The following is a 71,884-nucleotide window of genomic DNA, read 5'->3' as shown; positions in this document are numbered from 1 at the left end:
GTTCATGAATGTTGCAGCCAAGTTTGCGATCTGGTCGCTGGCTTGAGCCATTTTCACCACTATGTCATCTACATAGATGGCGATTGTTGGTTTCGGTTGCTCGACTTGGTTAGGCTAGTCGAGCGGGTCAATCTGGTCAACGAAGCATCATTGCATGCACCATTGATAGGTGGCGCCAGCGTTCTTCAAACCAAAAGACATGGTTACATAATAGTACGAACCATATAGGGTGATGAACAAAGTCGCAACCTGATTAGACTCTTTCATCATGATCTGGTGGTAGCCAGAGTAGGCATCTAGAACGGAGAGGATTTTGCATCCTGAGATGGAGTCGATTATCTGCTCTACGTGGCAAAGGAAAATGGTCCTTCGGACATGCCTTGTTGAGGCCAGTATCATCAACACAGATTCTCCATTTCCTGATCTTCTTCTTAACAACAATAGGATTAGCTAGCCAGTCGGAGTGGTATACCTCTTTGATGAATCCACCTGCCAGGAGTTTGGCCATCTCCTCGCCTATGGCCCTACGCCTCTTGTTGTCAAAGCGATGTAGGCGTTGTTTGGTGGGCATTGAGCCTGGGATGAGGCATAATGCATGCTCAGTGACCTCCCTTGGTATGCCCGGCATGTCAGATGGTTTCCATGTGAAGACATCATGGTTGGCGCATAGGAAGTTGGTGAGGTCGCTTTCCTATTTGGCCAAGAGCTTGGTCCCGATCCACACTGTTTTGGTGGGGTCAGCGGGGTCGATCCCCATCACCTTGGTTTCCTCAGTCAGGTGGAAGGCTATGGGGGATATGACCCCCGATATCCATAAGACAAGACATGGGCTGCACCATCAGAGGTGGCCCTGCCCACAAGATCAAGGAGTGCACGGCACTAGTCGACGTGCACCGCAAGATATTGTATAGTACCAAATAGGATACTTTCATTGTAACCCTACCCCTTCAGAGTATATAAGGAGAGGCAGGGGTTCCCTAGTCAACATCTACATACATCTCAATACAATACACCAAAGACACATGACATAGGGTATTATGTCAATTAGATGGCCCAAACCTATCTAAATCGTTGTCTCTGCACCTTGTGTCACCATTTGGTTCCTATCACGCACACCTCCACCGATCAATCTACCTTCATGGGATACCCCTCGGAGGACCGCCGAGCATCTTTTGTCAACAATTAGTGCCCACCGTGGGGCTCGTGCGTGTTGATCCCTGGTGAACCAGATGGCATAACTCAAGATCAACATCCTTCACGGCAACTCGGTTGATCGTGTCAACATCCTTCGACAACAACGGCGCACATCTTCATACGCGGATTGACACTACTAACCTTTGACTATGTCTGTCCTACAACATGAGATCTACTTCATTCTAGCCATCAAGCGAGTCGTTAAGCAAGCTACCTGCGTCGTCGACCAGATAACGCCATATGCCGCCGACTAGATGTTCTTTTTAAAGCTAAGTCATGCTTTAATATTCTTCTGAATATTCTCCAATCTTTGTATACCGCCATAATGTTTCTCCGAGTTGTTTTCTCCATGTTTGCTCTCCAAACAATTTTCTTTCATGTATACCATCTTAAAGATGACATACAACTAAGTCTAAGGAGAACCCTCGAATAGTCATGTTGATGCTCGAATGTCCCTAGAGATGGCCCTATCTCTGGCTCCTCTCTACACATGCACGATTGTCTGCCCTCTGCGTTATGGGTGGTCGGCAGTGGCTCCTTAGCGACACTTTGTTCTTCCTACACGCACATAGGCTCCATGCTCCATGTTATGGTTAATGGGCTAGCTAAGGATGGAGACTCAGCTACACACTAACTGGTCGGGCAGTTTATATTAAATATAAATACATACTCAAGTTTTCACACCAACTGATTACCGAGCTGCATACGCTATTTCATCACCATTGCTGATTCTTCTTTGGAGTTCATATATTTTTACATCATGTATTACCCATTCTACATATTTGTATTATAGGATCATCATCTAGGTGATCAGATCACCTAGTGCTCAGACATTGCCAGCTACGCGGGGACTCCTCTGTGCCCAAACATTGCTAGCTATGTTAGGAACTCCTCGGTGCTCGAATGTCGCTAGCTACGCCAGGGACTCCTCGGTGCTCGGACATCGCCAGCTACGCCGGGAACTCCTTGGTGCTCAGACATCACCAGCCAAGTCGGGGACTCCTCGATGCTCGAACATCGCCAGCCAAGCCAGGGACTCCTTGGTGCTTGGACATTGCCAGCTACGCTGGGGACTCTGCAGTGTTTGGATTCTTCGTGCAAGCATCATCAGCTAAGCTGAGGACTCCCTTAGTGGTTGGATTCTTCGTGCAAGCATCGCTAGCTAAGCTAAGGACTCCCTTAGTGGTCAGATCTTGCAACGTCTCATCGGTGTGCTATCAAGCTGCTCTATGCTATTTAGATTAGGGTGCTGATCTTGGGCAGCACGTCTGGGGTCTTGATACGTGCATGTCGATGACATCGGCAAGCTTTCAGACTTCTTTTCTTTGACCCTGCTACAAGATTCATTCTTCATCTTCCAGCAGGCTCGGGCACTAAGTGGCTATACTTCACCTTGCGGTGAATGTAGTGCTTATTTCTTGATTTACCCTCCTTATTGATAGAGTCTAAGTGGCTACACTTCTCCTAAGTGGAAGAATTTTTAGAATTTTTAGATTTTGAACTTGAGCTCCTTACATCCTTATGGCAAGCCTTACTTGGGATACACTACTCGGCGACGATTCACAACTGCTCGGTGACGATTCACACTGCTCAGCAATGGTTCACAGCTGCTCGGCGATGGTTCACAACTGCTCGGTGATGGTTCACACTGCTTGGCGATGGTTCACAACTGCTCGGCAACTCATCATGGTGGTCGGACCATGGGTTTGACTGCTCGGCTTTGTTCGCACCTGCTCGGACAAGCTCAAGACGGCATTGCACAATGGATACAAGGCACTTGGGGACTAGCTGTGGGGGACAAGACATGGGTCGCACCATCAGAGGTGGCCCAGCCCACAAGATCAAGGCATGCACGGCACTGGTCGACGTGCACCGCAAGATATTATATAGTACTAAATAGAATACTTTCCTTGTAACCCTACCGCTCCAAAGTATATAAGGAGAGGCAGGGGTCCCCTAGTCAACATCTACATACATCTCAATATAATACACCAAAGACACAGGACATAGGGTATTACATCGATCAGATGGCTCGAACTTGTCTAAATTGTTGTCTCTGCGCCTTGTCACCATCCGGTTCCTATCACGCGCACCTCCACAGATCAATCTACCTTCATGGGATACCCTTTAGAGGACTACCAAGCATCTTTTATTGACAAAGGCACTCAACAAGGTTAGCTCATTGAAATCTGGGACTGTAGGAGTCGATGAATTCTAGAGCTCTGGGAGCTCGGTGGCATTGATGACGATAGTGGTGAGCTTGTAATGCTCACGGTCGCACGTATAGGCACACGAAAAGGTGCTACCCATAGTGATGATGTCGTTCGGTCCCAACATCTTCAACTTGAGGTAGGTGTAGTTAGGGATCGCCATGAACTTGGTGTAGCATGGCCGCCCCAAGATATCATGGTAGGACCTTAGGAATTCCATCACCTTGAAGGTGAGGACCCCTGAGCAGAAGTTGGCTCGGTCACCAAACGTGACAGGAAGGTCGATCTACCCAAGCGGGTACACCTACATCCCTGGGATCATGCCGTGGAAAGGAGAGCTGACTGGGCAAAGCTCCGACCAAGGAATGTGCATGGCATCGAGGGTGTCGACATAGAGAATGTTGAGGCCCCTGCCTCCGTCCATCAGCACCTTGGTGAGGCACTTCTTGCGGATGATGGGATCAACGATGAGCAGGTAGCGACCTAGTCAAGCGACGTGGGAAGGATGGTCTCTTCGATCAAAAGTGATCGGGGAGTCCAACCAGCTAAGGAAAGAGGGGACGGTCGTCTCGGTGGCATATGCCTCTCTGTAGCATACCTTGTGCTGATTGAAAGCATCTAGGCCCCTAGATGGGTTTCGGTAATTAATGACAATACAAGATTACTATGACTAATGTGTGTTTTGCAGATGCAATTAAGTTAGGTCATGGTAATAGAGATTAATCGGGCAATCGAGTTGGTCATGCCCCTACGATGGAAATCATTTCAATTTTCAAAGGATGGACGACAAGGTTAAGGATGACTAGTTCTAAGTGTCGATTGGAGTTGGAGAGACACCTAGAGTAGTTTAGGACTTTGTTTTTCCTTTGGCCATACTATTAAGGGGGTATGGATGGGTAGCTTGACCTAGTTGAGTCTAGTGAGTTAGGTGTGGTGCACACTTGTTAAAACTAGCTCTAGGTAGCTCCTATGAAGCCCTTTGATCCCATGGAGCAAACTTCATTCACAAATGATCGAGAGTTGGAAGTGAATGGAGGGTCAAATACTGACCGGACGCTGGCTCCGATGCGACTGGACGCTGGCCATAGGGTCTGATCAGTTCATTTGACTGAGGAGAACAAGTCTGGTGTGACCGGACGTTGGAAGGCCAATGTGATTGGACGCTGAGGGCTAGCGTCCGGTCGACTCTAGTAAGGGTCTAGACTTGAGAAAGTGTGACCGGACGTGTCTGGTCAATACTGACCGGACCCTGAGGGTTCAGCATTCAGTCGAGTCCAGTAAGGTTCCAGTAAGGGTTTTATGCGATCGGACGCGTCCAGTCAGTGATGACTGGACCCTGCCAGCGTCTGGTCAACTCATTACTACTGGTACGCGGGTTGAACTGACCGGAGTGTCCGGTCAAAATGATCGGAGCGTTCGGTCACCCCGTAGAAGCCCATAACGGTTCGTTTTTTAGGCTGCCTTATAAATAGAAGCTCCACTTGTGTGTGGAGTGACTTTTGCTCATTTCAACAGCTAAGAAACACGTTTGTGAGTGCCAAGAAGAGCAAGGTCCTAGTGAGGTGTTTGTGGTTTGAGAATCCAAGAGTGAAACCTCATTAGTGAATCAAGAGTAGACAAGTGTGCATCCATCTTCTCATTAGGCTTCGCGTGGTCAAGTGAGAGTTCATGCTTATTACTCTTGGTGATCGCCATCACCTAGATGGCTTGGTGGTGATTGGGAGCTTGGTGTTCACCCGGCGGAGCTTGTGGGTGACCCAACTCAAGTTGTGAGTGGCTTTGGGTGATTTGTCACGATGGAGTGTCGAAGAATCAACCCGTAGAGAGCACTTGATCCTTGCACGGATCAAGGGGGAGCTACACCCTTGCGTGGGTGCTCCAACGAGAACTAGTGGGGAGTGGTGACTCTCTGATACCTCGGCAAAACATCGCCGCGTTCCTCTCTCTCCATTTACTTTGAGCATTTACTTTAAGTATTTACTTTGAGCAATTCAATACTTGTCTTTACATTCATAGAATTGCCATGCTAGAGTAAGTTTGGAACATAGGTTGCAAGTCTTTTGTGCATTAATTTGATAGAAACACTTTTCTAGGCACAAGGGGTTAATTGGGCTATCCGTAGGATTTGATTATTGTAAGAAAATTTAGAATTAGCCTAATTCACCCCCCTCTTGGGCATCTTGATCCTTTCAATTGGTGTCGAAGCATCGTGCTCACATTTTTAAGCTTAACCGCTTAGAGTAAGATGTCTCACGGGGATAGACCTCCTCCTATCTTCGAGGGGGATGATTTTCCATATTGGAAAATTCACATGGAGGCTTACCTAGAAGCTCTAGACGTTGGAATACTTAGAGCCGCCTCTCAAGGGTTCCCAACACCTAAGAATGCCACACAACTTCAAGGCGATGAAGTGAACTATGAAAAATAGAATGCAAAGGCTCACAACACCATCTTTAGAGGCCTTTGCAAAGATGTGTTCAATCGTGTAAGGAACCACAAAGACGCCCATGCACTATGGTCGGACGTTTGTGCGCTCTATGAGGGAACCAAGAGTGAGCGTGAGGAACGCTATCATCTTGTAATTAAAAAGCTAAATTCTTTTGAGATGCTTCCCAAAGAAAGTGCTAATGAAATGTATTCTCGTTTAAATGTTCTTGTAGAGGAAGTCAATGGGCTTGGACTTACTCAAATGTCACCATTCGACGTTGTGAGAAAGATCTTGAGTGTCCTCCCCATTGACAAATATGGGCACATTGTGACCGTGCTACATCAAGGTGATCTTTCCGCCGCTACACCGACATAAATCTTGGGAAAGATCAATGCTCATGAGATGTACATGCACATCACGCCACAAGATGGCTCATCCTCTACAAAGAAGAAAGAGAAAGACTTAGCATTCAAAGCTAGCCAAGATAAAAGCAAGGCAAGACTTGAGTATGAGAGCTCAAGTGATGAAGATGATGAAGAAAGTCTTGCTCTCATGGTGAAGAAGACCGCCAAGATGCTAAAGAAGCTAAACAAGAGTGGCATCAAGTTTGACAGCAAGAAGAAGAAGTTCTTCACTAGCTCAAGAAGAAAGCCAATCTTCGAGATGGATTGCTACAATTGTGGTGAACTTGGCCATCTAGCTCATCAATGTACAAAGCCCAAGAAAGACAAGTTCAAAAACAAGGGCAAGAAAGATGATTCAAGCAATGAAGATGAAGATGAGAAGAAAAAGAACAAGCCATACAAGAAGAGAGATGGCAAAAAGAGGGACTTCTACAAGAAGAAGAAGAGTGGCAAGGCCTACATTGTCAGTGATTGGCTCACAGACATTGATTCATCAAACGGATCATCCGATGATGATAGTGATAATAAGAAGGTGGCTGCCATTGCTATTAATCTTGCATCCTCACCGCCACCATCACCATCATCCTCTACACACCTATGCCTTATGGCCAAGGGTGAATGCAAGGTAACTAAGAGTGATGATAGTAGTGATGATGAGCAAGCTAGTGATAAAGACGCGATAGTGATGATGATTCACCTACATATGATGATCTTGTCAAAATACTAAGAAAATACACTAAGATCATTAGAAAGAGTAGAGCTACAAATGAAAAACTTGATGCTAAAAATGATTCACTCTTAGCTAAGTGTGATACATTAGAAAAGGCTAATGATGAGCTCAAAGAAACAAATGATTCTATATCATCCAAACTCAAGGAGCTCAAATCTTCTAAGAAAGAGCTTAAAGATAAACATAATAAACTTGAGTGGGTGCACAATGAGCTTATCACTAGTCACAACAAGCTAAAAGATGAATATACAACTCTAAAGATCAATTATGATACCCTTATTATTGCACAAGAATTCTTACCAAATGAGCCACATGATGCTACTAACCATGTTGTTAAGATTGATATAGCTACCTCATGTGATGATTTATTCGGTGAGAGCATTGAGAATGGATCTAGTAGCAAAGGCAAGCAAGTGGTTGAGTGTAATGACTATGATGAGTATGTCAAGCTCAAGAGTGACAATGAGAAGCTCATGAAAGATCTTGAAGAGATGAAAAGTCACAACACCATTGTGCTAGAAACTCTTGATCATGACAAAGAGTTGATCCTTGAGAATGAGAAGCTCAAAGAAGAAAACAAGAAACTCAAGGAAGAGAAGAACAATGATATTCTCAAGGAAGAGAACAAGAAGCTCAAGATGGAGAAAGAGCATCTCAAAGTGGGATTGAGCAAGTTTGCTAGAGGCAAGCATCTCCAAAGTGAGCTACTCATGAATACCATCATGAAGATGGATAGAAGTGGCATTGGATATATGGCAAGTGTAGAGAAGATGAAGGCCCAAGCTCAACACCAACAATCAAAGCCAAAGCCAAAGCCAAAGAGATGTTTTGAGTGTGGACAAGAAGGCCACTTTGCTCATGAGTGTCAAACTCCACCACCACAACCCTTGCCCAAGCATGCTAGACCCTTTGCTTTCAATGCTCACTACATGCTTAGAAAAGATTCTAGTGGAAAGATGAAAGTCATGTTCTTAGGACCCCCCAACAAGAGTAGGCCTAAGAAGATTTGGGTGGCTAAGTCACTTGTTGAGAAGGTGAAGTGCCCTCAACAAGTTTGGATTCCTAAAGCTTGAATCTCTTGTGTGTAGGTGAACTACAAGACCGGTGGAAGTCATTGGGTTATTGATAGTGGTTGCACTCAACATATGACCAGTGATCCTCGTATGTTCACCTCACTAGATGAAGAGGTAGATGGACAAGAGAAAATAACATTTGGAGATAATTCAAAGGGCAAGGTTAAAGGATTGGGCAAAGTGGCAATATCAAATGATCATTCTATCTCAAATGTGCTCTATGTTGCTTCATTGAGCTTCAACTTGCTATCCGTTGGGCAATTGTGTGATCTTGGCTTTCAATGCTTGTTCACCAAGAAGGAGGTTGTTGTATCCAAGGTAGATGACAATCAAGTGATATTTAATGGATTTAGATACAACAACTTATATCTAGTTGACTTCACCTCCGAAGATGCAAACTTGAAGACTTGCCTATTCACCAAAATCACACTTGGATGGCTATGGCACAGAAGACTTGCTCATGTTGGGATGAGCTCACTCAAGAAGCTTATGAAGAATGATTTGGTGAGAGGGTTGAAGGATGTGAAGTTTGAGAAGGACAAGCTTTATAGTGCATGTCAAGCCGGCAAGCAAGTTGCAAACACTCATCTAACCAAAGCTTTTATGTCAACCACAAGAGTGCTATAACTCCTACACATAGATTTATTTGGACCAACAACATATAAGAGTTTGGGAGGAAATCTCTATTGTCTTATGATTGTGGATGACTATTCAAGGTATACATGGGTGTTCTTCCTTCATGACAAATCTGAAGTTGCATCTTGTTTCAAGAAGTTTGCCAAGAAAGCTCAAAATGAATTTGAAGTGAAGCTCAAGAAGATAAGAAGTGACAATGGCAAAGAGTTTGACAACACAAACATAGAAGCTTATTGTGATGAAGTTGGAATCAAACATGAAGTCTCCGCAACTTATACTCCTTAACAAAATAGTGTAGTTGAGAGGAAGAACCAGACCTTGATCACTCTTGCAAGGACAATGCTAGATGAGTACAACACCCCCGAAGCTCTATGGGTGGAAGCAATCAACACCGCATGTTATGCATCCAACCGCCTATTTCTTTAAAAGTTCCTCATCAAGACACCATATGAGTTGCTCAATGGGAAGAAGCCGGACGTCTCCTTCTTTAGGGTGTTTGGTTGCAAGTGCTACATCTACAAGAAGCGGCAACACTTAGGGAAGTTTCAAAGATGTTGTGATATAGGTTTTCTTATTGGTTACTCATTGAAGTCCAAAGCATATAGAGTATTTAATCATGCCACTGGCTTGGTTGAAGAAACATATGATGTGGAATTTGATGAATCTAACGGCTCCCAAGGAGCATATGAGAATCTTGATGATGTAGGTGATAAACCATTGAGAGAGGCTATGAAGAATATTCTGGTGGGAGACATCAAGCCAAAAGATGATGAAGATGATGTACAAGTCATCAACCAACCTTCTTCATCAAGTGTACCACAAGATGGTGAAAAAGATGGGAGAGTAGAAAATGAAGATACTCATATCTCTCATGAGCAAATGGTGGTACAAGCACAAGATGTTGATGCTCCACAACTCCTCCTCAAGTGGTCAATAGAAGAAATACACCTCTCCTACAAGATCATCCACAAGATCTCATCATAGGGAGTCCATCAAAGGGTGTAATGACTCGATCTCAAAAACTTACTTCATTTATTGCTCATCACTCTTTTGTCTCTTGCTATGAGCCTACCAAGGTAGAAGAAGCTCTTAAAAATCTGGATTAAATCAATACCATGCATGAGGAGTTGAACAACTTCACTCGCAATGAAGTTTGGACTCTTGAAGAGCGACCAAAAGGTGCAAGAGTCATTGGAACGAAGTGGGTGTTCCGCAACAAGCAAGATGATCAAGGTGTTGTTGTGAGGAACAAGGCAAGACTAGTTGCAAAGGGGTTCTCTCAAGTTGAAGGCTTGGATTTTGGAGAGACCTTTGCACCGATTGCAAGACTAGAAGCCATTCGTATCCTACTTGCATATGCATCACATCATGAAATGAAACTATATCAAATGGATGTGAAAAGTGCATTTTTAAATGGCTTTATTAATGAACTAGTCTATGTTGATCAACCTCCCAGGTTTGAAGACCCTAGATATCCTAATCATGTTTATAGGTTGTCCAAGGCACTATATGGGCTTAAGCAAGCCCCAAGAGCTTGGTATGAGCGCCTTCGGGATTTCCTTATTGAGAAGGGCTTCACCATTGGGAAGGTCGACACTACACTATTCACCAAGAAGCTTGATGGGCACATCTTCATTTGTCAAGTATATATTGATGATATCATCTTTGGATCATCAAATGAAGACTCATGCAAAGAATTTGGTGAATTGATGTCAAAGGAGTTCGAGATGTCCATGATTGGTGAGCTTACATTCTTTCTTAGTTTTCAAGTCAAGCAAATGAAAGAAGGCATCTTCATCTCTCAAGAGAAATACACTAAAGATCTTCTCAAGAGATTCAAGATGGATGAATGTAAGCCAATCAAGACACTAATGCCTACAAATAGACATCTCGACCTAGATGAGGGAGGTAACCCGGTTGATCAAACTCTCTACCGTTCTATGATTGGTAGCTTGTTATATTTAACCGCATCTAGGCCCGACATCATGTTTAGTGTGTATATGTGTGCTAGATTTCAAGCTAGTCCTAAGGAAACACATTTAATTGTCATAAAAAGAATCCTTAGGTATCTTAAGCACACACCAAGCATTGGCCTTTGATATCCCAAAGGAGCTTTATTTGAATTAATTGGCTATTCTGATTCGGATTACGCCGGATGCAAAGTTGATAGAAAGAGCACATCTGGAGGGTGCCATTTGCTTGGTAGATCACTTGTGTCTTGGTCCTCCAAGAAACAAAATAGTGTGGCGTTGTCCACCGCCGAAGCGGAATACATTGCCGTGGGTGCTTGTTGTGCACAAATATTATACATGAAACAAACTTTGGTAGACTATGGAGTAGTTCTAAAGAAAGTACCTCTTTTGTGCGATAATGAAAGTGCGGTAAAACTTGCAAATAATCTGGTTCAACACTCTCGCACCAAGCATATAGATATCCGCCATCACTTTCTAAGAGATCATGTGGCTAAAAATGATATATCACTAGAAGGTGTAAGATCCGAAGATCAATTAGCGGATATCTTCACTAAACCGCTAGATGAGGCTACTTTTTGTAGATTGCGAAATGAGCTCAATGTACTTGATTTTAGCAACTTCACTAAAAATTGAGCTTGTGTTGTCCCTTGCATTCATTGTAATATACAACATGCTTAATTTGTGGCAATGCACATAGGGCTTGTCTAACATGGTTAAGATAACCGCCGAAAAGCATGTGAAGAAGCTTAACCTTGGATCAAACTTAACAAGCAACTAGATTTACTTACAAGTATTGCATATGCATGAATGTTGTTTTGTCATTTTGTTCCATTTGCCCTCTTGTTGCTTATTTTCTTAAAAAGAATTATAGCCTAAGGTAAAATATTTTGAAAAATATGAGGGTTTGAGAGAGGTCACTCACATCAGTCCCAATTGGTGTTTATTTAGATCTTATTCATGTTGGGACTTGATTGGGAACAGGCAGCGCGAAGGAAGTTTGAAGATTTGCTAGAAAAAGTGCACCGGACGCTACTGTCTAGCGTCCGGTCAGTTCACAGGAGGTGAATTGCTGCCGAAGGAGTGACCGGACGCTGCGTCTATGTGTCCGGTCAGGAGGGGATCCAGCGTCCGGTCGATCGAAGGAAGAACAAGTTGTACTAATCGGACCCTACCTGCATTCGGTCATGGACCACCGGATGCGTCCGGTCCTGATTCTAGAGGAATTGGACCTCTCTGGAATCGACCGGACGCTGGGTGGTAGCGTCCGGTCGCTACCACCGGAGCATCCGGTCAGTGGATCTCACGCAACTTCAGGACTCTTTTCTCCGTTTTCTTTTCTGTCACGTTTGGGGGAACTATTTAACCATACCACCATATCCTTTTCCCATATCCCGCCATGACCAAGCCTCTGAGCCCTAGCCAGCGCCGCCGCTCCCGTGCCCTAGCCTCCGTGCCCAAGCTCGCCACGCCACTAGAACTCGCCGAGCCGACCGCCTTGCGCTCGCTTCGCACGCCACCACGCCAACCCTAGCTCACGCGTCTTATCCGTGCGGCTCTCAGTGACAGTGCCGCCGTTGTTTCCTCTGGCACCATGTTTCATTCAAAATCGATTCCAGTGCCTTTGGTCTACCTCCTCTTGGTAAGGCTAGCTCCTTGGTTCAATTTTGATTTGCTTAGATCAAATTGCATTACAATGCGCTGATTTCAAAAAATTCTAGGGCCACCAGTTCATTGATGTTCCTCGCAACCCTAGCCCCTGCTGGTTCCAAGGGTTCCCCCGCGTGTCGCCTTTCCTTTTCTCGAATCATCGGATCATCAAGTAGATTGCCCGTCGTCTCAATTTCGTACCTACATTGCTTGCTTCCTAGGTTTTAGCATCTAGTAGATATATTGTATTTATTCGTATATTCATCTATTCTATCGTGCAGCGAGTCGGTGTCGTTGTGGTTCTTTTGGCAGTTGGTAGTCAACTCAGAGCCAAGCTCATGAGTAAGGAACGAGGCCAAGCCTCGAGAGGTTTAGTTTGTTTGTTGATCTTCATCAGCGATAGTTAATCATCTTGTCAGTTCAGATGGCTCGCACCAAGAACGTTGGTGGTGGCCCAGGTGATGATGATCAGAGGCCCCCACCTCGCCAGCCAGTAGGATCGAAGGGCAAGTCAACCAAGCAGGTGACATCCAAGAAGCGCAAGTACCCCAACGCAGAGACAGCGAGAGCAGTAGCCGTTGCAGAGCCCACAGAGCGTGCCGAGAGAGGTGGTGCCTGCAGCGGTGTTGTCATTGCAAATCAGCTGGTCTCACCAGCAGTCAGAGCTACGATTGAGGAGGTTGAGCGTCGTCACGGTAGTCCAGCTAGGTCCGCCACATTTGTAGGATGATGGGTTGCCATTGAGGAGGGTCAGTCAGCAGTGCAGGAGCTAGTTCAGCAAACTCAGGAGGGCGAGCAGGCATAGTAGACCAGGAGGCCGAGGAGACAGAGCCAGCACCCTAGCTTCGCCGCTCTGGATGGACCCGTGTACCAGTCTCGCCGAGGCCATCGACACAGCAGAGGGGATCACGTCCACCACCTAGACCACAGGGTCCACCTCCAGTGGTGCATCTTGACTTGAGGGCCGCCACTGCCAGACAGGTTCAGCAGCTGCGATTTGTAGAGTTTGAGGTTTGGTTTCCTCCGAGGAGGGATGAGAGAGCAGCTGAGGGTTTCTACATGCCACTGCAGGAAGATTTCTACAATGCTTATCTCAACAGTGGGGTAGTGTTTAGATCTCAGAGATCTGTCGCATAGAGTCTATTATGGTAGCAGCCGGAGAACACATTCGGCCTTACTTATCATATTTGCTACGGTTGATAGATTTGATTGGACAGACAGGAATATATGTACCATCTTGGGTTCATCAGTTTTATGCTTCACTCTTCATCGATCCACATCACAGATTTATTCACTTTGCTTTCAGAGGCAAAGACTACAGAGTGACGATTGGTAGGGCCAGAGAGATACTGAGGCTATAGGATCAGCCTGTCAAGATGCATGAGGTTTGTTATGGACAGCAGGAGCCTCCTAGGCGTCCTCATGGAGGGCAGGTGCCCCCTACAGATTTAGTGCGACATTGCTTCAAGGAGCCCTTTGGTGAGGGGTCGAGCAGAAACCCCAGTGATTTGACTCCTATAGCGAGAGTGCTAGAGGCCATTATCAGGAGGACACTGCTTCCTAGGTTGGGATACAGGGAGGGTCTGACTCGCTTATAGCTCTGGCTTCTCAATGCCCTAATGCAGCAGATAGTATTTGATATCTAGGATCTCCTTCTTTTAGAGATGGAGGATACGATAGCTAAGGGTTTCAAGGGTCGCAGGCAACTTCCCTATGCTCACTAGATCACATTTCTCATCCATAGAGTTGTGCTTGATAAGCCCCCAGGTATGATGGACGAGTATACAGGTGCCACCATAGAGTTCCCAACTTACAACCTGTCACAGAGGATCAGACACAGCACTCCTCAGGCACCCAGACAGCCTAGCCGCCATCCCGACATGCTAGAGTCCGCAGCTTAGTAGGATGAGATTATTAGAGGGATTGCAGCCACTAAGGAGGAGGAGCTAGAGGCACAGCAGGAGGTGAGCGAGTATAGTGATAGCTCTAATGATGACTACCAGCCTATTCCTTAGATGCCTCCACGCAGACACGATGCAGAGACCGGTAGCTCTATTTCTGCTCCACATACTCCATAGACAGACCCCGCTCTTATTGCTATTCTTGAGCGGATGCAGCAGACACGGGATAGACAGGCACAGGAGACAGCTGCTACTTTTGCCCAGTTTTAGACTCGACAGGATGAGTTCTAGAGGCAGCAGCAGGCCATGCAGTAGCAGCAGCAGTAGATGCATCAGTAGCAGATACTCTTGCAGCAGTAGCTTATGGGTTTCATGTAGCATGTAGTGACAGCTCTTGGGGCCACACAGCCACAGTCTTCGCCCCAGCTTGCTCCGCCTGCCACCACTTCGATGACTCCAGCAGTATAGCCCAGTGGGCTCTAGAGTCAGGGACAGCCTCTAGCTCAGTTTGCTTCACCTCTTGTACAGGTGTCCTAGTGGTTAGCCTCACCCATGGTAGCCCCATAGTTCACTCCACTTCAGACGGGCTTCACACTAGAGTAGTCTTCCTCGCTATTCGTGCCTGACATGTCAGTCTCTAGGAGTCCTAGAGCATCCTTCAGCGAGTTGACTGGCATGCCTACTCTGCCTCATATGCATACCGCTGGTCCATCTACAGCAGCTCCAGTCACAGTGACTACTCAGAGGCTCCCCTCGTCTGTCGCCTCGTTAGATCCTACGACAGACATACTAGCAGCTTCACAGGCAGCACCAGCCCTAGCTCAGACCCAAACCGCTTCAGCGACACTTCCTGCCACAGAGGGTCAGTCAGTTCAGAGCTTAGGGTCAGATGATGATGGTGCCCAGTTCTAGCTTGCCCCATGTTCTTCAGCGCCCAGCTCGTCCGCTGCAGCCCCGCTAATCGACCCTTAGGTTTTGGTGTTTGACGCCAAAGGGGGAGAGGGAGTTTGAGTATATAGTCTCAGGGGGAGCTACATTTAGGGGGGAGCTAGTTATCTAGTATTAGCTTATTATATACATTTGGAGTTCTATTTGTGTGATACACTATTACCTATGCATTCATGTGTTTACTTTCATGCATACTATTATATATATGTGATAGTGCTATCTATGTGATTGTAATATATGACATGTGTGCTTTCTACTTTGCATTATTTAAATGTCATATCACTTGTATTATGCTCATTTGCCTTTGCTTCCACGTTTATACTCCGATGCAAATGAACTTTGTTAATCATACTCATGCTTAATTCACATCCTTTGAGTACATTGTGTTGGCTTGGGTCATATAAGCTTGACTAACACTTTTGTTCTTATCGACAAAAGCTTATATGAACCAAGCTCGTCAAAAACCTCACTCTTTCACATACTCGAGGTGGTATTGTCATCAATCACCAAAAAGGGGGAGATTGAAAGCATCTAGGCCCCTAGTTGGGTTTTGGTGATTAATGACAATACAAGATTACTATGACTAACGTGTGTTTTGTAGATGCAATTAAGTTAGGTCATGGTAATGGAGATCAATCGGGCAATCGAGTTGGTCATGCCCCTACGATGGAAATTGTTTCGGTTTTCAAAGGATGGACGACAAGGTTAAGGATGACTAGTTCTAAGTGTTGATTGAAGTTGGAGAGACACCTAGAGTAGTTTAGGACTTTGTTTTTCCTTTGGCCATACTATTAAGGGGGGTATGGACGGGTAGCTTAACCTAGTTGAGTCTAGTGAGTTAGGTGTGGTGCACACTTGTTAAAACTAGCTCTAGGTAGCTCCTATGAAGCCCATTGATCCCATGGAGCAAACTTCATTCGCAAATGATCGAGAGTTGGAAGTGAATGGAGGGTCAAATACTGACCAGACGCTGGCTCTGGTGCGACCGGACGCTGGCCGCAGGGTCCGGTCAGTTCATTTGACCGAGGAGAACAAGTCTGGTGTGACCGGACGCTGGAAGATCAATGTGACCGGATGCTGAGGGCTAGCATCCGGTTGACTCCAGTAAGGGTCCAGACTTGAGAAAGTGTGACCAGATACGTCCGGTCAATACTGACCGGACCCTGAGGGTTCAGCGTCCGGTCGAGTCCAGTAAGGTTCCAGTAAGAGTTTTATGCGACTGGACGCGTCTGGTCAGTGATGACCGGACCCTGCCAGCGTCCAGTCAACTCATTACTACTGGTTCGCGGGTTGAACCGACCGGAGCGTCTGGTCACCCCGCAGAAGCTCATAACGGTTCATTTTTCATGCTGCCTTATAAATAGAAGCTCCACTCGTGTGTGGAGTGACTTTTGCTCATTTCAACAGCTGAGAAACACGTTTGTGAGTGCCAAGAAGAGCAAGGTCCTAGTGAGGTGTTTGTGATTTGAGAATCCAAGAGTGAAACCTCATTAGTGAATCAAGAGTAGACAAGTGTGCATCCATCTTCTCATTAGGCTTCGCGTGGTCAAGTGAGAGTTCGTGCTTGTTACTCTTGGTGATCGCCATCACCTAGACGGCTTGGTGGTGATTGGGAGCTTGGTGTTCACCCGGCAGAGCTTGTGGGTGACCCAACTCAAGTTGTGAGCGGCTTTGGGTGATTCGCCACGACGGAGTGTCAAAGAATCAACCCGTAGAGAGCACTTGATCCTTGCGCGGATCAAGGGGGAGCTACACCCTTGTGCGGGTGCTCCAACGAGGACTAGTGGGGAGTGGCGACTCTCCGATACCTCAGCAAAACATCGCTGCGTTCCTCTCTCTCCATTTACTTTAAGTATTTACTTTGAGCAATTCAATACTTGTCTTTACATTCATAGAATTGCCATGCTAGAGTAAGTTTGGAACATAGGTTGTAAGTCTTTTGTGCGTTAATTTGATAGAAACACTTTTCTAGGCACACAGGGTTAATTGGGCTATCCGTAGGATTTGATTATTGCAAGAAAATTTAGAATTAGCCCAATTCACCCCCCCTATTGGGCATCTTGATCCTTTCACTAACGCTTGGAGTGGATGGCGTTAGATGCCCCAAAGACCATGAGGCATTCCTCAGGGTTGGGGAAGCCGTCATCATCCTTGCCCACTGTACCTCCTTTCTTGGCCGCCTCCTCCTTGCCTTTCTCTTCCTTCGGCTTGCCGGCGTGCCACAAAAAGTGCTTGAGGAGCTCGCAGTCCTCGTAGAGGTGCTTGATGGGGTAGGCATGTTTGGTGCATGGACTCTCCAAGAGCTTGTCGAAGTGGTCGGGCTGGCCCTGCTAGGGCTGCTTGCCCACACGATCGGCTACGGCGACCAAAGCTAGGTTGGCTGGTCGGTGCCGATCCTTCTTAATTTTCTTGCCCTTTGTGTGGAGGGGCCTTTGCCTTGGTCCTCGTGCTTGGCCTTGCCCCTATCCTAGCCATCGCTAAAGACCGCTCTGATCGCCTTGTCGTCGAAGGCGTGGTTCATGGCGACGTCAAGCAGGTCGTGGGTGGTATAGGGCTAGAGACAGCCGAGCTGATGTCGTCTGCGTCAACGATATCAGGAAGGGAGTTGCACCGCTTTGAGAACCTACGGATGTAATCCCGTAGGGACTCATTGGGCTTCTGCTGGCAGCTCTTGAGATCCCAGGAATTCCTTGGACAGACATATGTCCCCTAGAAATTTTCAACAAAGACCCTCTTGAGATCCGCCCAGTCGCGGATGCTGTTGGGTGGAAGGAATTGGAGCCTTGCTCGAACATGCTCCCCCACACAGATGGGGAGGTATTGAATGATGAAGTGGTCATCATCCACTCCTCTGGCTCGGTAAGCGAGCTGGAAGTCATCGAGCCATATACCGGAGTTTGTTTCCCTAGTGTATCTGGTGATGTTGGTGGGTGGTCAGAAGTGTTGTGGGAACGTCACTCTCTAGATGCGACGACCAAAGGCCCATGGCTCCAGGCCATCCGGGCTGGGACTCTAGTCATCTAGTTGGTGACCATGCCTAGGGTGCGTGTCCTCGCAATCCTTGATGGTCAGGCCAGGGCCTGTATCGCCTGCCCTTGCCGCCACTCGATGGATGTCATCATCGTGCTAGGCTTGATGCCAATTGTTGATGATGCTGTGAGCGTCACGGTTTGGCCTGAGCCATACGCGCACATGTGGTTGGTGTGTAGCGGGTGTCGGGTCAGTCCATGGTGCAGCCGTGGCCTCCTGCTCCATGCCCAGCAACTATTATGGTGAGTGGATGGAGCGATTCGACTAGTGCGGCCCCATTCCCCTAGTGGAGAAAGAGGCCATGAGCCGATGTCGTGACGCGGAGCTCTCTACCTGTTGAATGGCGGTAGTTTCCACCAGCGCCCAGAGGTTCCGATGGATTGTCTGTTCCTAGGGGTCGATCGGCTCGAGGAGGCCACACAGAAGCATCGCCACAGCAGCGATGTTCTGGCCAGCTCGAGCGAACTGAGGGGGGGTCATTCCCTTCATCTAGGATGTTGCGCTAGACCTGATGGGCATGACCATGGGCGTCGCTCGTCGGGTTACGCGCGCGTGGCATACTGTGCTGCGCCGAGCCCTGCCGGCATAGGTGGCGGCTGGACTCTACCGCCTTTGTCAGTAGCTACTCGTCGTGCTCCTACGCACGTGCGAGGGCCTCCGCACGAGGGTCCGGAGGGGTATGAGTCTGTAGAGACTTCCGCTACCACCTGGTGGCTGTCCCGGAGCAGTCCGCCATAGCGCACTCCCAAGACAGAGGGTGGCCTAGGTGCCACGACGTCGTCGATGCTAGAGTTGTCGCTGTCGACCTCGTCATCCACGAGGTCATGAAAGGAGGCGGGAGCATAGCCCGCCATCCCCACAAATTCGAATGTGAGAGGGGGCGGCGTCAACATTCTTCAGAGCCCCCCGCGTGTACGCGTCCGTAGGGGACGCAAAGCTGTAGGGGAACCGATCGTACGGCAGTCATGGTGGGGACAATAGGGTCCCTCCGGAGAGTCGGCGGAAGGTATTAAACAACGAGTAAAGAATAAAATGTACGTTACTCACAGTGGAGTTTGAGCCTAGCATGGGCTCGAAGCAAAGCGTAGGTGTCTCGATGTTGAGGTCGTCGAGTGGCCCGGGGCCGGCGGAGGGCGCTTCTCCTCCAGTGGGCGCCGGGACAGGTGCCTCCTCATGGAGGCGGAGTACGCTGAGTTGGTCGGCGACGAAGTCTAGACTTTCAAAGAGAAAGGTCTGGAGCATCTCGAAGACGGGAGGAACCCACATTCCAGCAGGTGAGAGCGTGGGAAACTCCAGCGAGCCAAAGCGAATCGTGTTGCTTGAGCCCGCCATGTCGGTGCAAAAAAGTGACCAACAAGTAAATATTTATAGTTTTGTCGTGCGTTGTGATCGGATGTGGCCTAGCACTCAATAACATAGGATTTATACTGGTTCAGGCAACGTGCCCTACGTCCAGTTTTGGTCGGTCGGTGACTTTATTCTTGAGCCCAGGTGCTTGAAGTTTGTTGTGGGGTTACAAACGAGTGGGAATAAGAAGGGGGCGTTAAAGGTCCGGTCGAACTCTGGACCGAAGGGCCAAGAGTGACGGGAGCTCTAACGTGCGCTAAGTATTAGAGTGTATGCTCTGTATAGCTTTAGAGTTCTAAAGCTATTGAGTTATTCAGATCCTGGAGAAATAGAGAACTAGAGTCAGAATTCTCCGGTCAGGTCCCCTTTTAGGAGAGAGCTCATCCCCTTTTATAGTTGAAGGGGATGGGCTCTTACAAGAGAGAGACAGAGAAAGTATACGTGTGCTACCTAGTCTTGTTGTCCACGCTGTCGAGTACGAGACGGTTGTCGACGCCCACAATACTGTTTATGTTCTGATGCATGTGGCAGGTTTTACCGTGTTCGTCTGGTATGGCAAATGTCGACGCCTACAACACTGTTGGGGTTCTAACACACCTGAAAGGTTGCATAGTGCCGATCTGGCATGGCCTGATGGTACCGTCCTGCAGGTGCGTAGGATATGGCAGGGTATGGTCCCCGGTTTGGCAGTTTGACTTGAGCGCCTTACCTTATCCGCTCCGCCTGATTCTCGTGCCCTCATCGAGCGGGCGTCCCCGGTCGGTCGTTCCTAGTCGACCCCGACCGATCAGGAAAGAGCTGCAAACAGAGGTCCGGTGCATTTCCGGTCGAAAAAGGAGGTCGGAGTAGGGCTGTGTCCCCACCTTGGCTAGGTTTTCCGTCGAGGCCCGATCGTTGCCCTGGCTTGTCATTATCTATCTGGGCCGGTCCGGGAGGCGCGTGTTGTCGCAACGCCGTCCGATGGGCTGAGTTTTCTGCAGGAAAACGGATCTATTAGAGACCCCGAATTTATAAACCCTGACACAATATTTGGACCTCCTTTCATCTATCCAAGCATCATTTTTATCCTACACACCGTGGTCTGGAGTACGTTTTCATCAGCGACAAGCTAGTGCGGAGCCGAAACATTTTACTAGCCCTGTTATAAGCGCACGCAGAGAAACACTATCAAATGATAAGCACATGCAATTAATTAATCGGTAACAACATGCAAAGCACGGCGGAATTCTGCAGGAGCGAGCACCACGCGTACAGGTGCAGTCTCTGGTGGTGGTCTGTCTCCACGGCTCGGTTAGCTTTCGTGAATTTCACTGGATGGTAGTCTCACTCACTCTGCGATGTCCAGACGCGTGCCTCCTTGCTGTGGCCGTTACGTTCCCAGGGCAGGCTAGCGTAATCCAACCGCCCCGCACCCGCAGGCCGCAGCTGCCGATCCCCCAGGCAGCAGGAACACGGCCAAGCGGAGGCGTTTTACCGCCACACGACCGACGACCTGGCCGTGCCATTACCGCCCGGCCACGGCCAGACCCAGACCTGTAGTATCACTGTACTGTGTCTGTGTGTGAGTTTGAGCGTGAGCGAATGCATGATGCGGGTGCAAGCGTTCGCTGCTACGGCCACACGAGCGAGTTACCCGACGGCAAAGCTGCGTGCCGTGTTCCCGCGGCAATCCTTGATGTTACTGCTTTCTTTTCCTCTGGAAACTTCTTTTTTTTCCGCGAGGTTTTCTTTGGAGACTTGTTGTTGCTGTTAGTCCTGTTACTAGTAGTATTGCACCGGCGCTTTGAAGTTTGTGGTCAACCGGCCGGCGGTTGCATCTTCAACGACAGCCACGCGCCGTCTTGCTCCATGTTCAATGGCTTGTTTTCTCGCACCATAAGTCGTTGACCACGCATAGGAAGGCCAATGTTTGGATCATATGGTAAAATTTTAGCCTTACATTTTTAACCTTTTTTTTTGTCACGGGGATCAAACAGTGTGGCTAAAAATAAGCAAATGGCTAAAAACAAGGCTAAAATCTTTTGTTCTAAAGATGCTCTAAACTGGGCTAAACTCTCTCGGGACGGACACTTAACGCCCCATGCTCCTTGCCGCTCGTATGCATGGTGTGAATAGATAATTAAATAAGGGCAAATCGGTCATTATAAATTAAAAGACTAAAATTTAGCTCATGAGTCAAGCAACATAGCAGGGCTACATTTAGGGACTAAACTTTAGCCTGGGACTACGCGCCACCGAAATCCTACAGCACTACTGTATGCAGCGCGTTTTTTACCTTACGCACACACAGTAGCCCGTTAATTTGACCCAGGGACGGTGCCGTTTTCTACACAATCTGCATGCCAACGAACAGCAAGGAAAGATGGCGATGATCGGCGCCTGACTGCTCCGGCGGCCGCACCATGTCCATGTCCATGTCCATGTCCATTCTAAAGTGCGCACGATGGCAGGAAGCCAAGAACGCTGCTGTTGAAATGGAACTTGGAAGCACCCTGGAAAACGCTGCTATAGTAGTCAGATATACTCCTATGTGGCTAAGGCAAATCACGGCAACTGCTTTTCTGGGAAAAAAACAACAACAGGAAAAGCAAGGCAAAGCGCATAGAAAGGCGAGGGGATCTCCGAGGCACCGAGAGCAATTTCTCCTGTCATTAGTGCGTGAAACGGGCAGGAGAAGCGCCGTCGAAATGAGGCGGAGACCCGGGGAAACACCCTGGAATGGATGATGGCTGGATTGCCGGATGGGATTGGAAGCGAGCGAAAAATCGAGCAGAGCACGCCGCCGGAAACGAGGGCCATGTGCGGTGCGCCGGTGCGTCGAAGGAGGTCGCCGAGAAAGTACAACGCGCTGTCCAATCAACTCACGGTACGAATGCACGTAGCTAAGCCATGGTTTTAGCCAGACTTATTCAATCAGTCAATAGTGTTTTTCTCTCATAATAAACTAACATCAGCTAGTCTAAACCAGTCCAGAAACCAACCAGCGAACATGCCGTAAAAAGGGTGCTGTTCTGCCAGCTGTCCAAAGATCTCTCTTTCCATCATGAGTCTATTCGCTTGGCTGATAAGCCATGGCTGAAAGTATCGTTGATTAATTCATTGTAAGAAAAAAATTATTATTTATTAACAAAAAAAATACGACTTATAAACCAGCGAGGAGAACAAATGCTCTGCGAGAAGAAAGTTGGAAATTGGAACGGAAGTGCTCCTGCACCATAGTCCAGATGGCAACTTTCACGACACGACAATGTTCCATGTAAAGCGTCGCTGGTGTCAGCACAAAGTGGGATGGGTTCCAGCTCATTCATTGGGGGCTCCGAGTAGGCACCAGCGATTTGCTAGGTCGGTCCCAATGCAGTCTATGTTTGTTTGGTCGTGGCTCGTCGTAAATGATTGTAAATTTTTAGTTGAAATAGTATTTTTCTCTCACATAAATCAAAACCAGCAACGATACAAAACAACCAATCGAACAGGCCGACATATGTGTATCCCCGCGCCACGTAACCGACCGGCACGACACGACGACCCGACCCGGTGATTGGTAAGCAGCCAGTCAACTATCCCGCCAGCTTGGACTCCAGTCTACTGTTCACGCCGGGGGCACAGGCCTGTCAATCCTTCCGACCGAGAATTTTGTTCAACTCCTGGCCCTCGATTCTCCAGAAAATGGTTGTTTGCACATGGCAAGACAGCAGAGCAGGTATTCTTCGTCTTTATTTCTAATGTTCCTCAATCGCTCGCTGTAACAGCTAACGATATGTCCAATTTCATCTGCTTGTGCCGTTTTTGCGACATGTTTGTATAGCTGGACTATGCCTACCTCTTGCTCAAAATTGGGTGTCCAGTACGTCGCAACACACCAGTGACTGCTATACCGAGGAGTGTTATCTGACGAAGAGGAATCGTATCATATGTACCGAAATTCGATTTCCCTTTTTGTGTGCCATATGTCGCTTAGACTTATCATGACATGTGGGGCCTGTGTGCAGTTTATATATTGGTTAGAATCACCAGCTCAAAGACCCCATGTTCCCATGGGATAAATTAGCATGACAACATGCATTACATCAATACAAGGCGATGATACCATGGAACGATCAACTGCACCCGTTCCGGTTCCGACTCCACCGCCGGGACTCGGGATCACGGACTGCAACTACAGAAATGGCTCGGCCAACCCATCGTCCTATTGCCTTCTAATCAAGTTGAGGTAAAAAAAATGCTGCCGCTCATCATCAGCACGAGTTTATTAACTTATGTACTGCCTGGTGCTTGCTCTACAACCTTCTCGCGTCTGCCACCAAAACAACCGCTTTCTGCTAATAATACAACATCCTCAGGTGAAAATGGAAGTGCTGCCAGAACTCAAGTAATGTCTTGACTGACGGGACCTGCAACAAGACGGGAAAGGTACATGTTTATGTTAAATTCGTGAAACTCCAGTTGGTGGCAAATTCAGTTGAACGGTGCAAATTGCACACAATTACTATTTGAAAGGGGAAGATTGTTGGAAACCATGTGTAATCCAACTGAAATAAAAATATATTGAAAAGAATGGGGCAAATACAAAATTGCATAAACATAGCAAATACAGGAAAAGCACCCTTGCTGTGGGGTACAAATCCTGGTGTTCACCTATTTATATGTTTATACAAGTTTAACAGCTGTGCAAAAAAAAAAGAACCAATCTTTCACAGAAATTAAATTCGTTTACCCAACAAAACCTGAAGAGGTTGGCTCTATTTTTTGCTTTCAGTGGACAAGAGTTCTAGCATGTAATATGATGACTATAATTTAAAGGTGTTTCAGAAGAGTAGGACTGTGATTTTAAACAAAAAGAAAAAGGACCAATTTACTGTTAACTTTCCTCTGATTGTCAGGGACTAGAGAACAAAAAACATACTAACATCATAAGATTCGGTAAAATGCAAAGTTACAAAGTGTAGAATAACATTTTGGATTCCGAAGTGCTGCTGTGGCTATTTGTTCCCATTTTATGGCAAGAGTTCTGAGAAGAAAATTCTATAGAGGGTGACACATAATTATATATAGTTGCTTACTATCAGTAAAAGGATTACTGAAGCAAAAACCTTACCTTCTTTGCTTGTTTATGACTTTATTTTCAGAGAGTCGCAAGTTTTCTAATTGGGAGATCTGGCTGATTGAAGACAAATAATCCACAAAAGCAGGGCCTCTCAATGACTGTAACAACTTTGGAGGAACTACTGGAGACAGGGTTTCGCAAAGATGAACATGCCGCTCCCTGCACAAAGCAATACCACTAGCTAATCATGCAAATTATCCATGTGAAGATTAACAAAAAAAAATAGTCATAAATCATCAACAGTTCAATATCAGTGGATCCTACCATTTTTTTTTTAAGATCGGACCAAGTCGGCATGTATTAATAAGAAGGAAGCAGTTTTACAGCTGTGCGCGCAATGCGCACTAGGTCCTCCTCGGCAGGCTGCTGAGAAGGCGATTACATCAATGTGGATTACTCGCTAAGAAGTAAAATCTCTAAAGATTTACAGGCTTTTGCCCCTGCTAGCTTCCACATTTTGCATTCATCCACCACCATCAGTAGCAAGGCAGTCATCCCCAGTCCGATGTCACGCCCACCAGCCACAACTCTATGTTGTTATCCTACCAAATTTATGGGGACTCAGAAGAAGCTAAGCATCTTGCATGCTAGTGCTTCAAATGAATCGTCCAGTGGTATGCAAATAGAGCACGCACATTTATTTAATTAGTCCTGGCTAATTTAACACAAAATATAATCACAAGTCACAAATCTATTTAAGTCGAGTACAATTTATACACAATCCAGTGTTCAGGATTTTTACCATGACAGTTTCATATGCCTGAAAGAGCTCTGTAGTGAAACTGAAAAATATAAAGATTTTTTGTGCAATGGAATTGTAGATGAAACCACAATCTATCACTATAGTATGGACTTAGATTTGCTAATTACATCAAATGCGGCAATATAAGCAACCATGTAAGGTTCAAGGGGCACAATGATAAAAAGCTAATAGCTTTCCAGGATACGCCAGGTACCAGATCACATATATTTCCAATTATAAGATATCTAATATAGATAATAACTAACAGACAATTGCAAATAGATAAAACCGCCATCATTGTTGTCATTATATGATCTTCTATTGACACACATTACTTGTAGCCATTTATTATTTTGACCACTAAAATAAGCTGCCCATTTTTTAATTTATAACCACAATACAAATCGGATTATTAGGGAACATATAGAGTTTTATATAACATAACCAGCGATATGAAAGCAGTGTATAGAAGCAACCAACCTACTGGAACAGAATCACGTTACTTACCTTCTTGGATTTTTCATATGAGAAATGTTCGTAGATCCACAATCATTCCTGAATCCTGAACAGATAATTTTACCAAGGGATACGGCAGCGGTACTCGGCAAACAACAACTCTCGTGATAAATCGACAGAACCACCATCTATTTTTTGGGAATTCCTTGAGAAAATGCAAAGAGCATGCTGGGCATATACAGATCCCATCTCAAACTGATTGTTGTACCAAGAAGAATCATCTGGCTCAGCACAAGGAGTTGAAGATGGATCCAACATATCCTGCACAAATTTAGAAATGCTTGAGTCAAATATTGTATTTCAGAGATATGAATCTTTAAAGCAAGCAAAAGAGAATATGCCTGACCTTAGTAAGAGGGTAGTAACGGGAAAGCATAAGATCTGATTCTGATATTAAATCAGACACTTCTGAGGCAAGCTTCAAAGCTCCAGAAGCTGCTCTGTTGTGATTAGCGTCACTGGAAAATTCAAGACAGCAACTTCGTAGCCTGTTCCAAGTGTCCTGTACTTGTTCAACCTTGCAAGAGTCATTAGTTTTTTTGCCAGAGAGCAGCCAGATGCTTTCAGCACGACTACATTCATCCATCAATTGAAACCCAGCAGTTGAACAGCTTGCCTGTTCATTCCTCCCAAACGATTCCATATAAGCCTCACTTGTCTCACCAACTACATCTTCTACATCTTTCTGTCGCTCAGCCATTAGATTCTTCACACAGTCAGTGTCTTCTAATACCACTCTGGACGTAGTGTATGTACCATCATAAAAGGCAGAAAAATCATTAGACACTGCCCTTGACAAAAATTCATCACCACTTATGGATGCAGATGTGCCATCCACAATTAAGGACGACTCAGGTACACATGACACGCCCTGTGACATAAATGTATCACAAACTTGTGAAATGGACCCATACATGTTGCTTTCAGGTGGGTTTTGGAGAGAATCAGCAATTTCAAAGGTCTCTCGTGATTCAACGGGAGAACAGAACTGATCGGAAATCCCTTGCCCATGTATAGGAGGCACCTCTGAAGGTTGTGGGAAGAAACCAACTTCAGTAACAGTAAATATGTCATGTTTTTCAGTACCTACATCAGCTGGATCATCATCGGACTCAGATAATAGCAGCGAACAATGTCGATTTCTTTTTATTTTTTTATCAGATGGAAGAGGTATATCTGGAAGATCATGGAAATCATCAAGTTCATTCTTGCAAGGTGAAATATCATTACGCTCAGTCGAGTGGGCACGCTTCAAACTGGATTTCTTAGCCTTTCTTGTTTTAGCTGCGCTTCTTCCCTTGACCAAAGATGCTGTTACTTGTAACTGCAGGCCTTCGAGATCTGATATTTCCTTCTGTTTTTTCTTTTCTTCAGCCAAAAGGATAGTTTTGTCTACCTCCATGCATAATGTTTCAGATAATTTACAAGGGAACTCCCATGGCAACATTTTTGGTACTGTAGAATGTACAGTGTCTAAATCAAGTGAGAAAGGACCACACAAACATTCCTTTGGCCTCTCTGAAAGTAGAACAGGACATGATCAGCACTTCAAGAGTTAACACAGCATGAGATTGCAAAAGAAACAAAAACAGAAAAGAAAAAAGATTTCAAGCTCAACTACCAGCTAGTTAGGCATTACATGGAAAAATAACTAGAACAGCCCTTCTGGAACCACGAGGGTGCACAGCTGTTAGTGTGGGGTGCCAACAGTTCATTCTGACAGATCTAACACCCACATCATTTACTGAAAGAATGAAGGAAAGTATCTGCAACATGTAGATAAAACTTTCTATAAATGAAGTTCGTTTTACGCCAGGAACAGCCTAGTAAATTAAGAACCTCCTAGGCCCACCTTAGATTTATAAGGTGACTAATGTGCATATCACACATGAACTCATGATATAATCCTTAAAGCTGCTGCAGGGCGATGCTCTGCGACAAACCCCATCAATTTATTCCCTTCGTTCCAAAATGTAAGGTGTTCCAGTTTTCTCCTAAGTTATACTTCTCTAACTTTGACCATAGAAAATTGTATTACCACCTATAATAGCAAATAAATGCACTATCAAGACATTTCATGGTGGATTTTATATGAAACTAATTTGATGTTGCAGCAGATGTCGGTGCATTTATCTGTAAGCATGGCCAAAGTTTAACATAGTTTAACAAGGGTTCACAAACCAATTGCAGAAGCAAATACAAGTGAGAAAGAAGCATAGTAAGTTTTACATACTGAAAGGTCTAAAAGAAGTGAACAATGAGCCAGTACAACATACTACAAAAAAATATGGATAAATTTTGCCTGGTAAAGCATCAAACCTGTGAATTGATGCCTTCCTTGGTACCAAAACTGCAGAAGCATCACTGTCCTCCTAATGTCACCTAGACAAATATCAATCACATGCTTTAACTGAGGAACAGTGACATATACTCCCTCAGATTTACAAATCTGCATTAAGATAGGATAGAGTCAACTTTCAACAAATCTGGCAAGCAAAAGAACTTCTCTGTGATCTCAGCCTATAAGAGAGAGGGAGGGGAGACTGTTTACCATGCCAACATGTGAAAGTAGCTCTGAGGTCGATGGGTATTTGAAATTTAAAACAAGTTGATCCAAGAGATTCGGCAAAGATGGATCCTTCCCTTCACAAATTACGAATAATGGACAAAAATAACAAGGAGCTTTAGTGTACTAGTACCACATTGACTGAAATTATTAAGGTCATCTGTAGGATCCTAAAAGGAAAGGATAAAATGCTCACTGTTGCTAGTCAGTATGATTGGCCATTTTGTAGTCTTTGCCATCTTAAGTATGGTTGAAATAAACCCACGATCCTCATCAAAGACAGTATCCACATCCTCAAATAGTATGAGTGTCTTGTTAGCAACTTGTTTAGGAGCTTCATCACAGGCCTTCAAACCTGAGTAGTATCCTACAGGTGATTTTGGTTGATCACAGTCAATCATTACTCTTGTAGCACAGGACATCAAATGTTGGTATTCAGTCCTATCAGGAGTTCCTGAATCTGGATCCAAGGAATCATCCCTTAGTGGATTGATAACCTCCTCCTGTGACCTGTACAAGAGATTAAAAAAAAGGATTCAAAGGTATGTTTGCTTCAACTAGGCAACCATGTGAAATATTAGAGAAATGCACATATTATTAGAGCCTAAGCTACAATTCACTGCATATCTACTTCTGCAGAAAAGAACTTCACAGAATTTTAACCAAGCTACTACATTACTCGCATGGTCATTGCTATTTTCATGTGCCCCAAATTCATTATACCATCATTCCCTGCAGGCGTTTTTTCCCGCATGCTACAGTTTCTATTCCTTGGAAGATCAAATATAGTCAGCATTAATTATTTCTAGAAACACTTGAGTTGAAAATTGTACAATACAGTTTTATATAATAAGATGAAAAGTGTTGCGAACTAAACGAAAACAAGGAGCGAGAGGGAGGTTAGAGAGACAGAGTCAAGAAAACAATTAGGGAGAGTCCCCCACCCAATTGACCCTTATAGGTCCTTCATATAGCTAAGGGTGGAGGTGATTGTTTACCTCCTAACCTAGTAAATTTACAAATAGGTCCTTGGACCTTACACAGGCTGTGCCTTTTACAACACGGGGTAGGCACAGGCTAGGTCTTCCCCCAACAAGTTTACAAAAAGCAAACAAACAAGGCTAGTTTTCAAATCTGCACAATCCATAGAAGTGCATTTGTCGAACATATAGAATTACAGAACTATACTTACTAAGCTAGAATTTTACAGGTTAGAAAAATAATGTCAGGCTGCTGGTTGAACTACTAATTTCTGACAGAACTACTAGGAGATCCATTTGATTTCCTGAACTACTACATACTGCCCAATTTATGGACGTTTATGCAACTATATCCTACATGACCTTCAATTAGTTCATCTTGTTGGACTTTGCACGAAATTTAGATACACGATGTTATGTCTAGTTCTTATTTTCCTTGAGTATGCATCACCATGTTGTGTTCTTCAACTGCCAAGTTATGCCCTGATATTCTGAAAGTAATCCTACAGATATGAAGGTTGCTGACTTAAATGCTAGTGCTATTTCACATAAGCAGTATTTTTTATACTCAAGCACAAACAAATGGATTCAATCAATCCTCACGGTAAAAGTAAAGCGCTTTCTTCCTGAAAGGTATGTTTTTGGATTATTCTCGGTAAATCCATAACTGACTATGATAGCTTATAAAGGATGTGGTATCGCCCAAGAATACAGCTTGGCAGCCATGACAACTGTGGCATCCGGCCCAGTTTAGAATTTGGCCCATAGTGGCCCATAAGCAATTTAATGAGATATTGTGGAGAGTTTAGTCCCACCTTGGTTGTTAAAGGTGGGATAAACCAACATATAAAGCTTCTAGAGTCCATCCCACCATCCCCGGGTTAATCCTTTTACGCGAAGCGAGGACGAAAGCGTAAGTGGGATAGTGGTAGGTGTGGTTCGCTCAGCGTGCAGAGTGGATCTGAGCCATTTGGACTCTAGTGCGTTACAAAATGGTATCAGAGAAGACCTTCGTGGCCACGGGCGCGTGCGGGCCAGGGGCGCGGACATGGGGTTCATTGCGCGTGTAGGCCCTGCGGGGTGCACGGCATGGCACATGTGTCGGCACTGGGCGCACGGTTGCGTGTGCTAAGAGGGAACGTTCCTGGTCATCGTTTGCCCGATTGTGGGTGTGTTGGGCCGACGAGGACGTCGGTTCCTTTGAGGGGAGGTGTATGTGACATCCGGCCCAGTTTAGAATTTGGCCCATAGTGGCCCATAAGCAAGTTAATGAGATATTGTGGAGAGTTTAGTCCCACCTTGGTTGTTAAAGGTGGGATAGACCAACATATAAGGCTTCTAGAGTCCATCCCACCATCCCCGGGTTAATCCTTTTACGCGAAGCGAGGACGAAAGCGTAAGTGGGATGGTGGTAGGTGTGGTTCGCTCAACGTGCAGAGTGGATCTGAGCCGTTTGGACTCTAGTGCGTTACAACAACCAAAGGTAGTGCAAAATGCTAAGCATCTTCATGAAAGCAAGAGACTAACATATTATTAACTAAAAGAAGATGCAGCTGAGGCTGCAGCGTGAACTGGATAGAAGCATCACAAACCGGAATGTGAGCAAACATAGAAGGAGCTGTACAAACCATTTTTCAAGGCCATGTGATTTAGTTGCTTCCTCAAACTTCTGCCTTACATATGCCCCATTTCTCATGTCAGATGTATTTACCTAGAATAATGCCAAACATTAATCAGTAAAATCAAGCATATGAAGCAGCAGACTTGCACTTCTCAGAAAGAAATGCTGGTGAAACTACCTCTATCACATTGAAGCCTTGTTCCTTGGCACATGCAAAAACTGCAGCCGATTTTCCACACTGAATTTAAGAACAAAGATATCATAGTAGCATAGACACAAATGAGAGTATATCCAGTTATATATATGTATATAGGTATAACTACACCGAGACATAGCCAAGTGCTTGCAAATATACAGAACAATTCTTGAATTAGTTATAGGAGGTGCAGAATTCCTTGCTTAGGGTTTATGTAACAACGAAGTCATACAGTAAATCTTTTGTCCAAGTAAATATACCACTACCTCCGTTCTAGAATGTGTCAATGGCCTCAGGAAAATATGTTCTAGAATGTGTCAATGGGCTCAGGAAAATAGATTCCACAACGTTTGTCTATTGAAGATATCAAAAGTCAAGTTATTGTTATGGTTCCACTCTCTCCTAGCAATTAAATGCTTTGAAATAACAGAAGCAATTGTATCATGTTATTAGTTAAGGGTATAGATGGTCACTTCGCTTTGATATTTTTTTATTCAAAATAGTACTTGGTCAGTGTGCATGTTGTGCTTTTTTCTCGAAAACGTAGGAGAACTGTGCTTCATTATATTAAGAAGAAAAAGGGGAAAGAGACCTCGTACAACACACAACACAACGCTCCACTTTAACAAACTTGCATACGCACCTGTGGAAACATAAAGGCGACCAAAGCTAGACTATCTCTAGGCTAAAAACTGCTTTGGGGGGCGGGGGGTGGGGGCGGCTGCCAAGAATGAAAGCCCCTGGGCTCCAGCCAAAACCCACAGCCGACGCTCCTCCAAAGCAAAACCCAAAGCACCCAGGGTCATTGCAGAATGGAGAGAGTAGCTGATAAGCCTTGACCTTAAACATTTAAAAGTAAATGAAGAGTGAGATATTGAGGTATTTTCCTGAATTATAAAATGGGAATTGGGAAGCACTAGCATATCACATAGTAGTTTCCAGAAAAAAGGTTCATTGATCAGTGAAACATTCCCCTTTTTGGGATGGTGTCCTTTAGGATGGGATTCGCTACAGACAACCAGACACACATTCATTAAAAAAAACACTACTAGCATCAGTATATACACGACAAACTAGCTCAAAGGCATTTAAATGAAGCATGCAGCTCAAATGCCAATTATTCTTTAGTGGTGCACTCACCCCAACTGGTCCAGTGATTAGAAGTGTGTTTTCACAATCAGAAGGACTCTCTGAATAATCTGAATCAGATTCATCTTGATATGAGCTGTCATTAGTGTCCCCATTAGCAGCTCCAATCTTGTGGCCTTTTTCATCCCAACCTTTGAGCCATTCGGCGAGAAACTTTACATGCTCACTATTTCCACATACCTGCTTAACCAAATATAGCAGTAACCTAAGACGAAATGTAAGCATACTACAAACATTGATCTGCGCTTTCCTAAATGAAGAATTTTAGCAGAAAAGGCTAATGAAATAGAAGCGATAATTGGGAAATGGGCTGCACAATTGCTTATCTTCATATTATGCATAAAGGACAGTACAAACACAAATAGTGATGTTCACCTGGGCCGCAGTTTCAGGTCGGTACTTGTCAGTCCATAGGTAATAGGTAGGCTGACAACTGCGATAGAAAATACTATGTTATGTGCAGTTAAAGATTTGAAGATTAAAAAAACAACTACCAGTTATTTTGCCAATACGTCTATTTGGATTAAAATTTGGTTGGCCTGAAGTTCCTGATGAATAGTTAGGTGGATTATGACAAGGAGATAGGAGCTTATAGTGTTAGAACAAGCGTGAGGAAGCAAGTCCCTGTAAATTGATTAATGAGGTACAAACAAGTTAAAATCTGCTACAAAATAAAACAAGGCTGCAACTTCATTTGACTACCAAAAAAAGCAAAAGGCAAAAAAAGTATCCATCCATAGTTTGAGGGCAATTTCATATCTCAGTGGACAAGCAAAATCCTTATTGGTTGTACTTTGGACCTTCAGTCTTAGAAGAGAAACTATCTTAATGCTGAGTAACCCGAACTCTTTGAGCAGGCATTAACATGGAATAGCTGATGCATTGATAGCATGGGCTGTTGGCCAATTGGCATGGTCATTCTGATTAACATTGGCTAATAAGATTCCAAGAACTATAATTCCAATTTTGTTGTGAAAATACTACCAGACCAGCTAGAAGGAAACTGCAACATTTAGGGAAAATATACATAATGTTGATTACCCATTCTGTGGAACTTCTGGCTCTACATTCAGATCAAGAAGAGAAGCTTGGCAACTAGCACCAGGCATCAACAAGTTCTGGTTCTCCACATTGATCTGGACAGTTCAAACAGTTGTGAAACACAACTTCAAATCAGTGCATGATTAGAACAATAAACTATGAGAGAACAAATATAGCTCTTATTATGTATAAAATGTTAGATGAACAGGAAATTCTACCGCATCTGAAGGACAGCTGTGTTCACTTTGCTTGTCAGTAAAACTAGCAAAAGGCATTCCTGAAGTTGTACACTCAGCAAGAATCGGCTCTGCCAATTGATTAGAATGCCTCTTGCAATTAGTTTCTATTGTCAGTGGTTTAACCAAGCCCTCAAAGAATGACACTGATTTTTTAAGAGAGGCAGTATCAGCGTCAAAGGAAGACAGATCAGTGATTATCCAATTACTCCAGTGGATCGGTATACTGGCCTACAAAAAAAACATTTCTCTTCACTTGACCACGAGTAATGATATAACTTCTGAGAAAATATACAAAACATGCATTTGCTTGGCATACCTCTGATTGGTACACAACATGAATAGGATAAAATGGTGGATCCCTCTCAGAATCACAAAGCCCGCTTCACATTTTCAATATTGATAACATCTTGATCTTGGTTAGCACATTTGTTCATTTTCCGAGAAGCAAAGAAAGGGTGCATTTTCTTTCCAGATGATAACCTTCGAATTTCCTGGCAATGAAATCAAAATATACTTTTATATTGAAAAAAGAACATATGCAACAATATTGTAAACACAAAGTCAACTAAAAAGAGGGGCAACTGCAATCAGAAGTGCTTTTTTCCTTAAACAACTAGAGTTGCAACTAGAGCACCTGTATGGAGATTAAACAACTAGAGCACCTGTATGGAGATGGAAATACACTTAAGATAACAAGCTGCTACTGAACATTGAAAGATCAAGGAGAGGAAAATGAAAAGGAAGATACAGCATAGGCGCATAGCATTCTTCTGCCCATACTTGTTTCATAGGGTGGCATTTAAACAGATGTAAACATAGACTAGCATTAATTGTGACAATAGTAGGAGGTAGAGACGCCATCAATTAATTTATCAAATAACAGACAAGATTTGAAACATTCCCTTAAAAAAAGATTTGAAACAAGCTAACAAGAAACAAGTCAAAGGGAAAGCAAAGAATAAAACCTTAAAAACATCAGCACAATAGCACACAATGTATCTCACCAATGCCGATGGACCATACCTCTGCTGCCATCTTCGCCTCTGACCTTAGGTCAACTTTCAACGGTGATATATCCTGATTGACTAGATTAGCATGTCCTGCTTTAGAAGGCGTACTCATCAAATCAATGTCAATTATTACTGGCGCTGCTACAGGCGAGCCGGCTTCAATCTGGCTGATATGCAATTGCTGACAGCTTCCAGGACCTTAAGAGCAAAATATTTATTTATACTTCTGTCGAAGTGAACTATAACTGATACAGGCATCAAATCATAACCCACAAATAATATTCAATAAATTGTATAGTATAATAAGAAGGATATAAGTGCAAAAACAGAGATACATGCAATTTTTGGAATATTTATTATCACCACCACAATATGCATCATAAGAAAAAAAAAACAGCATGTGTTATACAGTGTACTGAAACATCATTCTATGCAGCAGGTATGCAATCATAAACAGATTTAAAATACTACGCAAGTAAATATAAAATTTCTCAATATTTGAACATTGTTTTCACACAGCGATATAATGGAAAGTCTACCATTTCAAACTTGCAGATTGTATAACATCGTTACTACTTCTTTATAATGCAAACTAACAGGTTGGGAAATTTTAACAGGTGTGAGTATTGATAAGAGGGTTCCAACTAACTATCAGTACCATCTAAAGAAAATAGAATAAAAAGAAAGACCTAACCATCAGGAGATTCCAATGTCTTGCAACGCTTTCTGCTAGCATTAGGCACCTTCGGTGTTGCATCTTGCTTTCTGCCTTTACGTTGCTTTTTCTGAGGGCTTTCATCTAAATTTCAACAGGGCAACATTGAGACACAGAATTCTGTCAGCACGACTGTATTGCTTCTCATACACAAATAACAAGCAAAAATTTGATGACCAGACTGGTAAAGGATTATAGAAATGACAATAGTTCTGCAAAAAAGGTATCAGGACGACATACCAACCAAAATGACTTCATCCTTGTTAGCAGGATCCTGCCCATGTTTCTCTTTGTTTGAAGAGGGCTACAAAAGTTTGGTAAAGAAAATAACTATTTTACCTAGAGGCACAAGAAAAAAGGTGAACTGAATAGCAAACAGGTACCTATTTGTTGGAATGAAAGGATATGTATTTTCTTATCTTAAAAGCTAAACATAAGGCCAAAAAAAAGAGGTGGTGTCCCATCATTTCTACTCCCTCCATTCCAAATTGTAAGTCGTTTTTGGCTTTTCTAGATACGTAGCTTTTCTTATGGACCTAGATATACACTATGTCTAGATACGTAGTAAAAACTATGTATCTAAAAAAGCCAGAACAACTTACAATTTGGAAAGGAGGGAGTATTGATGAAGTAACAGATGTAGTACACATCATGAACAAGGACCCAAAACAAAATTTAAAGACCAAAGTTCTGCAGGCCCTTTCCAAAAAAGAAAATGAAACAGATGTAGTTCAATTTAAGTCAGGGAGAGACTGAGTTTGGCGTGTCTACTGTGACTGCTATCCAGGTAGGATTTTAGCTACGTTGTTGATTCGCTTGGTTGCAGAATTACCTCCTTATCCAAGTTGAAGTGCATCATTATCGGGCATCAGCAACAACCAGAAAAATGTATGTAACACAAAACAATGGCATGGTATCCCCCTAGACAAACTAAGTAGATCGAACAGCAGAAGCAGGCAAGATGCTTATATCTATCAACATTCGACTGAACAGAAATTGTATTCTCCACCTGCACAATTCAACGAGAAGACACAAATCAGCAGCTGAAATGGGCAATGTACCTTCTTCCCGTTCTCTGATTTTCGCGGCTTTCTCTTCTTCTTCCCCTTCTCCGGCTCCTCTCTAACTTCCGTCGCCGCCTCCTCCTCAGCCGCAGGCACGGGAGGAACAGCATCCGCATCTGCTCTTCCTGCTTCACCGGCGCCACCTCCTTTTCCTCCACCTTCGTAGCCGCCGCCGGCCGGTTTGACAAGCCCCCACGAGAGCTTCGACTGCACGCACCGCCTCAGCTGCTTCCCGTCGGCCGACGAGGGCGATGGCTTCGCCGGAGACGGCGACGGCGACGGCGCCTCGGGATCAGCGGATCCGCCCATGGGTACGAGAAATCAAATGGGGAATCGCAGTGGGTCAGAGCTAGGGTTTGGGTTTCGGGAGCTGGGAACGAGGCGTACAGTACAGCAGGAGGTGGTGTTGGAGTTGGATTAGCTTCACTTCACGTTTGCCGCGCGGCGGAGTGCGAAGGCGGGTGGTTTGCGCGGGCGCGCGTCGTATTGCGCGCTGCGCGCGATGGAGGCGGGCGCCGCAACCGGGGGGAGGGACTTTGGGCGGGGGTATGGCCCGGGACGAAAGGGACTCTGGTTAAAGGTCTCCCCGTAAAATTTTCTAACCGTACTAGCTATGGGCCCCTGGATTATCGTTGAATGGAAGATGGCCTTATCCATGGGCCACTAACGGGCTGTGCTGTTGTGAGCCGAGGCTTGGAGAGTCTGTGTAGCGGCCTAGCGGCAAGACGACATCGCGTGCGAAACGTGAGGCGACATCGTGTTCAGCGCGGCGAGCTCGAAGATGAGACAGGAACGTTGCTCAAAAAAAAAAAAAAAGATGAGACAGGAACAGGAAGCCATTCGTAGCGCGTGCCCAGTAGACTGCTAATACAGGCCACGGTCATCTCATTCGCTTCAAACTTTACACAATTCCATCGAAATCAACGTAATATCTTGGTTACCATTTCTGTAGCAATTACCAACAGAACCAAAGACGGACGCAAACCCTAAACATTCACTTCGATGCTTTTGCAAAAACCATTAGATCATCATAAACGTTTTTTTAACAATGTAGCGGCTTTTGACTAGTACATTGCATAATAGTAAAAAAAAAAAAAAAAAAAAAAAAAAAGATGAGACAGGAACAGGAAGCCATTCGTAGCGCGTGCCCAGTATAGACTGCTAATACAGGCCACGGTCATCTCATTCGCTTCAAACTGAACCCAATTCCATCGAAATCAACGTAATATCTTGGTTACCATTTCTGTAGCAATTACCAACAGAACCAAAGACGGACGCAAACCCTAAACATTCACTTCGATGCTTTTGCAAAAACCATTAGATCATCATAAACGTGTTTTTAACAATGTAGCGGCTTTTGACTAGTACATTGCATAATAGTCTGCGTTCTTGGTACATAAAAGAGTCTATTTGCTTCAGAACCGTCACAGTGAGATAGTACCGAAGCTGGCGACAATCATGGGGGCTTATCCTCTCAGCCATGTGTTCCTGTAGGACGAGTTGTCACGCCGCGAAGCATCATGTGGTTTGTACTCCATCAGATAGCTGTGTGGCAGCTTGAGGTGCCTCTTGATAGAATCCCTCAATGCCATCACAGCCTGAACAGCAAAAGGACATGAATGAGTAACACAGCCTGAAATCATATCTGAGAAGTATCATGTGCTGTTACTAACCTGATGGTCTGTTGCGTTCCGGTTCCAGACGCTCAGAATGTCTTCATTGAAACGGACACTAAGCACAACACCACAAACATCATCACTATATTCAAGTTGGTCGCCTACTAGCACCAGCACCTGGAGATCATAAATATATTGGTAAACGGAATTGAAATTCAAACCATCATACATATGGAAATCAATCTACGCCATGAACACATTTTGGACACTCAGGCATCAAGCCTGATGCCAATGTGAGAATTTTATAGCAATAACATTATAAAAATTATTGGCTGCAAAGACTGAACGGAACAACTTCCCCGTGTAACAGTGCATTGTGTGAATGTGGCTTCAATGCTTAACAGTCATGACATGAAACAAAGAGATAGTGCCATTATATGCCTAAATGGTACAAATGTTGTAGGCATGGATTGGAAGACTGAAAAAGTGCAAAAAGAAGCAACTTTATGCAAAACAACGCATAAAAGAATGACAGCTAGGAAGGGGGTATTTGTATCCCCCCCCGTTTCAGCTCTAGCCCCTCTTAATCCCATCAGATATCATACTAATAAACACAAATGTAAAAAAAAAATCAATGGATCAGACATGACCACAATATGAATCTAGTCAGTCTACTAGATGTTTCTGCATATCAATATAACCAAAAAGGTCAGTTGATTGTTCATTGTTCTATGTTAATTCATGGCTGATTGGCAAAAATGCTCCATCTTGTAATAACTATATTATCAGTAGTCAAAAACTTAAAGATACACTTGATGACTTGATGGCATAAAAAATATCAGTTTTAGAAACATCCATTTAGTAGCATCTAGGCATCTAGCATATAACACAAGTAATGACAACAACAAAGCGTTTTAGTAGGCCAACAATCTACACCATACAACATAGCAGGTCAATGTCTATGACCGTTCTATTTGATTCTATGGCTAACATCTTCATCGATATCCTCATCTCTTATCTTCGTCGTCTCATTGATATCCCCATCTCTCAGTAGCATAAATTCCAAAACATCGAAAGATATCCTTCTTGGGCAGTACCTGACCCTCCAAACTAACAGCTCCCTCATCATGTCTAGTGTGCCGAAGTCACACCTCATATAATCAGTCTTAGTTCTGCTAAATCTACAACCTTTTAACTCTAGAGTTTGCAGCCACAACTCTAGTTATCTACTCACGCCCAACACCCACATCTTTCATGATCACTACCTCGTCAGCAAAAAAGCAAACACCATAGGGTTCTCTTTGTATGTCCCCTGTGAACTCATCCGTCACCAAGGCATAGTAGCATCTAGCATACAATGCAAGAAACAAAATGGAATGCCATGCTTCAATAACTTCATTACTGTGCATGACTGAACCATTGAACCAAAGAATGAGTGTTTTTAGAGTGCAAAATTAGGCAATCTGTTGACAGTGTTCAATTGCCCATTCAATCAACTTGGACATCAAGCTATTATCCACGTGTTGCTCTTTAATTTTTTAAAAAAATAAAAGATAGCAAGTTGGAAACTAAGGAAACATCTGCACAATAGAGATTGGAAAACATATGTCGAGCCAAACATGTAAAAACACAGATACTATGGTTATCGATCTACATTTTGCATCAAATTTCATTAAGTTCACATGCGGGAGGCAAGCAAAATGACATTTGATATTATTTTCACAAATGTTAGCAGGTAAGGAAATGAATCGCATTCACAATACCATCGCCGAATCACAATTAAAGTCCAAATCAAAGCTCACAGCACAAAAGTTCAGGCAAAATGAATATGTAGTTCAATTAAATTAATTTAAGCAACAACAAACATATTGAAGAAATATGGCTCAGTAGAACCATGTAAATTATAGATATGGCACACAAGAAAGCTCAACCATAATAACATATAACAGCAGAGAATATGGTTGGAACTAGTTTCAACTTTCAAATTGATCCACACTAAAACATGTCTCGCAGCATAAAAACAATCCTACCATCAAGCTTGTTTTGTTTCATCATGGGTTCAACTTGCCATTACATGATTTTAATGGCTTGATCATGCCCCTCATTTCTTATCTACATTTTGGTCATGAGGAATAACTACTACCCCATTCCATTCTGTAAACAAAAGAGGACTAGGAAAAGATACTTGATTGGCTTTCAATACATGAAAGAATGGGTTGGTCTATCACCATGGCATTCCATATGCGGCCTGTTCACTGGTTGGTTTCTAGGCTGGTTTGGGCTGGCTGGTGTTGGTTTTATGTGAGAGGAAAACACTGTTGGTTGGCTGGTTTGGGCTGGTTGAAACCAACAAGCGAACAGGGTGATGATAGCTTGCCAATCAAAGAGTGATTCATCACAAAAAATGGTAGGATGCTACCAAGGTGGACAAGATCATAATAAGATAAGATCATTCTCCATATGGTATCAAACAGGCCAAAGTAACTATGTACTATCATAGAGTAGATGCTCAGGTAATGGATGAGTTTGAGGTTTAACTAAAATATGATCAACCGCAGCAAACGATCTTGTAAAAACACATACATTGATAGCACAAGTTCACTTACCAAATCCTCCCAGAATCGACCTGAAACTGCCTTTTTGAATCTAATTATCCACTTGCCACCATTCTGATTTGCAGGATCCTGGCCAATTGAAAACCATTAACCACTAGCCACAGGGACAGACATACAACACGTAGACAGAGAGACAACAGAGAATGACACGTTCTGAATAATACCTCCCAGAGGGGACGAATGCCATCCTTGAAGAGATGAAGGTCAGTGGGACTCGGCAGGGAAGAAGGGCGCGCAAGGTGGCAGTAGCAAACCCAGAACGATTCGACCTTCAAGTATTAAAAAAAAAAAGGAAACAGCAGTCAGCTGAACTGAAATTAGGAATCCCCCACAACAACTACAACCATCCGAGAGACATACTGTGCTGAAATCGATGATCTTCTTGATGTTGTCCTCGTACCTCGCACCAGGCGTCCGGCGCGTGTACCAGAGCACGAGCTTGCGCTGCAGACACGCAGCCAAAATTCAGTGAGTCAAAATCCACTTGTACAATCTCACCAAACAATCTACCACGCACAACGGTGATGTGGGGTGCAAAGTCTCCAGTTAGTTGAGGCGTGCGACAGATCTAGCTGCGGCGGGATCTTACCCTAAGGGGATGGAGGCCGGCCTTGAGGTCGCGGTTGCGGCGCTCGGTCTCCTCCGAATCCGCTTCGTCTTCCTCGGCGGCGGCGGGCGCGTCATCCTTCCGCGCGTGCGGTAGCTGCTGCTCCTCCTGCTCGGTCTCCTTCTTCTCCACCGCCGCCTCCATGGTGCGACCTTCCACAGCGATTTGGTCGGCTGGATGTAGCAGGTTTGGTCAGAACTCTCGAGCAGGATGAAGGGTCGCGAGGACTGGAGGAGAGGAACGGGGAAGGTGCCAAGGAGAGTGTAAGGTCTTGGGCCTTTTTCTCTTTTTCTCTTGGGCCTGCCGCGAGAAGCAGCGTCCTCGATAAAATTCTTTGGTGGACCGTCTCAAGACGAAGTTCCATCAAAATCTTCTCTCGGTTTGCTCAAAAAAAAAAATCTTCTCTCGGTAGAATGATGTCCGGTCAACATTCTCAAAATGAAAAATAGGAATCTATATTCACAAAATTTCAAGCAGTATTTTCCTTGGAATAACCCTGCTCACACAGGTAACCAACTATGGCGTATCACGGTCTGAGGTTTCAGAGTTCAAACCGTGAATCTAGATATAAAGTGATTACCAAAATGGAATCACGTGTAGGTTTTTTAGATGAAGAAATCGTGTGTAGGTCACTAGGTATTGTGTTCAAATCTGAAAGGTTCAACTTCAAAGGACGTGTTATAGCTTGCAAATCATCGTGTATTCCCTTCGAAGGGAAATTCGAAAAAGTGAAACTCATCGCTGCTTTAAGTGTTTTATCGAGGGGCTAGATCATCCTCAAATTATTTTTATTGTTTTCCATGGCTACGTTTGTGCCGGTACGTTGCCAAATGCAACCTGACAAAAATCAATCAAAATAAATTTAAAAGCATGTGACGATGCAACAAAGTATTCTTTTTTTCCAGCACGTGCTTAGGCACGTATTTCATTAAGCAGATGAATAGAGTTTTGTTACAGCTGAGGCACCCAAACAGTAATCCAAAGATTACCATTAGCCATCCCCTCACCAGACTCGCACATGGTTGTAATCACACAATACACATAATTCGCGACTAAAACGACGAACAACCTCAATCCGCCAGACGAAGACGAAGCGAGTCTAGCACACCCAAGTGCCGGTACCCCGCCGCAGTCCACATGATAATCTCATCTTCAATGATTTGGAGCACCTGCGCCACCGACTTTGGCGCCCGACGATGCAACAAAGTATTCTACCCATTGTATATGTGGACATGAACTGCAAAAGAAGATAGCTAATTAGAGCAGCTCCAGTGTTGCTGAAAATCGAACCGTGAAGAAATGAAAGCGAACCATGAACATTGGACGAGCTGAACCATATCTGTTAAGAGTTAAAATCGAACTTTGCACACACGCCGAACTGAGCCGAGTTGAATAATATATATATCGTACGGAGTTGTTTCTGGCCACCGCAGACGACCACGCGGGGGACGAGCTAGACGGAATCATATATATTATTCGTGTATATGGAGTCCACGACCGATGTCCACGTTAAAGCGCTTTCAAACCATTCTTTTGTTCGTCCTTGCCGACCCGTATGGTTCGCAGCAGCACTAGGGCCTCGTTTAGATGCATTCCAAATTCCAAGTTTTTTCACTCTCTCTCCATCACATCAATTTTTAGCCGCTTGCATGGAGTATTAAATGTAGGTAAAAAAAATAACTAATTACACAGTTTAGTTGGAAATCACGAGATGAATCTTTTGAGCCTAGTTGGTCCACGATTGGACAATATTTACCAAATAAGACGAAAGTGGTACTATTCATCGGGTTCACTTTTTTTCACGATCTAAACGAGGCCTAGAGGTGCCCTTAGGCTTCACCAACGCGAGGCAAGAAAAGTGTTGGCTTCAGAAAAGTATCACCTACCACCAAGTTATAGGCAAGCTGAGACCATCGCAGTCACTTACTAGCTCCAACCTTGTCACAATCTGCAAAATTGACACTACTTTTCGTTTACTCTCTCTTGTGGAGAGATTTTCTCTCCTGCTACTGTGACTTATTACAAACTTTATTTCCTTGTTTTGGAATTTTACATGGTCTCAAGACGCTTTGATCATGTTAGAGTAACATTACAGTAGCAACATAATTAGAAGTATAGCTATATGGAATTGATCGATAATGCATTTCTTAATATCATGGGATAATTGTATGGTGGATATCCAAAGTGATGGTCATTTGCTGGCGGACACCCATTTTAGAGCAGTTTGCCAGAAAGACACTCTAGTTCGTTGAAATTAGGCCATAGGACACCGCGGCCCAGTTTCAACCGGTTGAGGAGAGAGAATTTTTCATTTTAGACATCCGGGGTCCCTGAGCCACACTTGGGTCCGCCCCAACCTGGTCTAGTTGGACCACATAAGAAACTGGAAAAAAAAACTCGGCCTTTCTTCTTCCTGTCGAATTGCGCAAGAGGAGAGACGGGCGCCGCTCCGGCGGACACGAACCATGCGGGCGCGGATCCTGTGGGCGCGGCCCCCGCTGACGTGGACGACGGCCGGTGAAGCTCGCAATCGGCTTCCTCACGCGCACGGTCAGCTTAGCAGCGCCGTGCCCGGGGGAGCTCGCAGTCGGGGGTGGGGCGACGCTCGCGGCCTCCAGAGCTCCCTCACGCTCGAGGTGGGCGGGCGCGCGACCACCAGAGCTCGTGTGGCCGGGCATGGCGCGTGGCCTGGGAGCTCACGAGCCCCCGCGGGTGGGGCTCCGGCGACGCGTAGGCGCTGGATGCGGGAGGGGAAGGGCGGTCGCGACGGTGAAGAAGCGAAATAGAACGAAATGAATCAGACCTAACCCTAACGGCCGGGTCGGGGCCAGTTCTTACGTGGTCCAATCAGACCAGGTCGGCGACGGACCCAAGTGTGGCTCAGGGGCACCGGATGTCCAAAATAAAAATTTCTCTCTCCTCAACCGGTTGAAACTGGGCCGCGGTGTTCTGTGGCCTAATTTCAACGAACCAGAGTGTCTTCTGGCAAACCATCACTTTGGATGTCCGCCAGCAAACGACTATCACTTTGGATGTCCGCTAGACAATTGTCGCTAATATCATTCATTCACAGTTCACCTGAAACAACGTCCTGTTTGAATGCTAGGGGCTAACCCTTAGCAGCTAAAATTAATCCTAGCGATCCAAATATGATGTCTATACAAATTAGACAAACCTCTAAGAAGCTGAAAGAAAGAGGTCAAAACTCAAAAGATTTAAATTTTGTTTTCCAACTACAGAAATAAGCCCCAAGATTTGCCGCCAACTAACAGCAAAATTGTTCATAGTGACCCCTGGTACTACTCTATCATTGCAACATCCGCATCATCATTATCGACCATGTCTATAAATTGGTGACATCCAAATGGTGCTACATTTAGCTAGCTGCTATGCATGATCTCTCTTCTCTCACACCGGTGGTAGAGTTGCGTCTGCGACGAGGGAGGGATCGGGCACACGTTTGTCTCTCACCGGATCCTCCACAACCAACCCCGCCTGGAGGTCCCCAAGGCCATGTTTAGTTCCTTTAAAATCCAGAATTTGGCACTATGCAAAAAGAAGATTCCTATCACATCAAACTTGCGGTACATGCATGGAGTACTAAATGTTGACGAAATCAAAAACTAATTGCACAGTTTGGTTGTACTTTGCGAGACGAACATTTTAAGCCTAATTAGTCAACGATTAGACAATTATTATCAAATAAAAACAAAAGGCTACAGTAGCTACAGTGCTCCAACTGAATTCGGCGGCGCCGATTCAGTGCCCATCTAAACACGGCCCAAATTCATGGGTTGCCAGTTGTCATCGGCTCCAGAGTGGTACGGGTGAAGCGTGAAGGTAAACAAACAGACAGTGTACTTGTCGTACGTCGCCATAGCTCAGTATGGCGAACTTCATGTCTTCTAAGCCCTTGTTTAGTTTCCCCCAAAATTCAAAAAGTTGCTACAGTACTTGTCACATCGAATATTTGCGGTCCGTGCATGGAGTATTAAATGTAGACGAAAAGAAAAACTAATTGCACAGTTTAGTGGGAAATTGCGAGACGAACGTTTTAAGCCTAATTAGTCAATGTTTGGACACTATTTGTCAAATAAAAACGAATGTGCTACAGTAGCCCCAAAATCCAAATTTCACGAACTAAACAAGGGCTAAGTACTCCCTCCATCCAAAATATCTGTCGCTATTGTTCACGTGTGAGTGGGTTGGACTAAATTTCTAAAAAATATTATCAATATTTATATTTTTAAATAAATTTTATTTTTATATGTATATAGTTAAAGTTATTTCTCGCTATATCATAAATATTAATAATTTTATTTATATATATATATATAGAGAAGCGAGAATGACAGATAAAAAACGAGACCGGAGACTTTGGTAACAGATCCAGCTTTTTTTTAGGGGGTAACAGGTCCAGCTTTGGGCGTTGAGGATGCGCCCTGTAGACGAAGTGGTCGTGATACATCCAGGCCTGGTTTAGATTTCGCTGTTAGGAATTAGTATTTAGCATTGTAGCATTTTCGTTTGTATTTAATAATTATTGTCCAATCATGGTTTAATTAGGCTTAAAAGATTCGTCTCGTAATTTACAATCAAACTGTGTAATTAGTTATTTTTTTATCTACATTTAATACTCCATGCATATGTTCAAAAATTTAATGTGATAAAAAAAGAGTGAAAAAACTTGAAATCTAAACAAGGCCCCAATCACCTGGCCGAGGGATCGACATGGAGTCAGGGATGCGGAGGAGGACGACGTCGGCATCCGCGCTGATGACCTTGGGCGTTGGTGACAACGCATCCTCGCGTTGCTGACATGCAGAGCAGTGGACGTAGAAGCGCGAGAGGCCTGGCGGCCGGGCGGGCGACGCAGAAAAAGTCACCTCGATGGGGCACACCGGTGCTCGTCTTTGACGTGGCGGCGGTGGTGTTGCGGCGCGGGGCCTAGGGTCGAGAAGACATCGATCAGGATGGAGCTTGGGATATCGCGGCTGCCTTGCCCTCGCGGCAACCAAATCGGAGAAGACCCGGAGGGACGCTTGGTGCCACAGTGAAAATTGTTCCAGCTGTGAAGAAAAATCGTTGCATCTCAGATATTGGGCCGTTTTCGTTGGTGGGCCAATGCGTTGGCTGAAGGTCTGCTACAAATTGGCCACCCGACACATAGGAGCACGCCTTTGATTGGACCGTTTTCCAAGACGAAGCTTCAGCTTCATCACAAATCATCATCAAAACAGGTAAATATTCTATCAACAGAATGATCTTCAATCAACTTACCGAATCATTTTACGTAGGAATCCATATATATAGAGGAATGCTATACATTGCCCGTGTGTTTTTTTGTTTTGCAGCACATGAATTTTGTGGCCGCTGGATGGGCATCGTGTGTCTCCATGCCACCTTGCCGTTTCTGTCTATGATTTGGATGGCCCACTTGCTATCGCCCCACGCGCTGGCAATCCCGGCCTCGGTCATCTCCTGGGCCGCGCTGTCCCTCCCCTCCGGTGTTGCCCAGATACACGCGCTCCCCGCCGTCGACGCCTACCCGCTTTCCGTGCTGCTGACCGCCTACTCCTGTCCATTTCTGAGCATTTCATTTCCTCTTCGCCTTCTGTACCTCGACGCGCGCCCAAGGCGATTCCATTGGCGCTGCGGCGATTGCTCCGGCGAAGTCGTGCTTCCCCGTTTCCGAGTGCTGGCGAAGGTCTGTTCTCGATCCCGTTTCGTAATGTGGAGTAGGTTTTGTGGATTCGTACTGTGATGAGGTGGGCGGGTTGGAGATTTGAGTGGGGGATTTTGAGATGTAGCCGGGCGGCGGGGATCAATGGGGTAGCAGATGGGAGGACCAGCGCCGCCGCCGACGCCTCGGCTGCCTCGTTGGGGCAGGTGTAGACGAGGTCGGATTTTGCGTTGTATTTTGCTCCTTTGCTTGCTGTTCATGGATCTATGGAGCTGGAACCGTTGGCCCCTTGTTTAGCTGTGGATTTGGTTGCGGCAAGGGTTGTGGCAGGGGCGGCTGCTGGAGGTGCGTGTCGCATCGTGCCAAGTGGGACTTGCCTGCGGGGCATGCCTATGGCAAGCAGTGGCATGGATTAGTCATTTAGATATTGCAAGGCTTTGTGCTTCTTTCGGTGCTTGCTTATGGTGTTGTATTCAGACTTGCAACTACAACTCAAGATCTGTTTTGACATTTTTTCCTCCTGAACAAACAACAATTTTCTGCCTGCAAAATCCTTGTGGAAATTTTGTGTTGACTGAGCATTTCCAAATCCTTGTGGGAATTTTGTGTTGACTGAGCATTTCCAAATCCTTGTGGGAATTTTGTGTTGACTGAGCATTTCCTACCTTACCAGCTACTACCTACCAGTATACTAAATGGACGAATAGGATAGTTGAAAGGCAGTCTCTGAATTATCTTCTTTTGTACTTAGCATATATACATATGATCCATACGCTTGCTGCTCTTTTGCTCATGAAAGAGGCATGACTCCTGTTCTGTGAACATGGTCTGAGAGCTAGCAATGAGGTCATTAACATGATTTTTGAAGTTCTTTATTTGGTCCAGTAACTGAAGTAGCATGGGTTTTGTCATTGCTACATTTTGATGCTAAAGGGTCGTTTACTCTGAGGCGGTGTTGGTTAGCTCGAGCATGGCATGTAATTATGGTATATTTAGCATTCTTATGTCAGATAGCTCTTGGATGTGTGATCTTTTTTTGTTGCTTTCTTCCTTGATCTGTTATGATCACACTGCAGCCAGGTAAGGCATATTTTCCACGTTGGTGTTTCTCTGATGAGTTAGTCTGTACTCTAATGGCTTGAATTAGTTACTTGTTGATCCACAATTTATGAGAAAAAACACTTTTCATTATTGGATACCACATGTTTGGACGTTTCAATATTACTTGAGTGACAACTAAAGTTATTTAAAGTTCAGGACACAGGATCAGGCTCTATTTGTCCATGGACACTTTGGCTTTTTATTGTTGAACTAGTGTGCTTGCTGATGATATATAGACTGCGTAGTCTCATGTATGACACTGCTACCAAGCTTCTTAAGGGTAATTTATTTGATATGAAATTGATATGCACAATCTGATAGCTAGTGTGTTCAGCATACATCACTACTTTTGAGTCTGCTTTTAATTTGCTTTCTGTTTTTAACTGAATCTTGTAATTCCATTGCTAGGCGATGTTTGTCACTCTATTCATCGGCAAATTGTTCCTAAACTCCTGATTGGTGTTCAGTAGAACATCCTTTAGGCTTTAGCTTGATTGCTTGAACCTATTAAGTTAGAACTTTTCAGTTGGCAATTTGAGCTGATAATATTTGGACTTTGTGTATGCATGTGTATGCAACCGGCATGTTGGAAAGTGGGAACATGTGCTTCTATTGCCTTTATTTAATTTTCAATTCTTTGTTTTCACCTGATCACAGTATTGCATTGCTTTGCAATAGCTGCATCCTATAATTGCACATTTGAAACAAATAACATTACAGTGATTTCTGATTCCTGTGTATCCACCTCAATCCAACTTTCTGTTTCAGAATCTTGTGTTTCCTTTGCCTTCCATGTTTTAGTGAGGAACACATGTCTGAATAATCCTAATGTGTAGTACTATAGTTTGCGTAGGCCTAAATTTTTTCTGTAGCTAGGAAGCTAACGTTGCTCTATATATAGCCCAAAGGTACAATTGTTGATTAGTATTGAACCACATTTTTTATTTTCAGCTCTATTTTCTGTAGGTTTGAGCAGCTCACCGTGTCCTCTTTGTTTTCTGTCTTTGTGCAGACTTGTGTTCTCTTTGTTTCTAAATGTAAACTTGCTGTATTTTTGTCATTTTTGTGCTCTCTAGTATGGTCTCTAGTAACTTTGATTGGACTACTTGCAGAAGGAGTTTTCAAGCCCGAGTTATTCTTGCCTGAAGAATGTACAATGGCCCAACCAAAGGTATTTTGTTCTTAAACACTAGGAAAAGAACAAATAATGAAATTCTAATGTATGTGAAGATACTCCAGAAAGTTATCGTGTTAGATTAGCCCATTGATCTGTGTTCCTCATTTGTTGCTTGATTTCCTCGATCCCTTTTCCTGATGTGGTGTTGATTTGCTTGATTAATTGTATTTTTGTTTTGTTATGGCTCCACCAGTCTAGTTCATGTGAGAGGAAGATGGCACTGATTATGGTGGTGGAGACTAGTTCATGTGAAGCTAGAAGATTTACATGCTCCACTCAGCTGTGTATAGCCTTGGGTAAGCTTTTTTGAGTTAGAATGAGACATGCACATTTTGGTACTGACCTGAGATGTCATTCAACTATGCAGACATATGAACTGCCACTCAACTGCAGTTTAGTTTAGTGTTGAAATGTCCAAAATTTCAGTTAGGATGGCACTACACATTGTATACTTTCATAATAGAAATTTGATATTTTTTCGATACCCATGGAGGAGGATGATTTCATTTCTGACGGTGAATCTGTAAATGGTGACAATGACAGTTGGTTTTGATATCAACTCAGAAGACAACAACTCTGCTTCTCTTTATACTGGCAAGGTAATAACTTTTGCAATGCTAATTTGTAGATGTATGCCAATTGTACATATTTCTGAAAATTTTGTTTAGTTTAAACATGTCGTATATATACACATGCTAATATCTCCTCGTTTAGGCTTCCTAGGATGAGCTACTGGAAAACATAGTTTACAATATCATGTCCAATACATACATGTTGTACTGTCCAGTAAGCAGAAAATTAACCAAAAATCTTGAGTGCCGATCTTAGGTTGCTTACTTGGATCAAAGGCACTTATCGCAATCACTGATAATGTAAATTGCAAGTAACGAGCATTGCAATTTTAGTTATGAGCATGTGCAATATGTGGAACTATAATGAACGTGAAATATGTGCAAATTTCATGCTTGTCTTAAGTCAGAGCTCAAGGTTCATGCTTGTATGTGTTTGTGATCTTTAAAAACTTTACCTGTAAGTTTTTTCTTCTGTTATATAGTTTTCCATATGAATTGTTGCTGGTTTGAGCGAATCAAATTTGGTTGGTCAGTGCCTCCAAGTTAATGCATGAATGTCTTATTCTGTGGGCTAATCTACGCTGATTGTGGTGCATACCTAGCAGTAAATTGGCAAGTATGCATTCCATTGTCTCCAAGCGTGCTGTCTTTTACTGGCCCACCTTTGTCCTAGCTGTTCATTTCAGTTATTTGTCTTTGTCATACTATATAAATAAATTTAACATGTCAATTGTGATTTGTGCCAGCACACAAGTGAATGTTTTATCGCTCTACGGTGAAGCCAGAAGATTTACATGCTCCACTCAGCTGTGTATAGCCTTGGGTAAGTCTTTTTGAGTTAGAGTAGGACGTGCACATTTTGGTACTGACCCTGAAATGTCATTCAGCTATATTGTACGTCAGCTATATATTAGGTCTTGTCATTCAACTATAGACATCTGTATAGTTTCTGTGGTCCATATGCACCAGTACTATGTGTTTGTCTTTTGATTGTTCTGATCTGATGCCTCTCCAGTTATGTCTAAAGTGGCGATGCCATGTTGTAGTAACTTCTGTAGCATATGAATTTTCTGGCAACAGGATCAGCAATTGACGCCTCGGCGCACCTAGCTTTCTTGTGACACTGACTTGCCGGCCCCACTCTGGATGTTACTGTTTTGAATCAGAGTCGCGCCTGTATGATTTCCCCCATAACCCATCGTCGTCTCCCTCCGGCAGCTCTCCTGGCCGGAGAGGCGATTTGAGAGGCGACGTCGCCGTTCCGCCCCTCCCCGTCTCTGTCCATCGTCTCGCTCCTGGTCATCACCGCTTCGCTCGTCGTCTGCCATTGCTAGAACTCTGGAGGTACCTGGTTTGGCACTTGCTCCCCTTGTTTTTGCACTTATTTGTGATTTGGGTGGGGGATCTGTTGTTGGAGATGTCGCCGGCGCTTGCTGATGATATATAGACTGTAGTTTGCCATGTCATACTATTCCCTAGAAATGAATATATATTTCAGTCCTATAAATTTAGTATGATAGTTCTACTCCCTGGAAATGAGTATATTTTTCACCCACATTTCCACACAGCTAGTTGTTTCTAAGAAGGAGATATTAGTAGCAGTGCATTAGGTTCTAAGGATTGGGTATTTCACCCACATTTTCTATTTCACTGTATGTGCTCTATATTTCATATCTGTATGTTCTATCTTTTATTTATTTTTTTTGCCTTTGTGTTGTGCCTTGGTACTGCTATACATTGGACCAGCAAAGTTGGTTAAACAATAATGTTCTGAACACACTTTCTTTCACTTTTTCAGGTATTCTGTATCATCGGCAATGGATCTACTCCATCCACTTTGGATCTACTACATTTGACCAACTTTGTGTTGTCTTTGAAGATGTTGCATAAGCTACTGATGCTGTAAAGAGGATGCATGGGCTTTCCTTTCTATGGTGAGTTGTTGCAGCCCCTAATTGCCTAATGACCACTCCTTATATGTTAGTTGATGGAAATGCCTTATATATTGTTGTGAAATACTTTTCTGTGAACTTAAGCAAATCTTTGTGTAAACTTGTGATTATGAGGTTGCTTGAGTGGTCCAACTTAGTCACCATTTTCTTGATTTCAAACTTGTTACCAGTAAATTGCAATGTTAAACTACTGCAATTTTGGTGTGTCTATTGTGCAAATTTGGGCCATGAGTGGAAACTCAGTCTTTTTTGGGTCTAGGTCAATTGTTTGGCTTTTACTTTTGTTTTTCTATATTTCTGGACAATCTCTTCGGACCATATTTGGGCCTTTAATCTTTTATTATACCTTCTTCATGCTACTTATAGACTTATGGGTGCTTTGTAATAAATTGTTTTTTATATGCATACATATATTTATATTGTTTATTTGTTTGTTAAAAGTTTTTAACTCCGCCTATGGTGGGTTACCTATCCATATATGTCTGTGATTGTGTTGATTTCTTGACAATATCTGTCTATTGTCCTTCCATTGAAAAAAAAATTGTCTATTGTAATTGTTTTTGTGCTGTTGCTCCCCATCTTTGCTTGTAATTGTGCTGGTCTGGGGAGAAAATGTTGTCTATTGTCCTTCCATAAAAAAAAATTGTCTATTGTATTTGTTATTGTGCTGCTCGTCCCCATCTTTGCTTGTACTTGTGCTAGTCTAGGGAGAAAATTTTGTCTATTGTCCTTCCACAGAAAAAATTGTCTATTGTAATTGTCTCTTGTAATCTGTGTTTGTGTTAGGTGAAGTAAGCTGGAGGTAGAAGATTAGCTTAGGATTGTGTTAGATGAAGGATGTTGGATGTAGGACAAGAGTTGGGACTTGTTTCTTGTGTTTTCTAGTTATTAAATCTAAAATTTAAAGGCCTATGATGCAAACTATTGTTAATGAGGTGGCTGCCTAGTTGCTCATTGGCTGTGAGCTTCTAGTTCCACTTCTTCGGAATTGGTATATCACACGTGTGTGTTTTCTTTGTTTGCAACACGGCTGCCCGATCTGTCTCTCGCTCCATCTGTGCACTCCCTCAGCCGCATCCGCTCCTTGGTTTCGATGTGAAGCTGATGGGCTGGCCCCACCACCTTGTGCACTATTTGTATCTCGGGTCTCGCTCTGGGAGCCGAGCGGTCGCTTCCTTTCCCCATTTCTTCTCGCTCATTTCACATGGCAGGGAATGGATGGTTAGATGGATTCCATGGTAGCCACCAATGGTTATAAAATTCTTAATGACTCCATCTGAATGTTCAGCTGAGGCCAAAGTGCTACACATGCCACTGAAGGCTGGCGGTTTTGCATTTTTTTTTTGCCATTCTAGATGATTTGATTATCTAAGTGCATGTTTTTTTTGTCTTTGCTCTATGGCATGCTGCCATTGTAGCTCTAATTTAGTTTTTCTTTTGTGTGTGTTCATGTGTATGTAGACCTCTTATTCACATCCTTGGTGATTGAGTTCCATTGCAAGTTAAGTCAGATATCCTATCAATCCTGACAATCATCATCATGAAAGGTGGAATTGCACTTAAGCCCTTCTCTATCTCCAAGCTCAAGCAGCTTGAGGACCTGTAAGATCTAGCTCTCTCTATTCCTATTTCCTGACTGCCTTTTACCAAGAGCTATCTTTTGAGATATGGTCACTTTTGCACCCAGGCCATCTTTATCTTAGTGTGTAAATTGCATTAGTGGCAATTAGAAGTTACACTATGTGAAATGTGCAATTTTTATATTTGTGTTTTGTAATTTATTTATAATAGGAATATGTTTGTGTTAAGTTACTCCTTTGTTTCTGTTTGTCTTTTGTTTTCTTTTGTGTGTAGCATGCTTAGTCTGTATTTATAGCTGGCATTATAATGCATTTGTTAATGCAAATGGTTTTGTGACACCAAATCCATCAATATAACAAAGTGGATATTATTAATTGAATATGGTATCTTTGTGGAGTATAACAGTTGAATCTGATATTTGAGAATATTCAGAGAGATGTTGTGCACTTTTATTATTTTATTTGTTAAAGAGATGGTGTCACTTACCTTTGTTTTTACAGGTCCAGAAGATTACTAGTAATATTCAGTTTATCTTGGAAATAGTCATCCTAAACGTTGTGGAAGTCTTGCCTTGCATCTGGAACAATAATCAGCATGGGACATCTGTATATTTTATTTTCTTCAGTTTTGAGACAATGGTAACAGAAACGTGCCAATTAAAAGCCTCTCCCATCTCCGTATTTCTCTCCCAAAACTTGTTTAAGACTGTATGCGCATTAAGCTTTGTTAAACCAGGAATCAGTTGAGTTAGCATTGTGTTGGATTTTTTTTTAAAAAAAATCTTGTGCAGCTATTTTGTTACAAATGTAGCCTAGTAATTTGTAACGACTCATCAAGTACTTGCTCTTGTGTGATTTATTGGTTGATTGATATGATCTAACTGAATTAGAAGTCTGCCGTATATTAGAAGTCTGCCATGCAGCAGTATTCTTGCTGCTTTGCTGATAAATCAACAACGAAGGAAGAGTAGCTTTATCTCAAAGAGAATTTCTATGGGAGAGTATCTTTGAGATTTTTAGCGCTGTAGTTTATAATTTTAGTTGATTCTAGCTACGGCAAAGCTTGAGATCAGCACTGAAGATATTTCTTACATAGAGTTCAAATGTGAAGTTGAATATCTTGTTGTGGCCTAGCCTAGTATCTTTCTTGTATCTATTATATACTCTGCTTTTAATCTAGAATTTGTATGGAACTTATCAAAGAACGTTATGCATTTGTTGATAGTTGTCTCTTGATTTTTCCAGAGGGTGCCTCTGAACTTTCTGACGTAGAGTCCTCAATTTTGTCATAGATCAGAGAAATAATGGAAGAGTTACAAGATTGCAACTCAAAAAGCCTGGTTGCCCTTCTGGGCTCTTTGGTTCTGCATCTCTGTCGGCTGTTTGGCCAGCAAGATCAGAGTTGATGGCAGAAGTACATACTAGCTTACTTTCTGTTGGTCAGGAATGACTACTTAGATTTCTTTCTTCCATATGCTACAGATTTGGATAGTGAAGAACTGAAGGACCTATTCCGAAGGCTCAATCGGGAGGTGATTCAAGTGGTAACAGATCAAATGATCGCTACTTCCCAGGCCTTCATTATGACCTGTCTCAAGACTGCCTTTCTTGCATAACAAATATGTGTGGTGTGCCTGCAAAGTATATAGAGATTGGCCAAGAAAATTGTGATTTTCTCTCTGCGTGTGTGAGATTATGCTATCTATGTGATGCTCTTATCTCACGTAATGTATGCTGGATCCTCTCCTTATTCACAGTGAGGAACTAGGACAATGCCCTGTTGTTGGATCAAGCACAAGTGCTGATGCTGAAGGCCATCCTGTTGCCCTCTCATGACCACAAATTCCATGGATCTAACACATACAAGCAGATTGGATTCAAATGATGGGTGTGCTAACCATGTCTGTCGAGGTGAGTGCTTCTTTTTCTCCTTCGATCTGTTGCTTCTTGCCCCTCAGGAGACGAGAGCAGAGGTTTTCCCAAGGACAACTAATCTGTGTATTTTCTTCTCAGACAGAATACAACAACAGAGTACAACTACAGTAGAATACAAGTACAAGTATAAGTATAACTACAAGTAGATTCGTGTGTTGTTTTCTTGTAAAACACATGGTTTGTCTCTCAGCATGGAATTTGTGTGCTACTGAGGGAAAAAACACACGTTTTTTCCTTTGTAAGGTGGGAATTGCTTGTTAGCTAGGCTGCCCAAATTTGGGTGCTAGGTTGCAAAAAAACACACGATTTTTTTGTGGGAGAAATCTATGTGTTTTCTTCCCTGAAAACACTTGTGTGTTGGTTGGCTTCAAAACACATGGGTATCAGGTAGACAGGCTCTAAAAAAACAGCCGCACGACAGCACATATCCATCTGCAGGCCTGTTCGCCTTTTTATCAGACCCGTTCGCTTTCTAGCAGGTTCTCTTAGCATCCTAAAATTAAAGAGCACTGATGCATTTGTGCATCCAAGTGGCTACATCAGAACAGTCAAATAAGAACAATAGAAATTCATAATCTTTGGTAAAAAACAATCTGCCGCCGGCATTTAAGAATCACAATTTCTTTTGAAAGGGAGCAAACCATTAAAGTTTAGCTAGTTTCTTGTGAACAAAAGGGCAACCAAAATAGTATTACCGAGTTGTACAAGGCTTAAGATCAAGAGAACATTGAACTTAAAACAGCCATTTGTCTATTGTTGGTAAATATAAGTTCTCTAAAGTCATCAGGTCCTGTCAATATGTCATTCTACGGTGCTTGGCTCCAAAACCTCAAATGTGCATACCAGGACACTGAACTTTGCGACTTCTGTACAACTATACTAGCATATCATTATCTGAGTTTGAAAATGGATCTAGTAGGTGAGATTTGACAATCCACATAATGGGTTATGGGTGACAGGATAAAGAGTGGGTCACCGAATAGCTCATCCCCGTATCTGAGAAGGTCCGTAAAGAGGGAGAAGGAGAGACCAGTAGCGATAGGAATCCAGACCTGAACTCAAACTCCCACGCTTAGCTTAAAACAGATCCAGCACATAAGCCCCAAGACACGTGGTGACCTGAACTAAAAACTGTACTTGAAGTAATAAACATGTATTAGATAAGTTAAACTTGCTTCTCTAGATCATGAAAAGGATGTGCACATACCACAAGATTTGCGTGCTGCTAACCTGCTTTACCTGCACAGAACAAAAACCAAAGTGAGCTGCAGCCCCTTCTCCTTGTAGAAATTGATGAAAAGAACATGCAGCTGGGCAGTGTCTACTATCAGGTTGCTGCTGCACTGAGCATTAGAGGAAAAAATGCCAACATACTAAAAACAAAAGGACTGAAATAAACACTGAACCTTGAAAGGGATAACTGAAACACTCAACCTCAACCTGTAAACTAACAAAAACTGAAATCTGAATCACTGAACCTTCAAGGCATAGCTGAATAACTGAACCTCAAACTCCAAGCTAACATAAACAGAAATCTAAAACACAAGTGCAAACAATAAATTAATTATTTAAAGAAAAAAAATAACGGTAGCTACAGCTTGAAAAACACAAGGCAACTTTGATTAAACGCAATACTTGAAGCTCACGTTTGCCAAACTTTAACAAAAAAAACAGCCTAGACAAGCCTAGCACAGAAAATGAAACTACACTCAGATCAGTCATCAAATACTTGACTCACTGAACCACTATCAACTAAGTTGCAAATAAAAAGAGGGATGTCCAACACAATAAAACAAAAACAGACCTGGATGCATTTTAAATATACAAGATTGAAAGACAAAGGCTCACCAAAGTTAGGACAAGGGGAAATAGCACATACTCTGTTCACTCTTAATTTCTTTGAAATTATAGTTCCATATACTTTAACACTTAACAAGATTGCTTGTTATTTGGGGGATTTTTCAACTAGTACCGCAGAAACCCATAGTACTTGACCAAAAATCCAAATCTGAATATCACTTGCTTTCTTAAAAGCTGAGGTAAAACTCCCATTAAAAAAATGAAACCAAAGTAAACTCGATCAAGTAGAGCTCAAAAACTCTCTATATATGATCAGCGCATCAAATCATCAATCATATATCACAACAAAGACGCTAATAGCCAAAGCCAACTCTTTGCCACTAACAAATAAACAAGCAGACAGGAACAAATCTTTCTCAAATGGATGCCACTTGCAACTAATAATACCAATGGATGTGTCAAGGACCTCAGGCCCTAGGGTAGCTGGCCCTTGGCTACGTAGTTCGTAGCCTCGGTCCGTCTTCTCCGGCGAGGTTTGCCCCTTTGCCACAGGCTTGGGATGTTGAGAGAGATGAGAAAGGTTTTGGTGATAACAAATCTTACTTAATCCTCAAATGTCACGAGTACAAGCATATATGGCCCTTGGCCGCACTGAATGAGGAAACAAACTCCTAGAATTAAGGATCTAAGCTGAAAGTCTTGATCACCATTGCTGTCTAGCCAGTCGGTGGTGCGGCCTGGTCACTGGTCGCGCCCAGTGCGCGCTCTGCGGCCCGACGGATGTCCCTGGCACGGCGCCTTCTAGCGTACGTACGCCCGTACATGACATCTCTCCCTCCCTCGTCAGCCAGCTCGTCCTCGAGCTAGAACACTGAAAACCGCGCGGTGAAGGAGTCCAGGTCTTCCCAAGTCGCTGAAGCCGCTGGTTCATCCTTCCACCGAATGAGGACTTGGCGAACGCCGCGTGCCAGGCGCGTGCGCACCGCACGTTCAGGCTCGGGCACCGTAGCGCCGTTGTGGATGATTGGAAGTGGGGGCGGTGCAGTCGGCGGAGCGCCCACCCAGGCCTTGAGGAGCCCGACGTGGAACATGTCGTGCAGTCGAGCGCGCGGCGGCAGAGCGACCTGCACGGCGACGTCGTTGATGACCTCTGTGATCTTGTATGGCCCGAAGTAGCGGGGTTTCAGTTTCCCCGTGGAGGCAACATCGAGGGAGGCCACTGGGCAGTGACGAAGACGAAGCAGAACCCAGTCGTCCACCTTGTAGGTGACAGCCCAATGCAGCTTGTCGTAGTGACGCTTCTGGACGGTTTGAGCCTGCTCGAGGCGGAACCGCACGTCCTGCAAGAACTCAGCGCGCTCCGCCATTGACTTGGCGACCGCCGCGACGCGCGTCTCGCCCGGCTCGTACGACCGGATGGTGGGAGGGTTCCGACCGTAGACGATGCGGAATGGCGTGTCGCGGAGGGACATCTGGTAGGTCGTGTTGTAGATGTACTCCGCCCATGGCAGCCACCTGAACCACTGACGAGGCCGATCACCTGTGAAGCAACGTAAATACATGGTGATGACGCGGTTGGCTGCCTCCGTTTGGCCGTCGAATTGGGGGTGGAATGCCATAGTCATGTGTAGCTTGGCCCCCATGAGCCTCATCAACTCCTGCCAAAATGTGGAGGTGAAGACGGGGTCCCTATCCGACACCATCGACTGGGGCATCCCGTGGAGGCGCACGATCTCGGCAAAGAAGGCTTGAGCCACGGACTCTGCAAAATATGGATGAGCCAGCGGTATAAAATGGCAATATTTGCTGAAGCGGTCCACCACGGTGAGGATGACCGATTTGCCGCGGACTTTCGGTAGGGCCTCCACGAAGTCGAGCCCGATGTCTGTCCACACCGCCGACGGCACTAGCAGCGGTAGAAGGAGCCCGGCGGGGTGTAGGTGCTCCGACTTGTACCGCTGACAGGTGGCGCAGGCGCGGATGAAGTCTTAGACGTGGCGGCACATGTTGGGGAAGTGGACGTCGCGTCGTAGGCAGTGGAGGGTGCGCTGAACTCCCTCGTGGCCATCCTCATGGACAGCGGTCATGTACTCCTGCAGCAGTGGCATGGATGGGGCGATGTAGAGGTGGTCATCGTAGGTGATCAAGCCATCGCGCATCGCCCACGGCGCCCCACACGTCCCTACGGCGATTTCGTCCTTGAGGGCGACGAGGGTAGGATCATCAACCTGCGCTTGGCAGAGACGCTCGATGAAGTCGAAGCGGGGGGCAGAGAGCGCGAGCACCGCTCCATCTGCAACGTCACGGTCGGTGTCGCAGCGTGAGAGTGCGTCGGCCACCGTGTTCTGGGCGCCCGGCTTGTACTCCACCGCGAAGTCGAAGCCCAGCAGCTTACCTACCCAATGGTGTTGTGGAATGGTGGCAAGCCGTTGGTCGAGGAGATATTTTAGACTATAATGATCAGTCTGCACTGTGAAACGACGACCCCAGAGGTAAGGACGCCAGTGCCTGATGGCGTGCACCAGCCCGATGAGCTCGCGCTCGTACACGGCGAGGGAACGGTGGCGTGGCACGACTGGGCGGCTGAAGTATGCGATCGGGTACTTGGCCTGGACCAACACCACGCCGAACCCATGCATGGACGCGTCACACTCGACGATGAATAGCTTGGTGAAGTCTAGAAGCGCCAGGACCGAGGCGGACGTCACCGCGGCCTTGAGAGTCAAGAACGCCGCGACGGCCGCGTCCGACCAGGCGAAGCCTTCCTTCTTGAGGAGCGCTGTGAGTGGAGCCATGATCTCACCATAGCCATGGACAAACTTGCGGTAGTACCCCGCAAGACTCAAGAACCCACATACCACGCGCGGCGAGCGGGGCACTGGCCAGTCGTGGATGGCCTGTACCTTGGTCGGATCCATGGCCACGCCGACCTCCGAGATGATGTGCCCGAGGTAGGAGACCAACGTGACGCCGAAAGCGCACTTCGAGCGCTTGACGAAGAGGTGATGGCTGCGGAGCTCAATGAGGACAGCACGAAGGTGGCGAAGATGATCTACCCACATCTTGCTGTAGATCAAAATATCGTCAAAGAAAATGAGCACGAACCGGCGGAGGAACTGTCGAAGAACGTCGTTCATGAGAGACTGGAACGTCGTCGGCGCGTTGCAAAGGCCGAACGGCATCACCAAGAACTCATACAAGCCGTCGTGGGTGCGGAACGCCGTCTTGTGGACATCTTCAGGGTTCATGCGTACCTGGTGGTACCCCGAACGCAGGTCCAGCTTGGAGAAGAATCGCGCGCCGTGGAGTTCGTCAAGGAGCTCATCCACCACCGAGATCAGGAAAGCGTCCTTGACGGTGAGCGCATTCAGCGCGCGGTAGTCAACGCAGAACCGCCAGGAACTGTCTGGCTTCTTGACGAGGAGGACCGGCGAGGAGAACGCCGAGTCACTGCGGCGGACAATGCCCTACGCGATCATGGCCACACATTGTCGCTCAAGTTCATCCTTGTGCGCCACCGGGTAACGATACGGCCGCACCGCCACCGGAGCCACGTCCGGCTTAAGAACGATACGGTGCTCGTGGCCATGTGGTGGTGGCAGTCCCGTAGGCTCGGCGAAGATGTCAGAGAAGGAGTCCAGGAGGCCATCCAGGAGGGAGTCATCAGTGGTCACAGCATGGGCTGTTGGCGCACCGAAGGTCACCATGCTGGACCAGCAGACTTCCTGCCCGTCGCGCTGGAACGACAGGGTGTGGGTAGCGACATCCCACGTGATGCGTCCCAAGGGTCCCATCCACTGGGTGCCCAGCACCATGTCGTAGCCCGCGAGGGGCATGACGTACAGGTCGACGTCGAACGCTATGCCCTCGATGGAGATGAGCGCCTATCGGAGGACATCGGGGCAAGCCACCTTCTCCCTGTTCGTGACCGTCGCTGTGAGGTGCAGGCGCGGCTGGATGGAGAGCCCCGTCCGATATGCGGCTGCCTCCCCGATGAAGTTATGCGTGGAGCCCGTATCAACCAGGGCGACGAGGGTCGTGGCACTCAGGGCCACCCTAAGCAGGATCGGGTTGCCCACGGGGACGCTCGCCACGGCATGGAGGGAGAACACCGGTGCCTCGGTGTCTGGCGTGTTCTCGGTGGTGTCTTCGTCATCTTCCTCCACGCTGTCCACAAAGAACAATCATTTGCATACCTTATTATGCCCACGGCTGTACTTCTCATCATAGTTGAAGCACAGGCCCAGGTGACGCCGTTTGTCCTGTTTGGCCTGGTTGAGGCGTTTGATCGGGCGGCCCTCGACAGAGGCCGTGGGTGCCCCCGCCTTGGCCACTGGTGTTAGGGCATGGCGTGGCGTAGGCGTGGGCAGCACTCCCCGGGCCGGTGCTATCGATGTGGAGGCATAGTACTGCTCCAGGAGCTCCATCTAGCGCGCGAGGCTCATGGCCACCACCAGGGTCTGCGGGTTCTGGTTCTGCACCTGGAGACTGAGCGGGGGGAGGAGACCTCCCGTGAATAGCTGTACACGCTGTGCTTCGTCGAGGTGGCCTGCACGGGGCAGGAGGGCTTGGAACCGGTCTTGGTATTCCTCCACCATGCCCGTACGCCGGCAAGATGCGAGCTCGAAGAGGGGGGGGGGGCGCACGGAGTGGCGGTCCAAATCGGAGGTTGAGGGGCTCCTTGAAGCGCGGCCATGGCGGCGTCCCCTTGTCCGTCTGCACCTGCATGTACCAAAGTTGCGCCGCCTCTTGGAGATTGTAGGACGCCATCCACGTCCGTTCCTCTGGCATGATCCGCTGCTGCGTGAAGAAGGACTCGCACTGGTTGAGGAAGATCAGCGGGTCACTCTTGCCATCGTAGCACGGAAACTCGGGACGCCGGTGCTTGGGCGGCCGGTCTTGGTGGTGTTCACCTCTGGATCCCGATCGACCGCCGGACGTGGACGAACTAGCGATGGTCAGGTCGGCGATGGCCTTGGCGTTGGCCTCGATCGATTTCTGCATCAAGGTGACGGTCTTGGTGAGCGCCTCGATGGATGCCTTGAGATCATCTCCCATGGTGCCGGCGCAGGAGGCGACGGACGACGATGGCGAGGATGGGGTGCTGGCGGTGGCGGCTGATGGTGGGCTAGGGTTTGCGGCGGCTAGTTGTGTGGTTGATGGCGCGACGACGGCGGAAGGCGAGGATCGACGAGACCGTGATACCAGGTTGTCAAGGACCTCAGGCCCTAGGGTAGCTGGCCCTTGGCTACGTAGTTCGTAGCCTCGGTCCGTCTTCTCCGGCGAGGTTTGCCCCTCTGCCGCAGGCTTGGGATGTTGAGAGAGATGAGAAAGGTTTTGGTGATAACAAATCTTACTTAATCCTCAAATGTCACGAGTACAAGCATATATGGCCCTTGGCCGCACTGAATGAGGAAACAAACTCCTAGAATTAAGGATCTAAGCTGAAAGTCTTGATCACCATTGCTGTCTAGCCAGTCGGTGGTGCGGCCTGGTCGCTGGTCGCGCCCAGTGCGCGCTCTGCGGCCCGACGGATGTCCCTGGCACGGCGCCTTCTAGCGTACGTACGCCCGTACATGACAGGATGACACTAGCTATTTCACTGAAAAGGGGGAGCATTATAACAGCTAAATAAAGAACCCTCCAGTCTACTCACTTCCAATACACAATCAGCACTAGCGTGAAAGGCTTTTCTAGCAGCTAATGTAACAGAAAAACCAAATAACAACCATTCTAATCGATACAAAAATAGAGCTAGCGGGAAGGCTTTTCTAGCAGCTAATGTAACTGAAAAAACAGACAACTATCATTCCCATCGCATTTCTAATACTCAAATCACCAAAACAGGAACCATGATGAAACAGAAAAAAAAGAAGCACATTTACCGGGACATGTTAACTGTTTCAACAGATTGCCATTAAAAATTGATGAACAAATTAAATGCCACCAGAGTTCTTTTATTGCTATTAGAACGATATATAATAAAGTCAGTTAGGACAATTTGACAAAAGAAGAAGGACCGGATATTTTTTACAATCTGGTGACTTAAAAAAAGTACCCAGAAACTATGCTTCTGCCTTCTGTAGAAATAGAACCAGAAAAAACAATAAAACAAAAATTAAAAAAAATGACAGCACATGTACAACACGTATCCAATAGGAACAACTTACAATAGAAAATCCAAATCTGGAAGGACAAAAAAAAGCACATGTACAGCACGTCTCCAACGAATAGGGACAGCTTACAACAGAAAATGAAAATCTAGAATGACAAAAAAAAAAAGACAAAACACGTACAACACGTATCCAGCCAATAGGAACATCATATAAGTATAGAAAACAAGTGAACTTCTGTACATGTACCACCAAGGAACCACATCATTGTCATAATAAAACATCCAACTAGCAGGCTGCAGGGTGCAGGCAGTTGCTAGCCTGCTACCTACAGCACCATGCTACTCTCTGAACAAAAAGAAATCATGTCAAACATGCCAATGTAACTGGAGGCACCTACTCCCCACTTGCAAATGCAATGCAATCACTGGGGCATTTTTTTTTCTATTTTCTTTTTTCTTTTAATCTTGATTTGAAAGCGGGACATTTCATCGAACACGAGCTGAGTGAGCACGCTGCACACGCCCATGGGCTGAGAACAGACGATCATCAAGCATGAGTAAGTTTACATGAGTAGAGACAATGATGTGGTAGACACAGCATGGTCGAGGCGATGCAGCCGATGCCGCAGACAACACCACCGCCGCAGACGCTGGCGGTTGTTTCCTGGCTGTGCACGAGGGAAGCCTGAGTACTTGGGCCCTGCTCGCCTAGCTGAAAAGCTAGAATGAAAAGTATTCGAAAAAGTCTACTTAACCCTCTACCTTTCATACTTGGTATACTTCACTTTTAACTATGAAACCGTCTGTTTTATCCCCTGAACGTTCTAAAACCGTCTATTTTACCCCCAGGCGGTTTTCAGCGGCGGTTTTGCTACAGTAACATCGGGTTTGCTACATTACGGAGGGTTTGCTACAGTAATGGTAGGTTTGAATTTCCTTTTTTTATTTATTTTCGGTGAATTTTTGAAAAATTATAGAAAAAATTATAAAATAAAAAATCTAATTTTATTGGACTCCATGTGAGTAGATCTACACAGTGAAAATATAATACGGTATGCTTTAGTACAATTTTTTTTTAGCTTTAGATTAATTGAAAAATCCAATTTTGTCTGTAATTAATTAGAATTTATCTATAACTAAGTTATACATAGGCCAATGAGTACGAAATTTTTACTATAGTTCAAGCATACAATAATTAGCGTGCCATAAAAATTTCACCATAATTGGACCACAGAAGCTGTAGCTATGAATTATTCCAATTAATTACAGATAATATTAAATTTTTCAATTAATCTAAGGCTACAGTAAAAATTTTGTACTAAAGCATATCGTATTATATATTCACTACGTAGATCTACTTATGTGGAGTCAAACAAAATTAGATTTTTTATTTTATGATTTTTCTATGATTTACTGTGATTTTTCAAAGATTCACCGAAAATAAAAAAAAATTCAAACCCACCATTACTGGATCAAACCCACCGTTATTGTAGCAGACCCGCTGTTACTGTAGCAAAACCACCGCTGAAAACCGCCCGGGGGGTAAAATAGACGATTTTAGAAAGTTCAGGGGGTAAAACAGACGGTTTCATAGTTAGGGGTGAAGTAGACCAAGTATGAAAGATGAGGGGGTTAAGTAGACTTTTTCTGAAAAGTATTATTCGTTGATTCGTTATGAGAGAAAAATATTATACCATGACTAACAGGCAACATGTGGCTGGCTTCCTGGTGGTTGCTCAGCTTAGTGGCCACGGGATTAAAAATACAATTGCCTTCTATACTGAGTATCCAATAGTATTGGAGATCCTCTCTCCATTCAAAATTATGACTTATTTTTTTTAGATTTTTAGATTTTTAGATTTTTAAATATATAGCTTCATATAGACATAATATTTAGCTATATATCTAGAGAAATCGGGATAGAATATAATTTGGTATTGAGGGAATAGAAAACATGGGGAGCTATTGTGGGAGGGCAGTGCTTTGGTAAAGGATTTCTTCTACCTAATTTATGAATATTTTTGGATGAAGTTGCTTCAAGATAATGTTGGATCCGCAAGCTATTAGTTAAAAAAGGTGTTTTTAATAATATTTCAGACACAATCTGTTGGGTATCGATAGTAGAGATACCCAAAGTAAGGAAGTTAGCGTTCATGCTGACTTCCTCGGATGGAGCAAGATGTATTAAAAGGCCTCGCCCGACCCAAAGGTCGCGGGGTCTCGTCCAAGGCCGTGGGGCTCCGTCTCGCCTGACCCCTTGAGTGTGGGCTCCGTCTCACCCGACCCCAATGATGTGGTTTCCGTCTTGCCCGACCCCAAGGCCGTGGGGTCTCGCCTAAGGCCGCGGGTCTCCATCTTGCCCGACCCCTTGGGTGCGGGCTCCGTCTCGCCCGACCCCAAGGATAAGGTTCCCGTCTCGTCCGACCTTGAGGTCGCGGGGGTCTCGCCCAAGGCTGCGGCTCCGTCTCGCCCGACCCAAAGGATGCGGTCTCCGTCTCACTCACCGTCTCATTCGCCCCCTTGGGTGAGAGCTCCGTCTCGCCTGACTCTAAGGCCGCAAGCTATGTCTCGTCCGATCCCTTGGGTGCGGGCTCCGACTCACCCGACCCCTTGGGCGTGGGCTCTATCTCGTCTGATGGGGACCCATACCACCGCAAACCACTCTAGGTCTAAGCGTATGGGCCTGGGTCAAAACTCTAACAACAGGGAGGAGACTGGCATGCCTCGATGTAATCCATGGCCATGACGGGCCATACCTGAGGATTCACATCAAGAACAGTGTCGGACGTGCCGGTGCTATTCTACCTAATCCTCGCATGAACGCTAACAGGCGCGTCAGTTCACCACGACGTCTGCTAGGATAGAATGGAATGCCATGATCGACAGATGACACCTACGCATGGTGCTAGGGACGAATAGGGTCGTGATGTGGAGCCATCCCTGTCGATATCTACCAGATCGGTGGGACCCGCATAAAGGAGTAGAAGGACCCAGCGATCATGGAAGCCTTCTGCTCTCTGTCGTTCTTCTCTTTTTCCTCCGCTGTAACCTGCGCTTTTCATTCGCCTATAAAAGGGGAAGCAGGGCGCCCCATGAAAGGGGATCCAGATCCGCATGAGACCGAACCACGAGAGAAAAACATAAGAGCACGACACAAACACACGGCTAAGGGGCGATTGAGCTCTCAGCACTCATTCACTCCTTTCATCAGAAACTTGGGATCCTTTCCCTCTCTTGCTTGTTTTGTAACCCCTACTGTAAACCAAGTCCTGGTAACACGAGCAGCAGCAAACTGGACATAGGGGCGTTCTGCCCGAACAAGTATAAACCTTGTGTCCTCTGAGCACACCATCCGAGCCAGACGCGCAAATACAAATTTACTCATCGGTAGTCCAAAAACACCAACAGTTGAAACGCCAGGGAGGGTTTTTTTGCGCATCTCAACGTCCATATCAGGCCTCAGATGGCTAGTCATAGCATCAGCTAGGTCCCGGGTGTGCACATGCGCTTCGAGAACCTAGACTTCATCATCACGATAGGAGGAGAGTTGGTGTAGGCTCCCGTCGCAGTCCAACCTCTCCAATCTATTGGCCTCGATGTGATCGTAGATGCGCTTGAGGAGCTGTGGCTGCACGCAATGGAGGCCCATGCCCCCAGGAGTGACCAGCTCCTCGGCTTCGATTACAGAAGGCTAGAGCGCTAGCTCGGAGCCTTCCTAGGACCCCAACAGCCTCGGGAGGACCTGGGCCGCCTCACCTTCTCGTTCGCCAATGTCATGACATAGCTTATCGTAGGAGAGCCGCTCTCCCCAGAGTACCTCATCCAAAGTGCCCCAACAGCGCTCCTATTCAGTCTGCGCAACATCACAGAGACCGTTGGCCACCTCGCGGTGCAATGCACGCCCTCATCCCCTACGAATGACGAGTTCATAGGGATGACCGAATATATCATAGAATCTTTCCACAACCTCCTCATAGGAGAATCAGAGCTGCCCTCTGACTCTAACTCCGGTAGGGGAAGCCATCACCCCTCACTTGAATGTTTCATGGCAGGTACCCTCGAGGAATACGTCAAAAGCATCCACAAGAAAGAGGCTACCCAAACAAACGACCTCGATGATGAGGTCAAGGGGGATGCAGGGGCCCCACCTCCCCTATGGCTGGAGCAGCTAAGGGCTCGGCACCAAGAGATCAAGGAAGCACGACTCTAGCTCAAGCAAAAATGTGCGGAGCTCGAGCGCCATGGACATGGTGGGTGCGTGTGCGCCGTGCCTGCGATGTGGACCAGAGGATCATTGAGGACGATGAAGCCCCCCCACACTTCACCCGAGCAAGCTAGAACATTGTTGCTATGCCTGCCTTGCTTCGGGGGCTTCCGGGGCCCACGGCACCCGAGGACTGTTAGGCCCATCATGAGATCCACATGTTACTCGAGCGTGCGGCGGTGCAGCTGGCCGAGAGCTCATTGTCCCAACAACACAAGCTTGATGCTAGCCAGTGCATGCCCTTAGAGCGACCTGACAAGGATGTGTCAGTCCACCAGGCACAACATGGCGGTAGACCACGCACCGTGGTCCTAGTGAATGAGCGTCTTGGCCTCCATCGTGACGCGCGCGACACCCTCGACACCCGCAGGCGTGCCTATGGCAATGCGAGGGAGGAAGCTTGCTACGGCTACCACCCTCGTCATGGCGGACGCTACGATAGCGGCGAGGACCGAAGCCTGAGCCCTGACTTACCGAGACCTTAGGCCTTTGGCCAGCATATCCTCAACGACGTCTTCCCACCACGGTACCGACCACCGACCAATATCCCAAAATACTCTAGGGAAACAAACCCTGGACTGTGGCTCGAGGATTATCGGCTTGCTTGCCAAGCCGGTGGAGTGGATAGTGATGATTTCATTATCCGCAACCTTCCATTATTCCTGGCCGATTCGGCGCGAACGTGGTTGGAACACCTTCTGCCTAACTGAATCCAAAGTTGGGTGGACCTAAAAGAGATCTTCATGGGAAACTTCTAGGGCACATATGTGTGCCTTGAGGTAGGATCTCAAAAACTATCAATAGAAGTCTGGGAAAACTCTTTGGGGGTACATCCGGTGCTTCTCCCAGCAGTGCAATGAGCTGCCCAACATCGTCGACATAGACATCATAGGGGCTTTCCTGTCTAGGACCACCTATGAGTCCTTGGTTCACAAGCTAGGATGTAAGGGCCCATGAACCACCAAGGAGCTCCTCGACATCGCCACCAGCAGCCTCGAGCGAGGATGTGTTTGGGGCAATTTTTTACCGCCTCAAAGTCAAGGCAAAGCGAGATGAGGACACCGGCGAAGGCGCCTCCAACCGCCCCAACAAGAAGAAGAAGAAGAAGCGGCGCGAGGGCTCGCTTGTGGCCACCACTGACCTCAAGGGAGGATGGAAGCCCACCGAGGGTACCCTAGACCACTTCGAGAAGCTACTCGAAAGGCCATGCCCGAACCATGCCTTCCCTATCAAGCACCTATACAAGGACTACATCCTCATGAAGTAGTTCTTGTCCAATAAGGGAGAGCATAAGAAGGAGCCCAAGTCAGCCACAAATGATGCTGAGGGGAAGGATGGTGGATTTTTGGTGCTGGATGGCTGCCTCATGATCTTGGAGTATCGATGGCCTATGACTCCAGGCGCCGCTAGAAGCTTGCACACCATGAGGTCTATACGACCGAGCAGGCCACGCCTTCCTTCCTCTGATGGTCGGAGTTCACCATAACCTTTGATCGGACTGACCACCCAGAATGCGTCTCACAACCGAGAAGATATCTGCTCGTGGTCGACTCAATCATAGACATGAAGCGGCTCACCAAGGTGCTGATGGATGGAGGCAGCGACCTCAACATCATGTACGCTGAAATGCTCGACACCATAGGCATCGATAGAGCGCACATCTGGCCGACCAAGGCACCTTTCCATGGCATTATGCTAGGAAAGCAGGCCATGCCACTTGGGCAAATTGATCTGCCCATCACCTTTGGGGATCTAACCAATTATAGGATGGAGACCCTTACCTTTAAAGTGGTCGGGTTCCACGAAACCTACCACGCCATCCTGGGACGTCCATGCTACGCCAAATTTATGACCGTCCCTAACTATACCTATTTGAAGTTGAAGATGCCAGGTCCATGTGGGTCATCATCAGCAGCACCTCCTTCTAGTGCGCCTACGAGTGCGAGGTCGAGTGCTGTGAACACACCTTGATAATTGTCGCATCCAAGGAGCTTGCGGCCATCAGGGAAGAGGTCATCAAAGAAGCACCCGACCCCAAGCAATTGGCTAGGTTTTTTGAGCCTGTAGAAGGCACCAAAGAGGTCCTCATAGACTCCAGCGGCTCTGAGGACAAAGTGGTGCACATTAGCACCACGCTTTCCTCCAAATAGGAAAGGGTGCTCGTTGACTTCCTCCGCACCAACAAAGACATCTTTGCGTGGAGACCCTTAGACATGCTAGGTATTCTGAGAGAAGTCATCGAACATGCCTTAAAGATCAGGCTAGGCTCCAAGCCGGTGAAGCAGCGCCTATGTCGCTTCGATGAGGAGAAACATAGGGCGATCAATGAAGAGATTGCAAAGCTTTTGGCGGCTAGGTTCATAAAGGAAGTATACCACCCCGAGTGGTTAGCCAATCCCATTCTTGTACAAAAAAGAGTAGGAAATGGAGAATGTATGTTGACTACACAGGTCTCAACAAAGTGTGTCCAAAGGATCTGTTTCCTTTGCCACGCATAGACCAAGTAGTCGACTCAACCTTAGGGTGCGAAACCCTTTGCTTCCTTGATACGTACTCCAGGTACCATCAAATCATGATGAAAGAGTCTATAACATCCCTGATGTTAAAAAATAATTAAGAAGGTGATCATGTCATCATTATGCATAATCATCACGCATCAACTCATGAGTGCATTTCATGTTTATATTATAGTATGCAAATGTTATTTTATGGAGTGTTTTATATATTACCTGAAATAATGTTAATAATAATGATTAGGAAACTTTGTGAATCTTGATGTGGGAATCTTTTAAACAAGTCAAATCTTGTTGCAATGCTTAGTGTGGACCTTGTTTTATGATATGTGTTGACTTGTATGGATGAATCAATTTCAAAACATTTGTGTTTAATTGGATTTCCGAAAACCCGAATTTCCAGCATTTAAGTTTACCCTGGGTAACCCAATTCAAAATCTAAGCACATTTTGGGGTTGAGTCTAAAAGCAAAAGTGTAGAGTTTGTCATGGTGTACAAAGTTGGTGTTTGGAGTTTTCAAAGTTGTTTTATAAAATTTGAAGTAATTTGAAAAGGTGAAATTCTTTAAATGTCCCCTATTTGAATTCAAATTTGCATTTCAAAATGTAGACCGAATTAGGGGGTGGTTATAAAAGCAAAGTTGTAGAACTTTGAATTTGAAACAACTTTTATTTTTGGAGATTTTTGAGTTACCATATAAAATTTGGAATAAATTGGGAAATTAAGCGAGTGGCAGTTCTGTAATTTTGATGAACAGTAACCGCAGAAGCCAACTCACCGACGGCGACCTTCCATTGTCTTCCAGTCGCGCCTGTGGCCGCCTTCGGCTCCACGCTGGCGTGGAAAGGCTCCTACGTGGCTTCTTCATTCTTCCTAGCCGCATTTTAAAGCCTCCGACGTCGCTATTCTTCTCTGTTTTCTTCCTCTGCTTTTCTCGCCGCCATGGCCGCCGTGCCGGTTTCCGCGGCCGTCATGACCAGCCGAGCTGCGGCCACCCTTAGGCTCACCTCGCCACCCCATCGCTCGACCATCCCTCCAATTGCCACCAGCGAGTCTTCACCGACCAGAAATCGAGCTTCTCAGGCATCCTCTGTTCTTCAAATCGTGATCAGGGACTTCGTCTTCAAATTCAAGAATTGTGAGGGGCTTTTCTGTGAAACGCAGACTCATGTGAATAGTGCCTTTTGGACCTGTTTGCTTTGAAATTGGCTAGAACTTTGAAAATTCATAGTAATTCATACGAAATTCGTAAAATAGCAAATGAGGACTTTTTGAAATCCTTGTGAAATTGTCTATGCAGTAGACCTATAATATAGCATGTTTTAGTTTAAAGTTTTATCTGCAAAAATAGATTTGTGCAGTAAGGTTGTAATGCTAGTTGAATTTGTTATTTTCCATAACTGCAGATCTAGGGCTCCAAATGAAGTGAAATTTTTGTGGCATGCTACTCATGTGATAGTTGATGTGTGGTAAAAATTTCATGAGTATTGGTTGAAGTATGAGTGAGTTTTTGGTTTATCTCGCTCTCACATGATTTCTTGCATTAGCAAATTGTCTTTTTCATAGAGGCAGCTATACTTATGTAAATGGTATGAAATTTATACAGTAGACTATTGAGAGGATATGTGAGCTACTGTAATTTTTGTAGAAGTTATTGTGCATTTTTGGTATGTGTTCATAAATACACCTTGATGTCTAAATAAATTAAGAAATGCTTTAAGAAAATTTATTTAGAGGTGAGCACCATGCTTTCTGGTGTTCTTTAGGCATGTGTGAAATGTTGGTAAAGTTGGTTTTGCCCAATTATGTGTTTGCAACATAAGTTAATCATTATTTTCTTGCCGATGTGGTTTATGGACAGATCTAGGAACTTAGCAAATTTCTTCATGA

General features: G+C 45.1%; 2 protein-coding genes and 1 pseudogene across 7 annotated transcripts; 1 reads left to right on the top strand and 2 right to left on the bottom strand.

Moving 5' to 3' along the window:
- Positions 1-23,448: 23,448 nt before the first annotated feature.
- On the bottom strand, positions 23,449-37,467 carry LOC136535961 (uncharacterized; annotated as a pseudogene).
- Positions 37,468-37,748: 281 nt separating this feature from the next.
- Positions 37,749-41,559, bottom strand: LOC136540910 (eukaryotic translation initiation factor NCBP-like). The gene is made up of 6 exons (XM_066532949.1): positions 41,285-41,559; positions 41,056-41,139; positions 40,860-40,964; positions 40,687-40,764; positions 38,138-38,257; positions 37,749-38,062 (listed from the first exon to the last, which is right to left on the bottom strand). The coding sequence occupies exons 1-6, from the start codon at positions 41,444-41,446 to the stop codon at positions 37,931-37,933; spliced, it is 681 nt and encodes a 226-aa protein (XP_066389046.1). The 5' UTR covers positions 41,447-41,559; the 3' UTR covers positions 37,749-37,930.
- Positions 41,560-46,634: 5,075 nt separating this feature from the next.
- Positions 46,635-55,408, top strand: LOC136540909 (uncharacterized). Of its 6 annotated transcripts, XM_066532948.1 has the most exons (10): positions 46,635-47,009; positions 49,199-49,257; positions 49,457-49,559; positions 49,631-49,688; positions 49,807-49,862; positions 50,582-50,658; positions 51,002-51,179; positions 51,634-51,769; positions 53,869-54,006; positions 54,613-55,366. In XM_066532948.1, exons 4-8 carry the CDS (start codon positions 49,674-49,676, stop codon positions 51,689-51,691), a joined length of 384 nt encoding a protein of 127 aa, XP_066389045.1. In that variant the 5' UTR covers positions 46,635-47,009; positions 49,199-49,257; positions 49,457-49,559; positions 49,631-49,673; the 3' UTR covers positions 51,692-51,769; positions 53,869-54,006; positions 54,613-55,366. The 6 variants fall into 6 exon arrangements, 1 of the variants encoding a protein (XP_066389045.1); XR_010780044.1 differs by lacking the exon at positions 53,869-54,006 and adding an exon at positions 55,381-55,408 and having other exon boundaries at positions 49,631-49,862; positions 50,916-51,179; positions 54,850-55,278; XR_010780045.1 differs by lacking the exons at positions 49,631-49,688; positions 53,869-54,006 and having other exon boundaries at positions 50,916-51,179; positions 54,850-55,366.
- Positions 55,409-71,884: the final 16,476 nt, after the last annotated feature.

The sequence above is a fragment of the Miscanthus floridulus genome, chromosome 2 (genome assembly GCF_019320115.1).
Source record: "Miscanthus floridulus cultivar M001 chromosome 2, ASM1932011v1, whole genome shotgun sequence".
Classification (NCBI taxonomy): Eukaryota; Viridiplantae; Streptophyta; class Magnoliopsida; order Poales; family Poaceae; genus Miscanthus; species Miscanthus floridulus.
This window is presented reverse-complemented; position numbering and strand designations above follow the sequence as displayed.

Coding starts and splice junctions, on each gene's coding strand:
- LOC136540910 (XM_066532949.1), bottom strand. CDS start 41,446: ATGGAGGCGGCGGTGGAGAAGAAGGAGACCGAGCAGGAGGAGCAGCAG. Junction 40,765..40,859: donor GCATTCGTCCCCTCTGGGAG/GTATTATTCAGA, acceptor TCAATTGGCCAG/GATCCTGCAAATCAGAATGG. Junction 38,063..38,137: donor GGAACGCAACAGACCATCAG/GTTAGTAACAGC, acceptor TTTGCTGTTCAG/GCTGTGATGGCATTGAGGGA.
- LOC136540909 (XM_066532948.1), top strand. Junction 49,863..50,581: donor CTTCTCTTTATACTGGCAAG/GTAATAACTTTT, acceptor GATTTGTGCCAG/CACACAAGTGAATGTTTTAT. Junction 50,659..51,001: donor TCAGCTGTGTATAGCCTTGG/GTAAGTCTTTTT, acceptor GTTTTGAATCAG/AGTCGCGCCTGTATGATTTC.